This window comes from Rhinolophus hipposideros, assembly GCF_964194185.1.
Source record: "Rhinolophus hipposideros genome assembly, chromosome: 21".
Lineage (NCBI taxonomy): Eukaryota > Metazoa > Chordata > Mammalia > Chiroptera > Rhinolophidae > Rhinolophus > Rhinolophus hipposideros.
In genome coordinates, this window is record NC_138067.1 from 10841317 (window position 1) to 10912117 (window position 70801).

At 45.4% G+C, this 70801-nt stretch overlaps 2 protein-coding genes across 8 annotated transcripts; both read right to left on the reverse strand.

The window, feature by feature from the left end:
• Positions 1-4131: 4131 nt before the first annotated feature.
• On the reverse strand, positions 4132-16572 carry SLC38A7 (solute carrier family 38 member 7). Of its 6 annotated transcripts, none has more exons than XM_081031678.1 (13): positions 16534-16572; positions 15774-15987; positions 15235-15534; positions 14241-14661; positions 13385-13583; positions 13011-13149; positions 12053-12151; positions 11372-11429; positions 11055-11169; positions 9599-9746; positions 8856-9055; positions 7985-8039; positions 4132-6193 (listed from the first exon to the last, which is right to left on the reverse strand). In XM_081031678.1, exons 4-13 carry the CDS (start codon positions 14508-14510, stop codon positions 6091-6093), a joined length of 1386 nt encoding a protein of 461 aa, XP_080887804.1. In that variant the 5' UTR covers positions 14511-14661; positions 15235-15534; positions 15774-15987; positions 16534-16572; the 3' UTR covers positions 4132-6090. The 6 variants fall into 6 exon arrangements, with proteins under 6 accessions (XP_080887804.1, XP_080887805.1, XP_080887802.1 ...); XM_081031679.1 differs by having other exon boundaries at positions 15774-15899; positions 16530-16560; XM_081031676.1 differs by lacking the exon at positions 15235-15534 and having other exon boundaries at positions 15774-15899; positions 16530-16561.
• Positions 16573-19405: 2833 nt separating this feature from the next.
• On the reverse strand, positions 19406-35680 carry GOT2 (glutamic-oxaloacetic transaminase 2). 2 transcript variants are annotated; one of them, XR_013992161.1, is made up of 11 exons: positions 35373-35680; positions 30691-30847; positions 29495-29623; positions 27371-27430; positions 26493-26654; positions 26173-26277; positions 25671-25821; positions 25006-25171; positions 21809-21959; positions 19822-20848; positions 19415-19781 (listed from the first exon to the last, which is right to left on the reverse strand). XR_013992161.1 is itself a non-coding variant. In XM_081031921.1 (10 exons), the coding sequence occupies exons 1-10, from the start codon at positions 35459-35461 to the stop codon at positions 20726-20728; spliced, it is 1293 nt and encodes a 430-aa protein (XP_080888047.1). In that variant the 5' UTR covers positions 35462-35680; the 3' UTR covers positions 19406-20725. The 2 variants fall into 2 exon arrangements, 1 of the variants encoding a protein (XP_080888047.1); XM_081031921.1 differs by having other exon boundaries at positions 19406-20848.
• Between the last annotated feature and the right edge of the window lie 35121 nt (positions 35681-70801).

The following is a 70801-nucleotide window of genomic DNA, read 5'->3' on the forward strand; positions in this document are numbered from 1 at the left end:
CATGCTACCCTGTTTTTGCTTGCATGGTTTCTAAGAAGTGAAATGCAATTCTTATCTTTCTTCTCTACAAGTAAGGTGTTTTCCTCTCTTTGGCTTCTTTTAGGGTTTTTTTTTTTTTTTGCTTTGTCTTTGATTTTTTTTTTAATGTGAAATGACTAGGTGTCATATTTTTTGGTATTTATCCTGCTTGGTTTTCTCTGAGCTTTCTGGATCTGTGGTTTGGTGTCTTGTATTAATTTGGGGGAAATTTTCAGTCATTATTGTTTCAAATACATTTTCTGTCTTCTCCTTCTGGTATTCCCATTATGCATGTTACTTCTTTTGTCGTTGTTCCACGGTTCTTGGAATTTCTTTTATCCTTTTTTGATTTTTTTTTTCCTATTTGCTTTTCAGACTTGTAGGATATCCGTTGAGATATCCTGAAGCTCAGAGTCTTTCCTCAGCTGCACCTAGTCTACTAATAAGCCCATCAGAGGCTTTCTTTATTTCTCTTAGTGTTTACCGTTAGCATTTCTCTTTGGTTCTTTCTTAAAATTTCCATCTCTCTGCTCACATCGCCTAACTGTTCTTACATGCTGTCTACATTATCTATTAGAGTCTTTAGCATATTACTCATAGTTGCTTTAAATTCCTGGATGGTGGGTAATTCCAACATCCCTGTCATATCTGAGTCTAGCTATGATGATGCTTGCTCTGTCTCTTCAGACTACTTTTTGCGTTTTTATATGTCTTGCAATTTTTTCTTGATAGCTGGACATAAAGTCCTGGGCGAAAGGAACTACTGTAAATAGGCCTTTAGTACAGTGGTGGCAAGGTGGAGGGGGAGGGGAAGTGTTCTCTGAGTAGGTCTGTCTTTTAGTGAGTCTGTGTGCTTCTGGACTGTGAACTTCACACATGCTTCACAGTTCCCCCTCCAATCCCCTTCAGGAGGCTAGAGCTGGCTGCAGTTGTGCATTTCCCTTTCTCCACAGTGGAGGCTCTGATAAAACCCCAGCTGGTTAAGCTCTGGTTAAATTTTAAGTTCCTCTTGAGGGCAGATCTTGTTAAGAAAAACAGAATGCTCCGGCACATTTCAAAGTGCTTCCTTTTACCCTTCCTGCCGGAAGCATGACATGATTATTCTCTGTTTACAGTGAGAACCTGATAGAGTTCCAGGAGGTGAAACGCACAACCTCCCCCACCCCCATGACTGGGTCCCCTGCAGTGTTTATCTCGCAGACTTGTTCACACTGAGCCTCTAACAATTCATCATTTGCAGTTCAGGTTTCCCTACCCTGGCACTGGTTCCCACAGAGGTTTCTGCTCTGCTCTTTGTCTGTCATTTTTTCCAATTGGGGGGGGGGCAGTGGTATGCTCTATAGCCTGACTTATCTTACAGATCTCAGAGTTGTTGACTCTCCAGTTTGTTGTTAGGATGGAGTGAGCACTTCCAGAGCTTCTCGCATATTGGAGTGGAAACATCAATATCATTGTCCATGGAAGAATGACCAAATGGATGTATCTTGTGCTTGTTATCCCCGAGGAAACGCAAAGTGTTTGGAGAATAGAGTGTCTGCCTTCTTCCTGGCTACAGTGTCTCTGGCCTTCCTCCACACCTACTGAGCATTTTTTCATCGTGTCATAGCAGTGAATCATTACCAAATCTGGATTTTATAATACCTAATCTACATCTACGTGCACCTACACAATTAGATTCTGTGATTGATTGGGCTGATTCCCCCACCGGATTGGAAGGCCATAATCTAGAGATGGCCCTGCCCCAGTATAGGAGTGTCACTCAGAGGTATTGTACTAGGCAGCCGCCGAATCACCAGGTGCCCTAGTGACTCAGAAGTCAGAGTCTCCTCTGAGGTGCAGGCTCTTCACTTTCATAATCAGAAATTACACAGAGGCGACCTCTAGTGACCAAAAGAAGAAACTGCAGTTGCACACTCCCGGTCCTGGGAACTAACCAACATACTCCCTGCGATCTTCCAGGCACTTTACATAAAGTGTTATGCCATTTGTCCTCGGATTTCTAATGTCTACGTCTGCAAGGTGGATACCATCACGCCCACTTTATAGTTGAGGAAAGTGGGGTTCAGAGAACCCTACAGGTTGCGAGTCCCTAGAATGTAAGAGGCCGCTAGTGTTGAATGAGATCCAACCTAGGTTTCTCTGAGGCCAAAGCCTTTGTTCAGTCCACCAGTCCCCCTGCGATTCAAAATGTAGGGGCAACACTGGGAGGGTGAGCGATGCAGACCTCAGGCCCCACCCCAATCCACTGAATCAGACCTCGTATCCCAAGCAGATAAAATTTGGTATGTACTTTCACATTCAAGTTTAAGAAGCACCCTGACTCCCAGAAGTGGTAGGGGAAGCCCAGCCTGAGTCTTCCCAAGGAGAAACTCAATTTTCACCTTGGTTTTGTAAATATGGATTTCTGGTTACAAAGCATTTCTGTTCTTTTTCAAGTACTATCATTACATTGGCTCCACTGTACCCTTGGAGGTAATAAGGTTAGTGATTATCATTCCCATTTTAGAGATTGGGAATAAGCCCAGAGAGCTGAAGTGACTGCCCAGAGCCACTAGCCAGCAGGCTTCACACGGCTTGACGGAGATTGGCTGGGAGAGTGACCTGAGGGTTCCAGGAACTGGTGTTGGTGCCAGGATAGGAGTCGTAGGTTCCCGAGCTTGCCTTCTGGGGTCTGCAATCACCAGGCTGGTGATTAGAAATCACCAGGCTGCATGGCAGGAGGGCTGTCTGGCTCTAATGTTACTACCTGAGTGTCCCTGGGCGAGCTGTTTAACATCTCTTAGCTTCTGTTCCTTCAGAGAGTTGGTACCAAGACCAAGTGAGAATGATGCAAGTCAAGTACTGGCACAAGGCAGAACTCAACAAATGTCAGTTGATATTCACTCGTTTGTCTAACTATCGAGTACGTGCTATATGCTGAGCACTGGCTACGATAGCTGATGGACAAGGGAGACATGGCCCTGTTCCCACGGAGCTTATAGTCAAATGGGGCAGACTTTTGACTGTGATGTCTCAAGTGAGCAAAAGGCATATTTTGACATTGGCTGTGTTTGTCTTTGACATAAATGCAATCTCTCCTTCCTCAGTTCACTCAGAGACAGTGAAGTCAAGCCTTAAGCTCTTACCCCCTAGTCAGGTGTGAACCATGGCCCAAAGCTGTCCCACCCCTCTAACCTTTTGAAGTGTTTCCTCCTTGAAGAGTTCCCACCCCTACCACATGACTGGAGCAGGGAGGGGGGTGTAATAGAAGATGAGCTGGTTGGATAAGGGGGTGCAGCTTTGAAGATCATCCCAGAATGCTTTCCCATACTCAGGCAATACTCCACCTACAATGACCACTTTTCAGTTCCACAACCACGTTCCTCCTACCACAGGGCCTTTACATATGCAGTTCCCATGGCGTGGAAAGGTCTCCCCACTTCTCTTCATTCATTTTTACTCATCATTCAGGGCCAGCTCAAATGTTACTTCCTCCAGGAAGTTTTCCTTGACTCCCCAGATAGGCTCCGGGTCCGTAAATATAATATTCTATATTTTCCCTTCTTGATACACGTCACAATTTGCAAGTATATACTTGTGTGACCACTTGCTTAGCATCAGTCTTCCCCAACAGACTGAGCATGGAGCTGGTGTCTGTTTTGCTGAGTGTCTTCTCATCGGCACTGAGCATGGGGACTGGCTCACAACTAGGACAAAGGGGCATGCTCAATACATGCTTCTGAAAAGACGGGGTATCGATGCTCAGGATTTTGAAGTTCACCTAAAGAGTTAGGTCAGGGAGGGCCATGCAGCATGGCGGCCAATCTGAGGCTACAGCAGTGTATGGAAGACACAGTGAGGGCTTGAGCCAAGGCAGAGGCAGGAGGACAGGGGACCGAGGAGATTCCCAAGTCAGTGGGAAGGGCTCATGAGACGTGGAAGAAAAGGGAGGTGTGAAGAACCACTGTGGGTCCCCAGCACGGTCAATGGAGCGTGGTGGTGCCCATTCCTGAGGTGGGTTACAGACAATAAGTTAAAAGTTCTTGCCCCACCCCAACTCCTCCCCCCCAGCTTATCTTCCTCCTGTCAGTGGCCTGGACTCTGTCCCCAGCGCCAGACACAGGCCACACAGTTCAGCAGCACAAGCCCCTTTTTATTAACTATCCTCCTTGGTCTGAATGTGCACAAGAAAAGAAACAGTAAAATGTCCTGGGAAGGAGAGGGGGCTCGAGGTTAGGCCAAGTGGATTCCAGCTCCTTGTCCCAATTCGTTGGGTTTTGGGTAAGGACTTCCTTAGCTGCCCCCACCCCCAAAATCCAGCATTAGGAGGCTGTGCAGCCCTGCTGACCGGGCCATCCTCCTAACCTTGTCAGGCATGGGTGCTATGCAGCAGACAGAGAGCAAACAGCAGAGTGCGGCTGGCCCCAGGGACTGAGAGAATGTGAGGCAAGGCAGGTCACCCCGTCTGGGGACTGAGCAGGAGCCTATAGGCCTCCAGCCAGCCTCTGCTTCTGAGATCTGACTGCCTTGAGTGGCTGGCTGCTGGGCGGGTCCTCCTCCCACCTGAGGTTTTGGGCAGGAGGGGTCAGGGAAATGCCGGAGGTTTCAGGTAGAGGAAGCCTGATTCGGTGCCGGGTGTTGGCCACAATGGGTGGCCAAGGTGTTCAAAATGGGAATATGGAGCGAGAGTAGTTCCTCCTCATCCTGCCTGGAGCACAGTCCAGATGTGACCTCAAGGTGACTGACAGGCCACCAAGGCCAGGCCTGGTGGGCATGTGGGGCTGAAGTTGATGAGAGGGTTTTGCATGCCCTCACACGGCCCCAATACTTAAGTGAGCAGGAGAGATTGAGCTACTCAGAAAAATGGGATTGGGGGGTGAGGTGATGGGGTGGGGGAGGAGCAGAAAAGATCCTGATTGGAAGGGAAACTTCCAGGCTGGCATGCCTGCAGTCAAATGCTACCCAGTCAAGGAAAACTCAGTTGCCTTTCTTTTCTTCTTTTAAGGAGGGCGCAGCTCACAGTGGCCCATGCAGGGATTGAACTGGCAACACCAAGCTCCACCCAACTGAGCTAACCAGCCACCTCTCAGCTGCCTTTCTTATCTTTGGGCTACCATGCTGGGTAGAGTGGGTGGGGGTATGTGTGGAAGTGAAGGGCAATCATTAGAAGAAAAGATGACAGGTTTACCTTGATCGTAACCAGCCCAGCCTGCACAGGTCTGCAAGGGTCCCAGCCTTGTCCATCACCTACCCTTGTGCCCCTGAACAGAGGGGCCCACCTGGGATCTGAGAGAGGACAGACTCCCCGGCATGGGGAAAGCGAACGGCAGAGTACTCACAGCACCGTGGCACGGGACGCCCCTGGCCCCTGGCCGAGCCGGGCTGGCACCGTTTGTAAACATTAGACTTGGGGATGTCTGGGGATGGAGGAGGACATCTGGGTTTGGGTAATGACACAGGGCGAGGCCCCAAAGGCTTGGGAAATGTCAATCAGTTATGGGAAAGCAGGTGATAGGCTCCACGTGGGCCCAGGAGGGAGTGGACAAGACATGAATCTATCCGCCTCTGCGCATCTATGTGAATTCAGTGCTACCTTTGGAACTTGCCAGATCCCAAGTTCTGGCAAGTTGGTGAAGCCTCTGCTGGCTGGTCTGCCAAGAGACCAGAGCAGTTGCAGAGTGAGTCCTGGGCTAATGAAGTGTGCCTCTACTCAGGACTGGCTGCTCTGTGGACGATGGTGGCCTTTTGCTCACATTCCTTCTCCAGAGGGAGGTTAGGCTGCATCCTTTCTTCTGACCCTCTTCACCGATGGGTGCGAGGCATGGAGAAGTTGGGAGCTGGAGGAGTGGGGGAAGGTTGCCTTGTGATGCGAGACCTCCTACCATCCACGTCACTGCCAGGACAGTGGAGCAGGAAGGGAGCTGGGTTTGAGCTGCCCAGAGGTGTGGAGCCTGATTTCATCCCAGATCCGTCCCTGGAAAACGATGTCGGGTGTAGAGGTGAATGATGCCGTACTCCAGGTGGCCCTGCAGCAGTACGAGTTGGGTTCCTGTGTCCAGTGGCAAAGGCCATGTGTTCCCTGGGAGGCACTGGTTATGCCAAGAGATCCACAAAGACAGCATTGGCTGTCGTCTGGCCGAAGATGAAGGCTCCCAGGGTGACCAAGAGCACTCCGTAAAAGACCAGCACCCACCAGCTGTAGGGCAGAAGGAGAGAGGGGCCTGGTTAGTCAACACCCCCCTGACTCTGCAGACGTCTGATACATACATGTATCAGTGAGTTACCATAATTACTGAAATCTCTTTTCTTGTAGAACACCTCCTACTTCTCAAGGGCTTTTCATACAAAGGTTACTGCTGCTAGGTGTACGATCCCTAATCCACAGGTAAAGAGACCAAGGCTCATAGGATTGACTGGTCACAGCAAGCCAAGGGCAGGACCAGGATTGGAATGCATGTTTCCTGATGGAAAGATCTTCAGGAAAAAGCAGGCGACATAGAGTGTGAGCCATTTCATTAAAAAACAAAAAAACCCAAAAAAGGTGCTAAGCGAAATAAGTCAGACAGTAAAAGTAGAGAACCATATGATTTTACTGATATGTGGTATATAAAACTGAAAACAAAAAAAGGTCAAGACAAACAAATGAAGGAGCAAAAACTCATAGACATAGACAGTAGTTTAGGGGTTATCAGAGGGTAAGGGGGGCTCTAGAAGAGGATAAACGGGGTCTAATATATGGTGATGGAAGAACTGACTGGGTGGTGAACACACAATGGGATTTATAGATGATGCATTACAGAATTGTACACCTGAAATCTATGTAACTTTGCTAACAATTGTCACTCCAATAAACTTTAATTAAAAAAAAGCAAATATATGCATCAGAAATAGCAACAAGGTTATAACTGGGTATTAAGAATGATTTTATTTGCTTCCGTAGACTTGTCTGTGTTTTTTTAGGTTTTTTTTTTTCCATTAGCATATTTATTGGTAAGATGCAATGTTCCCAGAACGATGGAAAATAGTTTTTTTCTGCAAAGTACATTAACATATACGTTTACACTATTGTTTTTTTAGGTTTTATATAATGACTATTACTTGCATAATATATATTTTTAAAAAGCATGCAACCTATTCTCAGCCTCTTTACTATTCAGAGAAACATGCATATAAAAACAATGTGGTGTTTTTATATCTATTTAAAAAAAAATCTAGAAGCCTGTTATACACATAGTGCTGGCAGGGGAGTGGGAGCCAGGGTACTCTCATTCAGTGCTGCTGAGACTCTGCCTGGTACCGCCTTTGTGGAGGGTAATTTGTGCCAAAATAAAAATGAGCATGCCCTGTGACGTAGCAATTTCCTTCTAAGAATCGATCCTGCCAAGAACCTCCAACAGGTGTGTCAAGATGTGTATGTGTAAGAGTGTTCACATCCAGGGCACGTTCACACAGCAGAATATTCTGCAGCCCTTCAAAAGGGAACAAATGGATTGTCTTGTGTTGCCATAGAGTGATCTCCAAGGTACATGGTTAAATGGAACAACAAAAAAGGGCTAGTGGCAGAAAAGTGTGTCTGGCATGAAACCATTTTTGAAAAAACCAAACTCGATACAAAATCCCGTGTGTTTGTGTGTCCACATGCAGAGCGTTGCATACACAGACAGGCACACATGCCCAGAAGAGTCCAGAAGGGCACAGACCATGCTGATCGCATGGAGCTCTCTCAGGAGAAGGCATGTGGTAGCGAGTGGGCTGTGGGGGAAGAGGGACTTCACTGTTTCCTCTCAAGTCCTTTGGTAGTGTTTGAATTGTCATAACTAGCATGTTACCCATTGGAAAAAAAAAAGTATTTTCAAAACTCGTGTGTTTCAAAGTACGGAAGCCTCCTGGCCCCTGCTATGCTAAGGACCCTTTCCCCACAACACACAAGGCTACCTCCCGATGTAGCACCTCCCCTGAGAGGACCAAGGGCTGGGCCCTGCTTTACCTGGCTGGCTTGACTTCTTCCATCTCAGAGAGTTTGGCTTGAAGGAGGCACAGCCCTGGAAGAGAAGAGGCGGCTCTGAGAGCTTGGGTGGGCTCCCTCCCTCAGGCCCAGCCTCCTCCCTTATGGACAGGCAGTGGTGGTGGATGGAGAAGGGACTGTTTATCTTCCAGAAATGCTATTTCTGCCAGCCACACCCCGCTAAAGGTGCTAGATCTGCTCTCCTAGGAGAGGCGAGCATCTGACAGGCGCACCTTGGGCTGCAGGCAAGACTCAGAGCTAAAGGGGCAGCCGTGGAAGGTGACCCAGTGGCGCCTAGACTCCAGGGCCCTTCCTAGGACACTTCTGAGCAGATGTGGTCCCCTTGCTCCAAGGAAAGTGGCAAGGGCTTTTCTAGGTGGTCTAAAAAGAAATCAGCTGGGTATTGTCAGAACTCATGGCTGGGAAGATGGGACAGTTTTCTAAGGGATCTGGTGGCAGACCCATGTCTGAAAGGCAGATCTCCTGGCTTTTGTGTCAGGGTGCTGCCACCAGATCCCATTGCCCTCTGGGGACTGAACCAGCCAGATTCCTGATGGTCATGAAGCAGCAGAGACTTGAATGGAGGCTTAAGGGTATAGGATGTGGACTTGGGCAGACTTGAAGTTGAAAGGCTCTGTTATTCGTTAGGTGAGTTTGTTACCCTCCCTGAATCTCACATCTCCCCATCAGTCAAACAGTGTCAACTATATCTTCTTTTTGGGAGATGATGCTTGCATAGGGGTTGGCACAGAGCCTGTGGAGGGGGACAGTGAATGCCTGTGGTTGCTCTCCCCACACAGGTGAGCAAGCGAGGAGCTGAGGCCGTGAGGCCCTGGGAGCCAGGGGCCCGCACCTGGGAAGACGAAGATGAAGCAGGCGGCCAGGCCTCCGATGACTGAGATGACCTTGCCGATGTCAGGGATGAAGAGCGCCAGGAGCAGGGTGAGCAGGAACCAGACCAGCGTCTGCAGCACTCGCCTCCGCCGCTCCCGCCCCACGTCCTCCTCCACTGGCACCCCCTGGTAGCGCAGCCACAGGCCCTCGACCACCGCCCTGCCCACAGGGAGAGGGCTCAGCCTCAGGCGCACCAGCTAACAGCCCCACCTCCAGCTCCCGGAGCCAGACCCCCGGCTGGGCAGATGGGCATGAGGCAGGCCCTGATCCCTGAGCCCCTTTCCTCTCCTGTAAAGTGGGCCTCCTTGCCCTCTTCTCGGGCGGCCTTGGGGTCTGCGTGAGATGGTCAATGAGAAGAGCTTAGTGCCCTGCTAGGCCCAGGACGTGCTCACCCGGCGGGAACTGATGCTGTTCTTCTCCTGGAAAGGAAAGGGCTGGGATACCCAGAAGGCTGTGTGTTCAGAAAAGAATCTAGGCTAGAGGTTCTCATAGGACTCACAGAATGTTCTGGGAACTCTGGGACAAAAAAGACCCCAAGACCCGACTGGGGTACTTGCAGGACCATGCTCGGCACTCGGCACTGTTTCCTATGGGCTTCAATTTCTCCTTCTACAAAGTGGGCTCCGCACAAGGCCATATGATCATGTTCAAAGTGTTTTCAGGGTCCCCGAGGGAGCATGCCAGTGGGGTGGGGGGACTCACCGCCCACAGAAGTGCAGGATGGAGTAGGAGGTGAGCACACTCAGGATGATGAAGGCCCGGGCCACAGCCACCGCCATGTCATTGGAGGGATAGGACAGGAGCACGTCAGGGTCCACAGACGCTCCAAAGGTCAGGAAGCCACAGATGCCTGAGGGCAGGGACAGGAGGGCTGGGTTGGGGCCACCCTGGGAGGGTAAGGCTGAATGGACCGTTCACTGCTGGATGTGACATCAGATGGGGTGGGCGTTGGAGCAGGTCCGGAGGCTTACAGGGTGGCGGGCTGGGATCAGAAGCTTCCCTCCCTGACTTCTCACACCCACCCTCCCCGCCACCTTTCTGATCTTGCACTCGCCCAGCACGGTCCTGCCTCAGGCTTCTGCACTAACTTTCTGTCTGCCCAGCCCTTCATGCTGCCATCTCCTCATCATGCAGGTCTCAGACAAGCCCAGCCCGTCCACAATGACCCCCACCCTCAATGCTATCTCACAACACCCTGTGATTTTCTTCACAGCACTCCCCTCTCTGAAATATTTTCATACTTGTGTATTGTCTGTTTCCCCAACCAGAGCATGAGCCCCAGGAGCGCAGGGACTCTGCCCATTTGCCTCTCACTCCTGGCTCTGTCTTCAGAGGTAGAACAGTGCTGGCCCCAGAACTGTCTGGAGAAGGAATCACAGGGCCATCCTTCCTGGTCTTCCAGTCCTGCTTCTTCATCCAGACCATTTTGCACGTAGCACCTGCAGCCATCTTTCAACGAGCCATGTTCCTGCTTGAAATGTTTCCTGTCTGGCTCCCAACAGTCCTCAAGGCCCCACAGGCTCTGGCCCCAGTCCCTGTCTGGCCTCAGGGACTGTCCCCTGCCCCGAACTTGCTCCTCTACAGCTATACAGACCTTTCTCCTGTCCCAGCCTCAGGGATTGGCATTTTCTGGTCCCTCTGTCTGGAATGCTCTTCCCCCAGCGCTTGAGGTTCTGGCTCCTTCTCATCATTTGGGCCTCCCCAAATGCCAACGCCTCACAGAGGAGTCTTTTGTGATCGACCCCCCTAAATTGCCCCCCCCCAATCCCACTCACATCTTCTCTGTTTCACTGTCACCATGGTACACGTCACTGTCTGAAATTCTTTACTGATTCCTGCTCCGCTCTAGTAAGACCGCCTCTCTGACTAGACTGTCAATTCCACGAGGGCAGGACCAGGTCTATCTATCTCCACGGCATTCCCCATGCCGAGAGCAGTTCCTGGCACTTACTAGGCACCAGTGGAGAGCTGTTGAATGAATGGATGAATACATCTCTCTCATCTGACCCAAGGCAGCCACGTTTAAGCCAATGCCTACAGAAGGGTTTGGTGTGCTAAGCGTGAACGGCTGTCCCCAGGAAAGTTGAACCAGAGGATCTGGGGACAAAGAAGGAAAATGGGAGCACTCCAAGCCTGGCCTTTGAAGGGGAGCACTCACCTGTGCCCATGTAGACAGCAAGAGCTATGACCATGGCGGCTGTCACCACCCCGCCCCAGGTCTTCACCTCGGGGCGCTGCATGCTGTTGAAGATAGGCACACTGCTCACGTGGCACTGTCAGGGTGAAGGTCACAGTTATGGTGGGGAAGTGACCTCACCCCCGGTTTCCAGAGGGAGGTACCCTGGGGGCAAAGGGGACAAGGGACAAAGGGCAAGTCCTGGGGCCCCCACTCCATCCTTCCTCCCAAGGTTTCCCCATCCTGCCTGGAATGTGGGCTCCATCATAGAGTAAGGAGTGAGCTAAGGCAACTGGCACCTGAAATCCAAAGCAGATGGTGGGCATGGCATTGAACATGGCTATCCAGGAGGTTGGCCTGTGGACAAACACACAAGAATCTGCTGCCTGTGAACCTCACAGAGCCACCAACAACCCTCTGCCCATAACTCTTCATTCAGCCCACTATGATCTCCACCAACTAGCATCTACACATCCAAGCCACAGAAATCTGGGAATGAGGAGAAGACACATCTCCATTTCACAGGTCAGTAAACTGAGGTTCTGCAAGGCCCTCCTGGAACCAAAATCCAGAATTTCTGGCTCCTGCACTGGAGCTTTTGCTTTTCCGGCTTGCTCTCTTCAAGAAAAGGGAAATGACAAAACAGACTCATCTTTACATAGCAGATACAGAAATTACAGATGAGCACGAGTTAGAAAAATATGCAATTCCACCCTGGTAGTCTCCACACCTGAGGCCTAGTCTCATGTTGGCTCATCTATTGGATGTCAGTGGCAAAGTCTTCCTTCTCTGGTTCTCATTTTTCCCTCCAGTAAAAATATCGGGATCTCTTGCTCCTTCCCACAATGCCCACGAGTCAAGCCCCGATGACCTAATGAGCCTTGAGAAGAGAACCTGTGTGGCCTTCTGATGTCTGACCCAGCACCTCTTGGGGCCCAAGTGGTGGCTTCTACCCCGTGGCCCCTGGGGTCCTCACCCACCTGGTTAGGATGTCCCCTGGGGTCATCTCTTTATCTGGCCAGAAGTATTTGATGATAACGATGGCAGTGACATACCATGTGCCCACCACGCTCAGGAAGCTGCGGGAAGAATGGACTGAACTTCCTCCTCCCTCGCCCCAGGCGCCCTTTGTCTGATTCCACCCCAGGGGCATCCACGTGCAGCTCTAGTGACCACAGTGTCTACTGAATGATCTGGGAGGCTATTCCAAGCAAAGACTCAAGGAATGCGTGAGAAATAAATTTGGAGAAACTGGCCATAGCGAGGAGGGAGCTGGACCCCAACAGGAGGCCAGAATGACATTTCTGACCATTAGGACATGCATGGTTCAGGTCCATGGCTTGGACGACTGGGCTTCAAAGCTCATCTCCTATTTTAGTCAGAGCAGCCGCCCCTTGGCGAGGGCTGTGAGCAGGGACTTTGAGAATGAGGGCCTTTGAGATACTGGAGGTAAAAGGGTTGAAGGTACAAATACTGGAATGTCAACATTAAAGGGCACCATGGAGACAGCTGAGTGTGTGACCCTGTCCGTTATGGATCACAGGAAACAGCTTAGAATGCCATGGCTTTTCAGATCATAAGCCAGGAAGCCTCTCCCTTCATAAAAAGCCAGGCTGACAATCCCAACTGATCAAAATTCCCATTCTCCCTGGGAAAGCCAGGGCCCAGGCCAGGAGGCTGTCTTCACACACCTGATTATCACCTGTCCCTTCTTTGACAAGGACATTGGAGCTGAGTATCCCACTGATACAAAGGGCCACTGCCTCCCTTGTCCCTGACATAAAAGGAAGACTTATGCTGGAACCCCTGCAAGCCCTGGTCCGCCCTGCCTTGCCCACTCTTGCTGCCCCAAGGCAAGGTGGCATCTCCAGCTGCCCCTGGGTCTCCAGGTGCCTATGATCAGAGCTGTCTGGCCCAGGCTGGGGTGGGGCCTCAAACCTGGCATATTTCTGGAAGCCGATCTCCCTGGGAATGGAAAGGGGCAGGATGAAGAGGAAGGCAGTGAGGCTGATGGTGAACTTGCGGTCTGTGTACCAGGGGCTGCCACCCTCAGGGTCCTTTGCCATCACAGCTATAACTGCACAGGGAAGAAGGAGGGAGCGTCATGCCAGGTGGCTGCAGGGTGTGGCCCTCCTGCTCCGCTGGGCCTCAGGACTTCCATCTGTCTCATGGGCACAGCAGCCAGGAGGGAGGATTTCCAGATAAGTGCCGGGCCCAGGCTCTGCCTGGGGCAGGTGTTCCATGCCCTTCCCTTCCCCCCAGAACCCCCAGGGCCAAGGTGAAGGGATGAGGTAGCTACTAGGGAAACTCACTCTTGTCCTGCTGGTCCCCGATGATGATGAGGAAGGCGATGCAGGTGCCGAACGTGTAGATGGCAATGGACACCTCACACAGCACGCCCGTCAGCTTGCCACACACCGCCCATACCACCTCCTGGTAGGTCCGCTCATTGCTGGCCTGGGAGCAGTAGGCCAGGATGACAAGGCCACTGATGATGAAAACCAGCATGCCCTGTGAGCAGCGACAGAGCAAGAGGGGTGGGGACGGCCGGGCAGCAAAGGGCAGCCTGGTCTTGCTCAGCATTTACTGGGCCAGTGTCCAGAGCCGGTTGGCACATTAACCTCACTTTGTAGGGCAAGTTTAATAGATTACTGGAGGTTGCCAAACTGAGATTTTCTTTAAAAACAAAAGTTTTGTGGAAAATTTCAAACATACACACAGGTAGATAGAATGGTACAATGGATACACCTGTCACTCAGCTTCAAAAATCATCAATGCATGGCCAATTTTGTTTCATCTGTTCCTTCTACTCTGGATTATTTTGAAGAAAATACAAGCTATCATATCATTTCAACAGCAAATATTACAGCACACAGTTCTAAAAGATAAGGGCCCGCTTTTTAAACATAACCACAAGATTATTAAACATGTAATTGATGTCAAATTTCCCTGATTGCTGGGAAGGCTTTTGAAGCCTTGTCTGGGCTCAGAGGAAAGAATGCGGGAATAGAACAGTAATGCCTCCCGTGCGTGTGTGGGGGGGAGGGGGGAACAGTGGTAGCATGTATCACCTACTGACAATCCCTGATCCGAAGCCTCCCCTTTGAGGTAGAGAGGCCATACCCACCAACTGAACTGCCTTTCTGCCCACTCGGCCTGCACACTCACCATCTGCAGCATGACGCCAGCTGCCACGCCCCCGGCAGTGCTGAAGGCTGCTGGGAAGTTGAGTAACCCTGCACCCAGGCAGGCATTGACTACGATGAAGATGGCCCCAAATGTAGAAGTGGTGCCTCTGCTCAGACCTTCAGGGGAGGCCTCCCCCTCACTCTTGGGGTTTGTGTCCACGCAAGGACTCTGCAGCAGACGGGCCCGCTCCCCCGGGTCTGTGCTGAAGTCCCACTCGCCAGGGTCACTGTTGATGCTGACTTGGGCCATGGCCCTGGGAGACCTCTTCCTGTAGGGTCTGCAGATTCTGCTTCACGACCACATCCCCCGGGCAGCTGAGGCAAGACCTTCGGCTGGTGGGAGGCACCAGCCTGTTTGGGCTATTCTGCTAGGAGGCTTGTGGGCTCTGGCTCATCCTGGCCTAGATGGGGAAAGGCAGGTACAAGCGTTATCCTGAGGTGGGCACAGAAAGGTGAAACAAATTTCCCATGATCACATGGCTGGGATTCAAACCCAGGTGTGCCTCTGTGTAGAAGACTGGGTGCCCCAGCATGGGATGGCAGAGACAGAAATAGGTCAGAGGCAAACCCTACTTGTTTCAGACTTACAGACCCGTAAGGTAAAAAGACATAGACATAAAAGAGAGGGGTACTAACATGTCAGCACTAGAGAGAGGCCATATGGGGAAGGAGTGTCACGGACGTATCTAATTCAGTCCTTATGAAAGAGGTCACAAAGCTTTGGAGAGATCAAATCACTGACCCAGGGTCACATATTAGCAAGTTGCAGAGCAGGATTTGGACCCAGATCTATCTGGATTTCCAGCCTGTTTCCACACCACAGAGTCCCAAGAGTATCCCTTACTCAGAACTGTGGGCATTTCAATGTGTTACAGCCCAGCACATCTCCCTCCAGTCCACAGTCTAAATTCTGCATAGCTTTCAAAGCCCCTCCAAATTCAGGTCAGTTCTCACTCTTTGCGCACGTGACTGACCTAACCGCTGTTCATCACAGGAGCATTCCCTCTGATGCCCTCAGCACACCGGTGGTTTAGAACTGGTTTAGAACGGCAAAGGAAGCCCCCTGGGTAGTCAGACGCTTTGCATTGCTTCTGATGAAGGTCAAGCACAGTTGGGAATGGTATACTCATGAGAGGGGAAGGGAAAGTGCGGGTGCTCTTGGATATTTGTCACCATGCATGCAATCAAAGGACCAGCTCCAGAGGAAATATCTTTCCGCTGGCTCCAAGTCCAGAAAGATCAATCAGATGCCACAGAACTTCCTCTTACGCAACCTGCCATCCAGCCAGCAACCCAGAAAAAAAAAAAACAAAAGCAGTGAGTAGTGGAGGAAGAGTCTTGGGCTCCCAGGCTTCCAGCAGCGCTAGAGACAGGGCCCTGTGAAGTGAGTGCCACCAGAGCTGTGAGACCGCCTCAACCCTGCTCACATCTCAGACAGAGGTCTCAGCCGTGGCCCAGGACCTCTCAGCCTGCCCTCCCCTCAAAGCACTCACCTCCATTGTCCCCCGCTTACCTGCTCTTTCCACCTGATGGGCTATGGCGGAGGGGGCTTGCACCTTACAGCTCCTTCTCCCCAAAGATCTGGGATCTGATTCTCCTCCCTTCTCTCGCTGGCCCCAATTTCTTCTTTCTCACAGCTCTACCTGAAACGTGCGGTCAGCAGAAAGAGGAGTCTGAGCTGTTTTCGTGCTGGTCAGCAGAGCACAGGGAACTGAGCCGCTCTGACTCTGTCATAGAAGAGAGCACCAGACCGGTCAGGGAAACAGGCCCCCGGAGGGAAAGAGGCTAGGCTGAGGTCACAGTGGGGAGGTGGCAGACCAGAACCAGAAGCCCGATGCAGCATGCTCAGGCCAGAGCTGTAACCACCGCCGTCCGCAGGGCCCTCAGATCCCTACAGGAGCAGGTGCCCGCTCTGGCCTGGGGCGGGATCCCAGTACCGTGAGGGGTGGCGGCACTGGGAGGGGAAGCATGGCGCCCCGGGAGCGGAGGGGACGACCCCGTGCCTGAAGGGAGGCGAGCGGGGTTCTGTGGGGTACACGGGGGAGGGGCTCCAGGGCCCGACCCCGGCCCAGGACTGGGTGGAGACTGGGTAGTGACCGGCAGGGCTACGGCGCGGCACAGCCGGCCGAGCGGGGCGCGGGCGGGGGGCCCAGGACGCCAGGCCTCGGAGCCCTGCAGGGAGAGGGCAGGGTTCGGCCTCGCTCGGGACCTGGGGACCCGTGGACCTGAAGCTTCCACCCCACACGGCGGCCACCGCCTGCCCACCTACCTACCGAGCTTCACGCCGGAGCCGGCTGCGCGGACACGTGAACAGCAGTCACATGATCACTGGGGCCTGGGCGAGCCCGGGACACCCTGGGATTTGTAGTTTCCGTAGGCGGTATTCCCACGTATGTATGTACCGTACTGTACACTGATCACTTGTTGGACAGCCGAGTTGTTTGCAGCTTTGTACAGCGTAGGGAATAGAGTCGATGCAATTGTAGCAGCTATGTACAATCTCAGAGGAGTAGTGGATTGGAGGAGAGGGGTTATCACTTTGTGCGGGGTGTAAATGTCTAACTACTACATTGTTTTGTACACTTGAAACTAATACAAAAAAACCCCCATAAAAGCTTTATGGAGTTTTAGGCACTTCCTCCATAAAATAGATCCGTGTAATGTGTCCAATACAGTGGTTTTTAGCATATTCACAGAGTTTTGCAGCCATAGCCGCTCTCTCATTTCAGCATTGTCATCCTTCTTCCCCCCAAACCCTGTAACCATTAGCAGTCACCTGCTGTATCCTTCCCTCCCCTAAGCCCCTGGCAACCACTAACCTATTTTGTGCTTTGGATGAACTCTTTTCAAGTTTCATCCATGTTGGAGCATATTAGTACTTCCTTCCTTTTTATTGCTGAATAACATTCCATGGTATCACTAGACCACATTTTGTTTATTCATTCATCCAGTTGATTGGACATTTGTGTTGTTTCCACTTTTTGGCTGTTGTGAATAATGCTGCTGTGAACATTCACGTACAAGTTTTTGTGGGATGCATATTTTCATTTATCTTGAGAATATACACTTATGTAGGAGTACAATTGCTGGGTTGAATAGTAACCCTGTTTAACTTTTTGAAGAATTTGTTGGACTGTTTCCCAAAACAGCTCCACCATTTTACATTCCTATCAACATTGTGTGAGGATTCCAATTTCTCTACATTTTTGATTATTGCCATCCTGGAAGGTGTGGAGTGATTTTCATAGTGGTTTTGATTTGCATTTCACTGATGACTAACGTTAGCACCTTTTCATGGGCTTCTTTGGCCAATTGTGTGTCTTCTCTGGAGAAATGTCTATTCAGAATTTTTTCCCAGTTATTAATTGGGCCATTTGTCTTTTTATTCTTGAGCTGTGTTCTTTATATATTCTGGATACAAATCCCTTGTCAGATATGCATGTATATTTGCAATACTATTCTCAAGATTTTTTTTTAAGATTATCATTTTAAAAAAGAAAACTTTGGTCTTTCAATTATTAGATATAAACCAATAATTTCTATGAAGAAAATTCCACAGCCCATAAGTGAGGAAAATAAAACATTCTCAAGCAGGCTGAACGAGCTGAACTCTGGTCATTTAGAGGTAAGCCTGAGGCGCTTTGGTCTGATAGTACCCAATGGCGGGTCAATGGGTCAGCTGTATCTGAACCATCTAGAAAGTTTTCTATTATTAAAAAAATATTGAGTCAGAATGCCCAAAAAATAAGGCCAGGGAAACCAATATTTTAAAAAAATAAATAAAATCCAGACTTGGGAAGTATTCTTTTAACAAAGGCATGACTATTCTTTCCGAGCTGGCAAACTAGCTCCTCTACCAGGTGTAGGAATGTTAACATCACAGACCCAGACTAGATAACTAGGCAAGGGTTGAAGGCAAACAGTCTGAACTGCTGAGAAAAACATCAGGTTTCATTCACACCCCACGTGACTGTTCTCAGTGAGGAAAGGGACTTAGTCCAGGGTGAGCTGGCAATACCTGTGTTTAAAAATAACAAGGTCAGCAGGGTGGTCAAGTTCCTTTTCCAGTTGAGGTCTTGGCAGCCAACTTTCAACTATGTTGGTTCCAGACAGCGAGACTTGAAGAAGCTTCTCCTAACCTAGGCAGTCAGTCCCTTTACGCAGCAGCTAGTATGTTTGTTGCTTTTCCCTTTTAAGATACTTTTCCAAAGACCTCCATAAAAGTCAATTCCAGTTCAGTTCATTCATTTTTCCTTTCACTACCCTTGTGTATCCAATTGCAAGAGGGACATGAAAGAGCCAAGGGTCAGGAGTGAGCCTGCTGGGCACCGTGTCCCTCAGGGAGTGAGAAGCAAGGAGGAAAGAACAAGTGGGGCCCGCTGCCCCTTCCAACAACTACCAAACACTGTGGATGTGCCTTGGGCCTGACTCCTGCTCCATTGCCCACCTGGCCAGTAGCTGTCCCATCCAGCATGGCTCCTAGCATGAAGCAAAGGCGACTGAATCACCTTGGGCAGGACTGACGCCAAGCAGGTGCCATTGCTACAGGTCTGCTGACAGAGTATATGACTTTACGGTAGAGGTCGCAGACTGGCAATTTACTGTTTGCATCTTGCTTGCAAATCATTAAAAAAATTGAATTAGCTGCCAACTTTTAAGCATCGATAGACCTCCCATAAAAATCAGGAAAAATTTAAGACCTGCAACCTTGAACTTTCATTCTCATAGTGGCTGTCACTTCCCTATCGCTCCTCATCACTGAGGTTGAGGGTTGGTCACCAGGGACCATCTTACATCCAGGTTGCATTGCTCTTTTTACTTTATCTTCACTGTTTATTTGTATTACCTACTTGGCTCCTATAGACGTCGGAAGCTGCCACCTCCCCTCCATCTCCTCTGCTCCCACTCTACACCCACAAGATCTGCTGAGGTGCCTCACTTGTCCCCCAAGGTCCAAAGGATTACACCTACATTTTCAAGATGTTGGGACTGGACAAGCTGAATGGCAAGGCAAAGACAATGCAATACATTTGGAATAGCTAACACAGCTGTTGGCTTATGGTCAGGGGAACACGAGTTCAAACTTATGGAATATACAGCCATTTCTCCCCTTTCCTCCCATTAAAGAAGAAAGATGACACAACAGACAGTGGTCCAGTCTACAGTAACTTTATTGTAACAGAGAAACCAGGCTGCAGAAAGTCTACATGATTAGAGCAGATGGTGGTTTTCTCCCCAACAGGTGAAGCCTGGGCCCAGCTGGCAGCACATGAAGGTTAAGACCAAAGCCCAGAATAGTTATTTCCTGGTTTCACCCTGCATTGCCTGACTCGTGATGTGATGTGACATGAGTGACTTCACCACAGCACTGCACGAGGGGACAACGTCTAGCTGGGCGGAGGCAACATCCCGGCAGGAGACAATCACTGAAAAGGATGCTGAAGTACCGTTTCCCCGAAAATAAGACCTAGCCGGACAATCAGTTCTAACGCATTTTTTGGAGTAAAAATTAATATAAGACCTGGTCTAAGACCGGGTCTTATATTATAGTAAAATAAGACTGGGTCTTATATTAATTTTCACTCCAAAAACCGCATTAGAGCTGATTGTTTGGCTAGGTCTTATTTTCAGGGAAACACGGTTTAAGTGCAGTTGCCTATTCTCTGCTGAGAAAGGTGAGGGCATGGGACGAGCAGTAAACGATTTTCTTCATTCTTCAAGTAAGTGAATGCAGTAGGTTGGGGTGGGTGGTCAGTCGAGCAGAGGACAGGATGAAAATCTAGGCTAGTTATAGATCTCTGTGCCTACAGGAAAGAACAACAGTGACTAGGGAGGTCAGAACACTAAAATGCCTGCGAGTGCTAAAAAGGGGGGCCTTCTTTGATTTTTTCTTAAATGAGACTGGAAACAGCATCTTTTTTTCCCTTGCTGCAGTGGCAGCAGACTTGTTGGTCTTCACAAAACACTGTTTCTGTAATGTGGTCTGTTGATAAGGTGGCTTAATCACGGGAAGACAAACATGAGGCTGACAGTTAATGTTAGAACTAGGTCTTCTCACAAAGCCTCTAATAAGTGGTATTTTCATGTTGAATTAACACCACAAGGTGCTCCAGTTAAAGCTTCGGAAATATTGCAATGGCGTGATTGAAAGGTTCTTTTTGGCTATGACTTTCTTGTACATGTAAACTCTTTCGGAAAAGCTGGAGATACAAAGATGAGGGAGAGTTTGGTTCAGAGCCACAAAGTTCCACACAGATGCCTCTACCTATTTACCTACAAGTTTTTTTTTGTTTTGTTTTGTTTTTTGTTTTTCCTTCTGAGAAACACATTCAATGCTGAGTTTTAAGTACTGTGGTTGAAAGAAATGATCTGCTCACTACCAGCCACCCTCCCTCTTCCTCCATGTGAATCTCACAACAGCAGAGGTGACAGCAAGGTTGTCTCTGTTTCCTCTTGTCAGAGAAATTATTTGGTGACCTGGTGAATGGCATGGGCAAGGTAGCCCACGTTGCCTGAGGTGACCCCTGCCACAGAGATACGGCCGTCTTTTGTCATGTAGATGGAGAATTCCTTGGTCAGCCGCTCCACCTGCAGAGAGAAGAGTGCTTGGGTACGTCTAGGCTGGGGAATTTCCCAGCCCTGGCACAATCACCAAGTGTTAAAAAACAAAAATAACAGGGTGGACAGATGGCTCAGCTGGTGAGAGTGTGACCTCTGAACAACAGGGTTGCCGGTTTGATTCCCACATGGGCCAGTGAGCTGCACCCTCCACAACTATCAGATTGAAGACAACGAGCTGCCACTGAGCTTCTGGAGGGGTGGGCGGATGGCTCAGTTGTTTAGAGCGGGAACTCTGAACAACAAGGTTGCTGGTTCAATTCCCGCATGGGATGGTGGGCTGCGCTCCCTGCAACTAAGATTGAAAACAGCAACTGGACTTGGAGCTGAGCTGTGCTCTTCACAACTAGATTGAAGGACAACTACTTGTGGCTGATGGGCCCTGGAGAAATACACTGTTTCCCAACATTCCCCAATAAAAAATTGAAAAAAAAAAAAATAACAGAGGCTCTATTTTCTCATTTAAACCCTATTTTCAGAATTTGTTATACTAGCTTAGAGTAATAGAAGAAAAAAAAAAGCTATTTTAAAGTAGTATAATGAATTCTGAGGCGGGAACAGGTGAAAAAAAAACAACACTTAGATTCAGCATCTGTAGAAAAACAGATCCAGAAGCCAGCTATGGAATCGCTATTTCTCGTATCAATAACCAGGCTCTTGCTTGTTCTAGTGTCTGCCGAGAAGCAGCTGTGGTCACAAAAATGATCAAAAACAAGTCCTGCTCTTTGGGAGTTTGCAACCTCATGGAAGATCTAGAAAGGTTAGCAACTAATACATGGAACAGAATGAAAGTTACGTCCTTCTTTTACCTAAAAGGGGTCCAAAATTACTGTTTTTAGGGTAATCCTGAATAGGCAGGTGACCTGTAAGGAATTCTGGTTTACAAGGACTGATTCATTGGTCGGCTGCAGGGAAACTGGCGTCACTCACCTGTTCGGGCTTTAGTCCTGTGAAACAAAACATGCCGATCTGATCGGTGATGTGCTGCCAGTTGCGGGAGGACCCCTCTTTCTTGAGGTTGGAGACCAGCTGAGTCCGCATGCTGATGATGCGGTCAGCCATGCCTTTCACTTCCTGCAACCTGTGGGGAAAAAGCCCGGATGCAGCTCAATGCCAGCCACGCCCTGACAGATAAGCCACAGCTCACAGCATTTTTACCTTCCTCCCCTCCTGTGGAGTCATGTGGTGGTCCAGGAAGAAAGCTATTTTATGGCATTCTGTTTTATATCAGAACGCTATTTTCATTAGGCAACTAAAACAGTTAACGTAACTGAGTTACTAGGAAAAAAAACTGAATGAATGAATCACACTAAAACTGAGGAAGGCTAAGGCTCTCCACCCTTTATGCAGGGGGCAAAAGTTGTGGACTAACCAGTAAAATATGACCTTACTTTTAACATGGATGGAATAAACACTCCGGCCGTCATAATTAAGACAAGGCGCGGTGAACCCACAATGTGCCACGCTATGTGCTAGGTGCTGGGGAGAGAGAGGACTGAGATATGGCCCTTGCCTTTAAAAGCTTACAACAGAGGCTGGGAGCAGACCCGTAGACAGCAACGAGCATGGAACAAGGCAGGAGAAAGGAAGAACCAATAGTGCTGTGCTCAGACAGCCGTGGGAAGAGCGGGTTCATTCTCTCTGGGGACCTGGAGAAGGCAGTTCTCTGACCACACACGGCTGTCTTGATTCCAGACGCATCCTTGCCTTCCTCAGACTACCCATCCCTCAACTGCTATGGCTCCATGGGCAATTCTTGTCGGCGCTCACCAATTAGATGTCTGTAAAAACATTTATAGTGTATCTCCCTGTTCTAACGTGTTCATTTTCCAAACCATCTCTTCACGACGATGTCATGCAGTTATAACGGAGGTTACAAACTGCCAATTAAAGGTCAAATAACAGTCTCATCATGTTTTATTTGACCCAGTGAAACATTTTTAAATTGGGCACTTGCATATAAAAATGTGGATTTAGGGGCTCTCTTGAAAAATAAGATGCTGGTAACACTGCATCAGCAGAGTAATTACTGGCTGGACCTGGAACCCCTGGCCCCTCGAGGGACGGCATGTGATTTCTACATTTCCTGTCGTTGCACTCATCTAGCTCCATTCACTTTGAGGCCTGGGTCCTAACAGCCACTGAGTGTGTGGCCAGGGCCAGATCTGGGGTGACCTTAGCAAACCCCTCCATGCTCTTTGTTGCCCACAGAATGAAGCTGTGACTTTTCACAATATCAGGTGCTTCATGATCTGCTCCCACCTGCCCAGCTTGGGAGCCTTCCACATCCTCCTCAAACTGTCTTTGCCACAAAACCACTTGGGATTTTCCAAGCACAATCTCCTCATACACGATGTGTATTGCACGCCTTTGCCTTTCCTCATGCACGTCTCCGTCTGGTTTTCCCCTTCCCCTTTACTTCCTTTGGGGAAAAAAGCCTTCTCTCTTCATGGCACAGCTCAAATGCTGCTGTTTGCATTACGTCCTCCCTCACTCCCCACTAGAATCGATGGCTCTTCCTTTCGTCAGCATTTATTCCATTCTGTCTTGTATGAGTGCCATATGTGGATCGTTCTCACTAGATGGTAACTCCCAAGGGTAGAGAGTGTCTTTGTCACCTTTGTCCCTAGACTTCAAATGAGCATTGAAAGGCACACATTAAAAAAAAACCACCAAAATCTTGCTAACCATTAGGGAATATGGAAATATAAAAATATACTTAAAATATGAAGTTAAAAAAAAAGGAGCTGAGTATAATTCTAAGTGACAAAAACAAAACCAACCCTATATATACATATATAACAGTATGATTCACAGTATATGACAACTATGGATAATAATGGGCAAAGAAAAAAAAGCTGGGTTATAGTGACTCGAGTTGTGGTTTATTTTTCCCTTTCCCAAACTTTCTGAAATGTACTTATGTATTAACTTTATAATGGAAAACAAACTGTAATTTAAAAAGTAGTGGATTTTTTTATAAGGCTAGCATGGATCCTTTGTATTGAAATGAACTATCCCGAACCAGACTATTTACGTCAATGTTCGCATGATTAATTTAAGTTTCCACATGACAACTAGGTGAGCTGCAGATGAAGTTTCCTGCAGGTAGCAGACAGCAGATTTAGCTTTTCTATCCATGATGCTGCTCAGAGATATACCCCCTTACCTAACCAGCTACACGGGATAAATTCTTGTATAACAAATCACATCTTCCATGGGCATCTGAACTTTTTATTAATTCTAAATTATATAGAACAGGGATTGGCAAACTTTTTATAAAGGGCCAAATCGTAAACATGCCAGGTCTTATGGGCTATAAGCTCTCTGTCACAACTACTGAACTCTGCTGTTATAGCACGAAAGTGGCCATACACAATTCATCAAAAAATAAATGCTTGTGTGCCAACAAAACTTTATTTACAAAAATAGGGGGCAGACTAGATTTGACCTGCAGAATATAGTTTGCCAATCCCTGATCCACAGCAATGTTTTTTAAATTGTATCATGATCCATTAGTAGGCAATAAATTCAATGCAGTTGGATGCAATTAGCATTTAGAACATGTTGGAGTGGAACACACAAACAAAGCCTTAATTTTGAGTTTTGAAACTATTCTAATTATACACACATACATATGGAGGTCATCTGTGTTCAGGATCATCAGGTAAAATATGTCTTCCATGGATTGTGGTCAAAAAGACCAAGTAACACGAATTTAGAGCTGAGGTGCCAAGACAGTCCGATGGTATGCATAATAAAACCCAAAACATGCAGAAATACCAATTCAATGCTAGCTATTATTAGGATTAAAAGAAAAAAAGATGTTCTTAAGAAAGTTTTCCTATGTAAGGTATTTCAGTATGAACTTACATTGAGGCAGAGGCAGGTTTTACTTAACCTGGAAATGATGGAATAAAAGAAACTGCCATTTTTGAATCATGTGTGTCTCTTACAGGGAAAGACCAGTGCATTAATTTGCAAGTGCTAACAAAATGTACATTCTTCTCCCCTCCTGCACATGGAAGCTGTGGAATACTGCATGTCACTGGGGGGCCAACTGGAACCAGCTTTGAAGGCTGCGTGACGGGGAAGGAGGTGGGTGGGGAGTGTCAGTGAACGTTTACCATTGTTTGCGCAGGTCAGGGCTGTTCAGAACGGTAGAGGCAATCCGCGCCCCATTGACAGGAGGGTTGGAATACATGGGGCGAATCAAGATCTTCAACTGTGACTCTATCCTTTTGGCTTCCTCAGCATCTTTGCAGACCACGGTGAAGGCTCCCACACGCTCACCTGAAAAGACAAATTGCGTCTTGTCTTCCAGGTCTGGCTAAAAGGCTAAAGCAAATCACATTGCAGTTTGCTACATGGTATCTGTTTCCATAAGAAGCACCAGAAACATAACTCTTTGTTATACATAATTTTTTCTTTTGTAAAATTTTTTAACAACCATTATGGTCACTCTAGGTACAATAGAAAGTTTGAGTACTGAAGAGTGTTCAAATGTCTCTTTTTATTGTACCCATCTTCTTGGCTCATGGAGCAGCCACTTAGCGTTTAGAGAATTAGGAATCAGTTCTCTTTGCTGGAGGAATTCAGGGACATTGAAGACGATATGGCTATGATCAGTAAAATCCATTTTACCTGCCTTTCCTTCCTCTTTGGGTAAGGAGGGACACAGGCAACACACACACACACACACACACACACACACGCACACCACACTCCACACCTTTGTGGCACCCTCTCCCAGCACTTCATCAAGCTCATCAGAACACATATCAAGCTTTACCGTATAAGCCCATGTTCTTGGCATAGGACTGGCAGAGACACACATTAATGCCCTGTTCAATGAAGTGGCGCACGGCCCAGGCGTCCTTGTTCCCATCACCACTGGCAAAGCCTTGGTAGGCCATGTCAAAGAACGCAAAGAGATTGTTTTTCTGGGAAGTAAAAAGAGAAGACCAAAGCTTGAGGCACTGCGTCTTGAGATGCCCAGACAGCTCCCTGGTACCCGTGGGTGCCTACTGCACAGGCAGACCAATGACAAGTTCTATCAGAATTCCCTACACCCAGGTTGAGGAACAAAAATTATTTTCAAACTGTTCATGTATCATCAGTTACAGCACTACTAATCCTGCAAATGAGGAGCTCTTTCCTGGCCACTTAACAATGTGTGGAAACTTCACAAGGGCTTGAGGTTAATTAACTATCACTGGTAAGACTTTGCCAGGTTAAGCATCTCAGGCTAGTTACTGAACACAGAACTGTGACCGCCAGTTCACCCGCCTCACCTTCACCACTGCTGCTATCTCCTTCCACTGCTCAGGGCGAGGGTCCACTCCCGTGGGATTGTGGGCACAGGCGTGCAGGAGAAGAACACTTTGCTGCGGTATTTTCTAAAAAGACAAACAACCAAGAGATTGCTTTGCAGCTTTAAAAGGAGCTAAGTCACTATTAGTTGATAAGTAAGAAAAATAACCTGAGGTCTGGGAGTTAGCACATCCCCAGTACTTTAAGCCAGGTATTGAGACCCAGCAGGGAGGCATCAGATCTCCACGGGGAAGTTTCTTCCTTGTTCCTTCACCCCTCCTGCCCTAGAAGCCACACTTACTGAAATGTCTTCCATAGCACCCGTGAAGTCAAAGCCGCACGTCTTGGGGTCGTAGTACCGATAACCCTGTAGCTGCATGCCAGCGTCCCTGAAGATGGGTGTGTGATTTCCCCAGGTGGGTTTGGGCAGAAAGACATCTCGACTGAACTTGAAAAATCTTTGCTAAGAGATGGGATGAAAGGGAATGAAAAAATGAAAGGAGAGGCAAACAAAGTTGATATATTCTATTGAGAAGACATTTTTCTCCACTGAAACTCAACTCCTCTCTATGATTGAGAGACAGTGCTGATTAAGTAGCGAGACTGCCTGGGTTGGAATCCAGGCTCTGACGGTTACACTGGTTGTGCAGCCAAAGACCTCTCTGAGTCTCAATTTCTTCATCTGTAAAATGGCGTAAAGTGAACCTCCTTCATAAAAATAAACGAGTTAAGGGGGGAGGGGCGTGGTAGATGAGGGTAAAGGGGATCAAATATATGTCGACGGAAGGAGAACTGACTCTGGGTGATTTATAAATGGTGTATTACAGAATTGTACACCTGAAATCTATGTAATTTTACTAATAATTGTCAGCCCAATAAACTTTAATTAAAAAAATAAATTAAAAAACACACAAGTTAAAATATAAAAGCTCCTGATAATAACATGTGCTCAATAAATTATATTTATTATTATAATATCTCATATTACAAATAATACCTTCTTTGTAATTTCTTCTAAGTACTTTCATTTTTAACCCCGACTCCATTTAACAGAGAACAGGAAATCTTCCAACTTAGTGGAAAGAAGAAATCTATTTCCGGGTCAGCAAATACACATGCAATAGGAAGCCCCATCATTCTCAGCTTACAGTTCTTTCCCGAAGGAATTTCCAGACTCACCAGAAAACTCGCTCCGATCCTTAAGGCCCCGGTTCCAGAAATGCTCTGCACGGTGACATACTGAGAAAAGGACACCTACGGTCAGTGAGGTACAGCACTCCCTCCAGGCACACAACTTAACAAAAGAGAGGTCAAGTACAGAGAAGCACAGCCCGGTACAGTCAACACCCTTCCTTCTTTAGAAGCTGAAGACATGCTCCAAAAGAGTATGTGGAAACAAGAGAACAGCACTACTGTTTCATTTCCCCATTTGCTAAGAGACAGATTGACTTGACTCTCCTCATGGGTTCTCAAAAGAGCTGTTTCTCCAGTTCCCAACACATTTGTTGATGCTGACGCTAATTTCTTAGGGCCTGTTTTTAGTGTAATCCTGTGTTATATATGAAACTTTCAGGACACAGAATCCCCACCCCACCCCACCCCACCCCCCATGAAAAAGGAGTGATTTATACAGAGAAAAAAGACACTAAGAATAGTCACTACATTAAATCATTATTCTAGAATTATGCAAGATTGGATGACTCTCCCAACATCAAAAAAAGCCAGTCAACATGTATATTAAAATAACGTTGCTATATTTTCAAAGTTGTTGAAGAGGTGTCCTTCATGAGTTTTTGGAATCTGAAAATATTCATCTTTGAGGTACCGGAGAGATGCTTGAGGTAAATCTGTTTCTTTGAATCAGCCAACTTTAGGAGATGAGTAAGAAACCAAAGGGGGTGTGTGTGTGTGTGTGTGTGTGTGTGTGTGTGTTGGCACCACAGAAATTCAAAGCTTTATAAAATATACTTATTAAATTTTCTGGATTGGGGGACACTAGATTAAATGGTGGGGAACCCAACTAACAAGCTCTTGTATTCACAGTTTGTCTCTGCCAACTCTGGCTGGATAGACACAAAAACGTAACTGTAGATCTGACAATACTATTAATGCACAAAGATACAGCAATTTATGAAAGACAAGCTGATGTTATTTCAAGACAGGCCAGTTTCATATTCAGGTTACAATTGACTAGATGTCCACAGACTAAGCAAAAATTCCAGAAAAATACAGAAGTTTTCATGAGGGGTTAAAAAGTGGCTGACTGGATAGCAATCAAACCACATTCTGTCTGTGATTAATGAGTATAACTACATCACAGATGCCGTTGAGATTGTATGCTTTTCTCTCAATCAATGAACTAACCAGTGGACTTAGATCAACCTTGTGAATAAAATGTATTTATTCTGGCCTTGGAGGGCTGGGGAGCGGAGAAATGTAGGCTTAGTTTTTGCTACTTTGTGTGTTTTTCCCCAGACTTACACAGAAAAATAAATATTTAAACATACAAATGTATCTGTTAAAAAAACATACTTGTTGCAAAAGAAAGTAAACTAGAACACACATGACCCCATGGGTCAGGTCGGGCACGCAGGTGGCGTGGCTGCATCCCACCTGCGTGATGCTAGTCGTCTTTACAAAGGCAGGCCTGCAGGGGATGCATACAGGAATCTGCCTGCAAAACGCTTATGTCCAGTGACCTTTACGGCTATCTTTCTTCTACAATAAGAGGGTTCCCCATGGAGCCGGAAGGAGACAAGTAAGAGACACTTGTTCTTGTGCTTCCCTTAATGGTTGCAGTGATGCTCTCTGGACCTCTGAGAGAGGAAGGAGACAGCAGGAAGGGAGCATGATCTGCTCCCTGTCAGTGTCTGAACTGGCTGTGAAGGAACAACAGAGGTGTTCCAGACTGGTCGGAGCCCCAACAGTCTACCTGTGGCTTGTTTCCAGGAAGCTTAGGACAAGAGGGTGGAGGCTACTTATAGGCCTAAAACTAGGTGGAACTTGGCATTTCTAAAGCATATTTAACGTAAAATGAACATAGAGACTAACAAAAGCAGTGTTAAATCTATCATATTACTACCACGTTTTGGGGATTGGCATTATAAAAACTCTTTAATTAGTGCCCATTTACTATCTAAAGAAGGGATATGAGCAAAAGTGTGGCCACTTCAAAACAATCATCACACACAAAGGGGTCTACCTTTTCTTATCGGTTTAAAACTGTTGAAATTATTTCAAATTTGTTTAAACTATTAAATTTAAAAACAGATCCTGCATGATGCCAGAATCTGCTCCGCTTACCCGGCCACTTTTCAACACTTCGCTGTTCTCACCCAGCGCTAATTCTGCAGATGCCTTGCAAAATTCAGCCAGTCCCCCGATGGGCAGGTATTCTTTGTCCAAATTTTTTGCAGCAATCTGGGCTTCTGCCTAGACAGGAGAAAATGCATTCATTTAGCTTCTTTGCCTTACTTGGAATTACCTCGATCAATATTTACCGTTTATAAGTTAAATCTTGGCGGTAAAGCCTTGTTTTTTATTTGGAGATAGTGCCCAAGAAGCAAGATAAGTAGAATACTTGACATATCATATTGTAAACAGAAATATTAAAACTTTTTTTTTTTTTTTTTAAAGTTAGGTTTTACGTGGATGGGTATATAGTTTCTCTTGGTTACCATTTAACATAAAACGGCATTCTTGGAATGTACAAAAACAAGGTTTAAGCGCAACACTTAAAATAGATATAAGATGATAAAATCAAACTAGATACATTAAAAAAAAAAGTATTTCAAGGTACATGCCAGTCTAAGAATTTCAAAGGGTAATACACTAACAACCACATATATTCATGATTTGGAGTCTGAGACCTGGCTGTGTGACCCTGTGCAACTTATTAACCTCATTCCACCCCCCCTTTTCTTCTGCCTCCTCTCTCCCCCCTCCAGTTCAAGCCGTTGTTTCTCAGTCTAGTTGGGTATGATGCAGCTCCCTGGCCCATGCTGGTATTATGAGCCTTGCGCTCCTCTGGTTGAGGCAATCGGTTGCCAGTGGTCAATCAGCCGCTCACAGCAGCTCAAGGCAGCTCTTGCCCGCTGCCGGCCACTTATGCTGGCCACTGGTTGCTCTTGGCAGCACACAGCAGCCCACAGCAGCTCATGGCAGCCGTTCCAGGGAGAGCCGTTGTTCACCATCTTAGCTGTAGAGGGCGCAGCTCACTGGCTTATGTGGGAATCGAACTGGCAACCTCGGCAGGGCAGCACTCCAACCACCTGAGCCACGGGGCCAGTCCCTTATTAACCTCTTTAGTCTCAGTTTGCACATCTATCGAATGGGGGAACAACTGTTTTTACCCCTCATTCAATTGAGCTGAAGAGCTGATGAGGTAATGTACAAAGAGTGTGGTGGTGCTCCAGCTTGCAACAATAGCTAACACTTGCTGAATACTTTAAACTGACTTCCTGAGACCAAAAGCAAACCCTTAAACCAGGCAAGCTTACCTTCCGGATACTAGGAAGCACATACGGCTTTCCATTATCATCCCGGTAGGCACCAACTCCCAGATTCATCTTTTTGCTGTTGGTGTCTCTCTTAAAGGCTTCTGTGACTCCCAGGATGGGATCTGGGGGCCCCATCTCCACATGGGCCCACCAAGAGCTAAAATGGGAAATACAAGACATCAGTTACAGGAGCAAGGTTTCCATGGCCAGAGACATCTTGGATCTGCCACAAACCCATTGAAACAAATGTTTACTTGTTTACTATGCACAGGATATAACTACAGGCACCAATAATCTAACAATGCATAAGACGTCAAAGCACCTTGCAGAAGAGTGGCGAAGATTTAATAATTTCAAAAGTCAAAATCCCTCTGATTTTCTTCATTGTTCTAGACTCTCTGGTTGTTGCAGTAGCTAAGCAATAGTTAAGAAACAGACACTTTGGAGCAACATTATTTCCTACCCACAATTCAGACCTTGAAACGTGTAGCCACCTGCCTATCTTTAACACTGTCATTAACTGATGAGTGAAAGGAACACTTCCAAGGCCAAGGACATATTATGGAGAGCTTCTAGTAAGCAATTTCCATTTTAAAAAAGATGGTTCTGTCTCCAAATTCTTTACTCAGTGATGACAGAGTCACTGCCTCCAACCACAAGGACAAAAGACACCTTCGTGAAATGGTGTGAAGAGCACTTTATTTGTCATGTTCTTTCAAAATTTTATCTAGCATAGAAATTCTCTCAGAAACAACTGCCTTGAGTCTTCTGGCAGAGATATATTGAGAGCGGTATCTTTTAAGAAGAATTCTAGAAGCAATTTGAAAATATTGAACCTCAAAAATCTAAATATTGGAGCAGGGATTCTGCTTGGTTAGTCCTCCAACAGTAATCATGCTCACGCCCTCCATGCCACTCATTATTCCATTCCTTAAAGGGTAAATACTCTATGCCCACACTGTAAGAACTCTGATGTTTTAAAAGCGACAGTACGAGATGAAGAAAAGAGTGCTGCAGGGGGGACAAAGTTGATGTGGACAACCTGTGGCCTGCAAAGTGATTCCTATCAGTGCACTTTGGACATAAGCACAAAGCCTCAGCCATTGAGCAATCGTGACTAGCTAACCAAAAGATCTTAGGCACTAAGTATTCAGATAAGCATTGTCAATTCCAGTGCCTTGCCCTTTCCCCGGGAATCTACCTAGTACTTTATAGACTTTCTTTTTTTTGGGGGGGGGGAGGGGAACAGGACTTCACTGGGGAACAGTGTGCACTTCCAGGACTTCCTCCAAGCCAAGTTGCTGTCCTCTCAATCCTAGTTGTGGAGGGCACCGACCAGCTCCAGGTCCAGTCCCCATTTTCAGTTGCAGGGGGTGGAGCCCACTATCCCCTGAAGGAGTTGAGGAGACCAACCAGCAACCTGGTGGTCCAGAGCCCACTGGCCCACTGCCGGTGGGAATCGAACCGGCAGCCTTTGGCATCAGGAGTACGGAGCTCCAACTGCCTGACCCACCGGGCCGGCCCTACTTTATAGTTTTTAACATGCTTTCCCTCACATTCTTACTTTATGAGGTTAACTATCTGGCTCATAATCACAGAGCTACAAATCAATTAAAAAAACTATGATAATTTTGGTGTGGTAACTATTGGTTACTGTACCACTATTGCACACTGCCTTTCTAAAGGGTCTCATGATACTTCTTCAGTTATTTCATTAAAAATTAAACAATTAGCGGTGGCTGGATGGCTCGGTTGGTTGGGTGCTCATAACACCAAGGTTGCCGGTTCGAGTGCCACATGGACCAGTGAGCTGCGCCCTCCACAACTAGGTTGAAAAAAAAGGCTTGACATGGAGCTGATGGGTCCTGGAATCACACACACTGTTCCCCAATAGTCCCCAATTTAAAAAAAATTAACTAATCAGAATTAAATACTTAAGAGATCATTATAAATCAAATTACATCAGCATATTTTTCTTTCTTCATTGACCTGCGGCTATGTCTAATGACTTAATGTCACTATGCTTTTATAGCACAGGTCAATAAGAAAAGGTTAAATGTTTAGTGCTGTTTTATAAATGAAGCTAGAGGAAACACTTAAACTTGAGACTTCCATTTAAATGACCCACATGTGAAAATTAAGTAGGACAAATCCTCAATGTGTCAGAATATCAACTGCCAGGGCTTTACTATATTAGAATGAGCTTTTTTTTTTTTTGAAAGAAACTTCAATTAGATGAGTTTATTTTCAATGTTTTCCACTTTTAAACATTTGGCTTTAGGTAAAGATCACGCCTATAGTGGCCGGAGTGAAGGTCCTTTCTAGCTGTCTGAACAGCTAGCGGGCATCTGGTTCTATCATCCAGTCACGTATCATGTTTAAACCTGAACAGCACCTCAACTGTAAGCGCTCAAATATTTTAAGACTATATTTTTAGTATACATTTTGCAACTGTAGTTTCCCTATATGCTTAGACTTTTATCTAAGATACAATATTAAGATGGCATATTTGTTTCTATTGCATTAACTAAAAAAAAAAAAAATCAAAGTTTAAAATAGAAATATTCAATTTGGACGGGCCTGGTGGCTCAGGTGGTTGGAGCGCCATGCTCCTAACGCGGAGGTCGCCAGTTGGATTTCCACATGGGCCAGTGAGCTGAGCCTTCTACAGCTAAGATTGTGAACAACAGCTCTCCCTGCAGCTGGGCTGCAGCGAGCAGCCGGAGGTCAGCATGAGTGGCCGGCAACCATCTTGAGCTGTCGTGTGCTACCATGAGCCGGCCACGCGGCCAGCGTGAATGGCCAGCAGCCAGCGTGAGTAGTGAGAGCTGCCATGAGCTGTTGACCCACGACTGGCAACGGACTCCCTCATCAGGAGGGAGGGGGGGCGCGCAAGGCTCATAATACCAGCTAGACTGAGAAAAAATGGCTTGAAAAACGGCTTGAGCTGCTGACCCACTACTGGCAACGACTCCCTCAGCAGGGGGTGGGGGAGGCGGAAGAAAGGGAAAACAAATTCAATTTGAAAGACATGGAGGCACTGTTTTAAATGCTGAGATATGACAGTGAACAAAGTAGGTAAGGTCTCTACTCTCATGGAATTTATATTCTGAGGGGGGAAAGGACAGAAAAGCAAAATGACTCAGGCTCTCACACTGAAAGAATGACTCAAAGGTCACACCCATAGGGATTTTCATCAAGCACTCTAAGGAGAGCTGGAGGCCACCCAGCCAAATCCGTAAGATGAGGTTAAGATTACTTTGGTGGTGAAACACACTTTCTTTTGCCCATAATTTTATGCATTCCTTTCTGTTCTCCAAATTTACTGCGTAAATGATACTCCCTTCCTAATTCTGGTCCACTAAGTAGGCTGACTTAAAGAGCACACCTTGACAGTGAGCCAAGAAGGAACCAAATCAGGGAGAGAAGCAAGTGTGAAAGCCTGTGCAAAATTACTGCCAAGAGTGGGGGCCCTGCAAAGGACAAACTGTTCTGCTGGCTTGCAGACATCATATATACATTCAAACAAAAGGCCAAGGTGCACAAAAGGTCAAGGCCTTGCTCCTTGGTGTTAATATCTGGTTGTGGTGGTGTGGAGACCGGGTTCCTGGTTAGGTTCCTTAAGGACACCCAATCGGCTTCTTGAGTGACTTAAATCGCCTGGCTCAGGTCTCTCCACCAGGAAGGAATTATTCATTCGTTTGATGCAGGGGGCTTTTTCTCCCAAACACTTAACACACAATTTGAAATTATACACTTGTAATTTTTGGGGCGACACCGGTCCCTCCCTCAAGCTTGTTCATGGCTGTAACTGTCAACAGCAACTGGTCCAGTGCTTGGCTCTGTGAAACTTGGATGATGAAATATTTACGAAATGAAAGAGCAGAGCGAGATGGAGAGATGGCCACTTCCCTACAGCCAGACCTCCTAAGGGCTGTTTTTTAAAAAAAGAGGTGCACTACACCCCAACCCTCTTCCATCCAAAGGCCAAACGGCGGGGGGTGGTGTCACGGGTGACAGGCGGTAACACGAGCGGAGGATGCTGTGCGCCAAGGTCACCGAATGCAGAGGATAGCCGGGCCCGAATGCCCGAGTCCCGGGAACCTTCCACCCGTGAGCCTCCTTTCCCCGGGCACACAAACTGCAGCCAGCCGCCAGCCTGCCGACCCCGTCCACGCCCAAGGGAGACCACGACAGGTGGGCACCGCGGCCCCCCGGGGCGGCCTGTCAAGGACACAGGCGTGGCACACGCGTTCCCCGCCAGCGCCGCGGCCAATGGGCGCGAGGCAGTCCCGCGCGCCGCAGCCAATCCGCGCGAGGCCGGCCGGCGCCGCAGCCCACGAGCCCCCCCCTCACCCCTCGAGCCCCCCCACCTGTGCCGAATGGGCAGCTCGTGACCCCGACCCTAGCAGGGGAGTCCGGGTGCCGTCCAGGGCCACACTTCCTAACTCGGGAACGCGTGGCATCGCTCTCCTGCGGTCCTGGGGGCAGGGGACGCGAGGGATGTCGGTCCCCGAGGGTCACTGTGCGGCGCGGCCGCTCAGTCCCCAGCCCCGTGGGAAGCCGAGCGGGTGGCAGGAAAGTGTGTGCGCTGGGGAGTGGGTGGCGGTGTCCCGAGGTCCTAGAGCGCCCAGAGCTGGGCGAGGCAGGCCTGTGGTCCCGGCTGCGTCTCCCCCGCTTACCTGGCTCGGGCAGAAGCCGCGGCCGCGAGGCCTGGGTGGAAGGCGGCGGCGACCCCGGACAGGATGCGGCTGGAGTGCAGCAGGGCCATGGTGGGCGGCGAGCGGGCAGTGGGTAGCTGCAGGACGGAGCCGAGGGCCGGCGGGCGCAAAGACGGAGGCGCGGGCTCCTGCCGAAGGTAAGGACAGCGACGTCCCCCGGGGCGGCTAGAGCGGCCAGGCCCGAGCCGCGTCACAGCGGACCCTGGCGGCCGGAGCGAGGGTCTCGGCCCGCGCTGAGCCGGAGGTCCGCCCGCCCCGCGAGTCGGCGCAGCCCGGGCCACGTGGTCCCGGGAAACGGTGACGACACTGCTGTTGGCGCTTGGTGGCGCTTGACACGCTTCATTCATTTAATCACCACGGGCCGGACCGAAGAGGTACTAGCAGCTATTACGCCATTTTGAAAGATTGCAAAAGGCAGGTTTGATGTGGGTGAAGTAATTTGCCTGGCGCCATACAGCCACCAGCAGCCAAGGTGGCCCACCCTAAATCTGCAGCCGGGTGTTTCCCTACGTGCAAATCGCCTCACCTTCCTGCACGTTTCCTTATCGCTGCTGTGGGGAGGATGGCGTGCCTTTTTCGTGGAGCATTTGTGAGGATTAAGTGACATTAGCCGATTCTGTCTGAGAACAGGGCCTGCTCTAGTGAGCACGACAACCCGTGGTTATTGACGACAAACCTGAGTTTGTCACATCCTTGCAGTTGTGTGCGGAAGGGAATTAATAACTTTTAAAGGAAAAAGCGGATGAGTTTGAGATTCCAGGAGTTGAATAATTCAAACACATTTACTCTAAACAACGGTAAACACCAGTAGAACTGTGTCCCTTGCCAATTTAGTTAATCCTCTGTGTAATCACACTGCCTGCACGAACAAGTCCAGTGGCCCTTCCCAGTCCAGCCCCGATGTACTGTCGCCCCAATTTACTGTCGCCCCAATTTACTGTCCCAGACTCATCTGTTCTCTCTCTGACCTCATCCTATGCTCCCACAGGCCACAACTTTCCATTTTACGGCTCTTTTAGTTTTCTACAGCTGCCACACAACTGTCCTACAAATTACCACAAACTGGATGGTTGAAACAACAAAAATTTATCCTTTCACAGTTCTTGAGTCTAGAAGTCCAAAATCAAGATGTTGGCAGGGCTTGTTCCTTCCTGAGTCTCTGAGGCAAATCTGTTCCAGACCTCTCCTCCATCTTCTGGTAGTTGCCAGCAATCCTTGGCAATGCCTTGGCTTGTTAACACATCACTCCAATCTCTGCCTTCTTCTTCCCCTCCTCCTCCTCCCCACTTCCCCCTTTTCCTCCTCCCCTCCCCCTCCCCTCCCCTCCTCCTCCCCCCTCCTCCTTCCCCTTCTTCTCCTCCCCCTACTTCCCCCTCCTCCCACTCTCATCCCCCCTCTCCTTCCCCAGCCCCTTCTCCCCTTACTTCCCTCTCCTCCCCCTCCCCTCCCCTCCCCCATTTCCCCCCCTCCCCATCACCTCCTCGGCCTCCTCCTTGTTTTTAAAAGAAGATAGTTTATTAAAGGCAGAAGAAGTTGCAGCTCTCTAGGGGGAGGAGGTACCTGAAACTGGGAAGCCCAGTGACTGAGGCAAAAGTTTTTACTTTTATCCCTTCCCCTGTCTGCTTGGGGAAGGGGGCTGGAGCCTTCTAATGGAATTTATCTGTCAGGTTTGTCCCGTTTGTCCATCCTGAAGGGAATAACGAAATAACTGATTCTTATCTATCAGATCTGCTCCTTTGTCCAAAAGGGATTTAAGATAATTTATCAACCTTAAGGCACCTTCTCATATCTTTGTCCTGGAGTGAAGGAGACTTTCCTGGAGTTTCAGGATACAGCTGTCTTTGTTTATTCTACCAGGGACCCCCCTGTCTACCTAGGGACATGCTAACTAACCTGTCTCAATCCCCCCTCTGAAGACTTAACCCTAACTGCCATTAGGGGATAGGGGTGATGACCGCTCTGGCTACTTCAGGCTGAGGAGGGGCGTAGAGAGACCGGCAGCTAGGGCTTGTCCAGAGGTCTATCTAAGGGTCCCCGGTAGATGAACAAATCCAGGTGAAGATGTTGTCTTGTAGGCCGTTATAGCCAACCAGTGGATAGTCTGTAAGCTGAGACGCACTGTAGGCAACAGCATGAGGTTATACCTATAATAAAGGATAAAAGAAAAATGAGAAAAGTTTCCTTAAGTCCCTCTAAACTGGGAAGCTAGGAAGTAAGGAAGGAAAAATCTAAACCAAAGAATCCTGTCTGCTGTTTAACATTGGAAACTATGTTATAGATTTGTTGTTCCTCATCTTCTATTAAATGAGAATTATCAGAAAGATTGAAGCAGCATAATCCTTTAAAATTTTCACATCCTTGATCGTTTTTGAGGAGTAGGTAGCATATGGCATCTTGGTGTTTTTTTTTTCCCTTCCGCCTCCCTGCCCACTCAGGTTCAAGCCGCTGTTTCTCAGTCTAGTTATGTAGGACACAGCTCCCTGGCCCAGGCTGGTATTATGAGCCTTGCACTCCCCTCTGCTGAGGCAGTCGGTCAGCCGGTCACGACAGCTCTCCCTGGCTGCGTGCCACTCATGCTGGCCACTGGCCACTCACGCTGGCCGCTGGCCACTCACGCTGGCTGCTGGCCATCAGCTGCTCCTGGCAGCACATGGTAGCCCACAGCACAGCAGCACACAGCAGCCCGCGTCTGCCTCTATCTTTAATGGCGTTCTCTCCCTGTGTGTGTGTCTCTGTCTCTTCTCTTATAAGGACACCGGTCGTATTGGATTAGAGCCCATCTTAATGGCTTTACCTTAACTTGATCACATCTGCAAAGACCCTGCTTGCAGGTAAGTCACATTCTCAGGTACCTGGGGTTAGAACTTAAATGTATCTTTTTAGGGGATGCATTTCAACCCATACCAACCACTATCCTCAAGACCTAGCAATTATACTTTAGGTGTAGACCCTAGTGACTTCACACATGTATAGGGATGTCCATGAAGCATTGTTTATCAAAGCAAAACAGAGGAAGAACCTAGTTGCCCATCATTAGGGAAACAGATGGATGTGCAATTACAGTCACACAGTGGAGCTCTATAGAGCTACAGACATGACTGAACTCAGTTTACAGGTATCAACATGGGGAGACCTCAAACACAAAAACGCAAGTTGCAGAACTATAGGCATGATACGACACCATTTAGATACAATTTTAAACTATAAAAAACCATAGCATACATTCATTCATAAAGGTGTGTAAAAGTTTGAAAAAATCCACCAAGGATACAGTCCAGCACCGGATCAAGAGGGCAGGAGAGGGTGTTTGCTTTTGTAGAGGGAGCAACACAACTTTGTCGTGTTTGTTTCATAAAAAATTACAGATACGATTAACACTTGTCACCCTTTTGGGTGTGGGTATTTGTTGTATTGAGCTCGGTAATGTATATATTTAACTTCCTCATAAAAAAGCTAATTTGAGTCACTGGTCTAAAAGATGGATCAGAACAGAGAAGCCTAAGAGGTAGGGAGACTAGAAAGAAGGCTGACACAGTGATCCAGGCAAGAAATGCTGATGGTCTGAGTTCAGGGAGAGGTAGCAGCGACAGAGAAAAGGTTACAGGTCTGGGACATAGCAAGGAGGTAGAATTAAAAGGGTTTGGTGATTGGATGCATGGAGAGGTGGAGAAGGAGCCAGAAATAATTCCCAGTGTATCAGTTAAAACGGGTTGTCTGCAAGTAACAGAGACCCAAAATAATTGGCTTACACAAAATAAAATTTATTTCTCTCACGTAAAAATCTGGAAACAGGCAGTCCAGGGCTGGCATGACATTTTTGCCCCACAAAGTCCTCGGAGACTCAGGTCCTTCCAGCTTGTGATTCTGCCCTCCCTAAGGGTGGCCCTCACCTCATGGCCCAAGATGGTAGCTACAACTCCAGCCAGCACGTCGCCATTCTAGACAGGAGTCCAAAGGAAGGGGCAACAAAATAAAGCGCAAAGGGTACGTTACACACTATCTGTCTTTTAAGGGAGCTGTGCTAGGTGGAGACAGAATGTGGCAAAGGTCAGATGGAGGAGAGTGAGCCAGGGGAGGGGCACCGGAGGGAGGACCCAGTGCTCCTGTGGGAAATCAGGGCGGCCTTCATGGCAGAGATGGCATTTAATCTGAACTTTGCAGGGCGTACGGTATCTCACAAGTGGAGGAGGAAGGTGGCAAAGCATGTCCTATGCCCCTCCAAGCTGTCTCCTTTGTCCCTGCTGCCCCCGCTTTTTGTCTGTGGAGGGCACACATGTGCACTTGGGGTGATTGTGTTTGAGCATGACTTTGTTGTGTTTTGCATTTGTGTGCATATGTGGAAATCAGTGAGTCGTGTGTGTCCCCATGCAGACGTCTATGTGTGTGCCTATTTGCACGCGAGTTTTCTGTATGTGGGAGTGGTGTGGAGTGGATATGTGCCAGCTTCCAAACCCATCTGGTGAGAAGCCCTGTGTCCTTCTGTTTCTGAATATGTCAGAGGAGTCTGGATGAGCCAGAGTGGGGGCTGTGGGGCTGCCTCAGTGGCCTTGGGTGGGGGTGGGGTTGCTGGATGAGAGGGCCACTCTCATCCGAAGAGGGAGCCCTTCCTTTGGACTAACGAGGGCCTTTGGTATCCCCATGACCCTCCTCCTCCACTCGCAGCCTGCCCCAGGGAAATGCACAGCCTTAAAGGAAGAGCTTGTGGGAAGCCTGGGGGCAGACACCGCCCCACCACAGTCAGCCTCTCCTTAGCAGGAGTCAGGAGGGGACAGTTTCTGGTGACTCTGTCCCTCCACAGGGTGGGAGAGCATCTCCCCAGCCTCCCCAAAACATACAGGTCTCTGGCTAGTCGGCCCTCTGGGAACTTTTCCCCTCAGCTCTTTAGACACTCTCCTGTGTATGTGAGACTACTCTGCGAAAGTACAGCCACCTGCCTCCACCTGATAACTCCAAGGATTTAATAAATGATTTAAAAAGTGCTTTACTAGTGGTGTCCATCTGTGGTTCCTGAGTGCAGCTGCTGCGTGTGCCTTCATTCCTTCGTTCTGCTTCCCACTTGGACTTTTTACCGGGAGGACCCCATGTTGGCTAGGACCATGACAGCAGGTTCTGGATTAGCCCTGGGCTTGTGCTGGCTGCTTGCAGGGAGGGGACACACATGTGTGCCAGCCTGTACCAGCGGCTGTCAGGCAGGCAGAGGCCAGACCCAGTCCTGTAAGTGCTCAGAGTGTGGAGGTTCTAGGAGCCCAGAGAAGAAAGGGGTTGTTTCTGGCTGGGGAATCTGGAGAGGTGATATGGAGGAGGTGGCACATGAGTGGATCCTTGAAAGAAGAGGTCTGTACCTCGTCTGTACTTCCCGGCTCTCAGTGTGTGGGAGACCAGGCCTGGGCACAGTTGTCTCCCCCATTCACACATGTATGAGCTCGGGTCCCACATGAAAAGGTGACATACCCAGGGCCACAGAGCACCAAAGGGCCTAGCCTTTCAGAAACTTGGACTGTGTGTTTTCCCCATTGGTTCTGCCCCTTTTGGCTGCCTACGTCGGATCCACCAGGCCCTACCCATAGGGGTTGAGGACCAGGATTTAGAGTTGGCAGGAGCCTGAACGTAGTCCACCCACAGATCCCAAATATATCCTCCTGTCATTTACGCAAGGCCTGACATGCCCATTGTTGAGTCATTTCTGACTTATCTATCCATTTCCTTAAACCAAAAGTCCAAGAGTCATCCTAGATCCGCTCTCCCTCACCTCTCGTGCTTCCCAGTTTACCCCCAGAACATGTCTGGAATAGCACTACTGAAACATTTATTCCCTCATTAATTCTGACAATGCTGCTATGAAGTTGGTGCCTAAAGCCCATCGCCAGGGAGGGGCAGAGCTGGGATTCAGCCCTCGCTATCCTGTTACCACAGGAAGTAGAAGCTACCTTCCTCTCTCCATCCACAAGGCCACATCAGCCATCTCTTGGTCACTCTAAAAGCCCCTCACTGGACCATTTGACTCCATTCTTGCCCCTCCAGCACATTCCCCATAGAGCAGCCGGCAGGATCCTTCTAAAATGTGTGGCCAATCGCGTCTCTTCCTTGCTTACACCCCTTGCTCCCTCGTGTCCTCAGGGTAGAGTCTAATGGCCTTCATACAACCCTGAGGAGGCTTTGCAGGTTCTGCCCACTGACAGGCAGGTGCTGGCCTCCTCCTCTGTCGCAGACAATGCCAGTGCCGCACCCATACGTGCCCCTGGGTCCCTTTGCTGCCTGTTGCCCCCTGCACCCCTGTACCTTCACTCAACAGTTAGCCATTAAGTGGCTAGGGTAGTGTTAGCCACCCTAGGGGGGCATTGCCGACAAGGGCAATTATAAAAGGATACGCTGCATCTGCCACAAGCCTGTGGGCCTCTTGAAGGTGGGAAGTGCGATTTCGGGTTCACTAAGTGCTGTGACAAACATAAATACACGGACATGTGCCTCTGCTGGAAGAGTGCAGAACAGAGCCAGCCGGCCTGGGATGTCAAGAAAAACCACCTAAAGGCGGAAACACTTCACCGAAATCTAGAAGAATGAGTAAAAGTTTTTTAAGCAAAAAAGAAAAAGGAAGGATGAAAGGGCAGCGCTAGTCAAGGCGGGAAGACATCAGAGGTGAGGTATAAATAAACAAAGCCAAGATACTTCCAGGTATTACGGCATGAGTTGGGGAGGGGCGAGCACTGTCTCACCAGCAATCTGATGAGGTTTTCGTGGCAGGGTTATCAGCCCCATTTTATAGAGGAAGAGTGTCTGAGGCCCGGCAAGTTCACGTGTTTGCCACAAGGTCACAGATCAGTAAAGTCAGAGCCGGCCAGGTCTTCAACGTTTTTCTCCCTGCAACTGTGCAACCTCTGAGTGGGTGATGAGCGCATTCAGACAAGCCCCAGGCCTCGGAGACGGGTGTAGTCAATGACGTCAAAGCCAAGGCTGGAGGCTGTACTGTGCTCCTTCTAAGCACGGTTGGGAAAAATAGAAGCCAGTGTAGGTACACAGTCACAATAAGTTATGCTTGAATCATGCAAGGGCCTGACAGAGCCACAAAAGTGACATCCAACCTGAAGCTGTTCTCCTGCCCTAAGCTGAGCCATTGTTTCTGGTCCCACTTTCAGGCCCAGGTGTAGCTCTCACTGCTTTTGTGCGTTAAAGTAAACCCCTTCACGTAACTTAAGTGACAGTTCTCAATGTTTTTAATTGTTAAAGAAGAAAATAACAAGATCACAATAGTCCAAGCCATTGATTTAGTAGACACAGGCTATCCCCCAAACCGGAGAGAGCACTTCCCCAAGCGTGAGGGTGATATCGCGTGGACATCAATGGGGGATGTGGTAAGGCCTCCCTGAAAACACATGGCCTCGAGCTGGTCCCGTCTCCAGAGACTGCATGTGGGAGGCTAGAGAGCCTGTTGCACACCACACAGGACCAGACGGCTGCTGCACGAGGCGGTGCTGATAAACCAGGGAGTTGCTGGAGCAAAAGCTGCCTTTAGATGCCATTGATTCAGAATGGAACAACAATCTCACACTGCGTGAGAACACAGAGACCACCGAGCTCAGCTTCCTCTCTTTCCACATGGAAAAATGCAGGGTTTGAGAAGGAAGATGGCTTGCTTCAAATCAAGAGGTGAGCTCATGGTATAGGTGGAAGTAGAATCCAAACCTTTCAGATTCCAGACCATCACTCTGCCTGGGTTTAGCTGCTCTGCAGACAGAAAAAAGACTTCTGGTGCCAAGGTTTTCTTTCCACCTGGGTGAAGAAAAAAATAGAGTAAGGTTACTAAAGAAAAGGCTTCCTAGGAACAATGAGAAAACAAAGGCTGTTGGTGGCATTAATATTTGTTGTTATTCTTCTCCTCTTCTTTTTAAAATCATAGCTATCCTATTGGGTGTGAAGTGGTATTTTATGGGGATTCTGATTTGCATTTCCCTGCTGACTAATGATGTTGAACACATTTTCATGTGCTTACTGGCCATTTGTATATCTTCTTTGAAGGTGTCTTTTGGCCATTTAAAATATAGATTGTTTGTCTTTTTATTGCTGAGGTGTAAGAATTCTTTCTACACTCTGTGGGCTGTCTTTTTACTTTATTGCTAATGTTCTTTGATGCAAAAAGTTTTAAATTTTGGGGAAGTTCAAATTTGTTTCTTTCATTGCTTATGCTTTTTATGCCATGTCTAAGAATCTATTTCCTAATCCAAGGTCATAGAGAGTTATCCTTCTGTTTTCTTTTAAGGATTTTATGATTTTAGCCCTTAGATTTAGGCGTTTGATCCATTTTGAGTTAATTTTTGTTGGTGGTGCTTGGTGGTGCTTCATTCTTTTGTATGTGGCTAGCCAGATTTGTCAGTAACATTGTTGAAAAGACTATTCTGTCTCGATTTGATTGTCTTGGCATTTTTGTTGGAAAGAAAAAGACTGTAGAAATAGGAGTTTATTTCTGGACTCTTCTTTTCCATTGATCTATATTTCTATTTTTATGCCAGTACCACATTGTATTACTAGCTTAGTAGTAAGTTTTGAAATTAAGAAGTGTGAGTCCTCTAATTTATTTTTGCATTTTAAAAAGATTTTTATTAAAAATATAGTTAGCATACAATATTATATTAGTTTCAGGTGTGCACAGTAGTTATTCAACATCTATATACCTAAAGAAGTGATCACCATGATAAATCCAGAAACCATCTGACATTGTACCATGCTATCACAATATTATTGACTTTATTCCCTAGGCTATACATTACATTCCCATGACTTGTTTGTTTTATACCTGGAAAATCGGGCCACTTATTGCCCTTCACCTTCCCCCTTTTCAATTTTTCAGTTATAGTTGACATTCACCTGACTAATCTAGTGCCCACCTGGCGCTATACACAGTTATTACCATGTTATTGAATGCATTCCCTATGCTTTACTTTATATCCCCATGATTATTTTGTAACTACTGATTTGTACTTCTTAATCCCTTCGCCTTTTTCACCCTGACTCTCAACACCCCTCCCATATATCACACTGATAAATCTAGTACCCATCTGACACCATACATAGCTATTACAATATTATTGACTATAATCCTTATGCTAGACCCTACATCCCCATGACGATTTTGTTACAACCAATTTGTACTTCTTAATCCCTTCCCTCTTTTCACACACACACCCACCCCCCTCCCATCTGGCAACCATCAAAATATCCTCTGTATCTATGAGTCTGTTTCTGTTTTGTTTGTTTATTTTGTTCTTTAGATTACACATATAAGCGAAATCACATTGCAACCATCATTCACTGTCTGACATACTCCACTCAGCTCAGCACCTTCCAGGTCCATCCATGTTACCGCCAATGGCAAGAACCCATTCCCTTCCCTGCCCGAGCAATTGTGCACTGTATATGTGTACCACCTCCTCTTGATCCAGTCTTCTATTGATGGACATCCAAGATGCCTCCATAGCTCAGCCATTGTAAACAATGCTGCAGTGAACATATGGGTGCACAAATCCCCTCAAAGTAGTGTTTTGGGTTTCTTCTGGTAGATACCAGGAGGTGGGATTACTGGGTTGTTCTTTGTCTCTTGTTATAGCCTTTGTTTTAAAGTCTGTTTTGTCTGGTATAAGTATTGCTACCTCAGCATTTTTTAAAATTTGTTTCCATTTTCATGAAATAACTTTTCCCATTGCTTTACTTTCAGTCTGTGTGTGTCTTTCAATCTGAAGTGAGTCTCTTATAGGCAGCGTATGTAAGGGTTTTTGATTTTTATCCATTCAGCCACCCTATGTTTTTGATTGGAGCATTTAATCTATTTACATTGAAGGTATTTATTGATAGATAGGTAGTTATTGCCATTTTATTATTCGTATTTTTCATCTTGTTTTTTTCCATTCTGAAGAAGTCCCTCTAACATTCCATGTAATACTGGTTTGGTGGTGATAATACTGGTTTGGTGTAATACTGGTCAGTTCCTTTTCCTTGTGTGGGAAGCTCTTTATGTGTCCTTGATTTTAAATGATAGCTTTGCTGGGTAGAGTACCCTTGGATATAGGTCCTTGTTTTTCATCACTTTGAATGTTTTGTGCCAATCCCTTCTGACCTGCAAAGTTGCTTTTGAGATATCAGCTGACAGTCTTATGAGAGCTCCCTTGTAGGTAACTGACTGCTTTTATTTTGCTGTTTTTAGGATTCTCTCTTTGTCTTTAACCTTTTAAGCCATTTTAATTATAGTTTATCTAGGTGTGGGCCTGTTTGGGTTCATCTTGTTTGGGGCTCTCTGTGCTTCCTGGGCTTGTATGTCTATTTCCTTTGCCAGGTTAAGAAAGTTTTCAGTTATTATTTCTTCAAATAGATGCTTAATCCCTTGCTTTCTCTCTTCTCCTTTTGGTACCCCTATGATGAGAATGTTATTATGCTTAAGGATAGTTTAAGAGCTCTCTTAAACTATACTCATTTTGGGGGAACTTTTTTTCTTTTCGCTGTTCTTATGGGGTGTTTTCTGCTACCTTGTCTTCCAAATCTCTGATTCAATCCTCCGCTTCATCCAGTGTGCTGGTGGTTCCTTCTAGTGCATTCCTCACTTCAGTTATTGTATTCTTAACTTCTGACTGGTTCTTTTTTATGGTTTCTATGTTCTATTTTATGCCTGCTATCTCTTTGTTGGAATTCTCACTAAGTTCCTTGAGCATCCTTTTAATCACTGTTTTGAATTCTGTATCTGATCTGTTGTTTGCCTTCATTTTATTTATTTATTTATTTATTTTCTGGAGTTTTCTGCTGTTCTTTCATTTGGGATGTATTTCTTTGTTTCCTCATTTTGGCTGCCTCTCTGTGTTTGTTTCTATGTGTTAGGTAGGGCTGCTATGTCTTCCAGTCTTGCTGATGGCCTTAGTAATAGGTGTCCTGTGTGACCCAGTGGTGTAGTCTCCCTGGAAACCTGAGCCAGGTGTTCCAGGTGTGTCCCTTGTATGGGTTGTATGTGCCCTCCTGTTATAGTTGAGCCTTGATTGTTGTTGGCATGTCAGGGGTGGTATTGACCCTCAGGCTGACTGGCTGTGGGGTATGACCATGTCCACAACTTATGCACTGCTATGGGGGAGACTTACCCCACTGAGTGGGATTTATACCAGTAGGCCCTGGTGCCTGTTGAGACCTCCCTTTGTTTGTGCTGATTATGGGGCTAATTGGGTGGTGCTCTGCTGTGGTCTGAAGCCAACCTCCAAGTATGTTGGTTGTGGGGCCTCTTGGGTGGGACTACCGTGCAGGCCCAGGTTAGCCACTGCCTGTGACTGGCTGGGGGGTTCGAGGTAGGAGCTATAAATGGTTGTTTGTCATCTGTGCTTACCTGGAGGCGCGTGAGAGAGGCCACACTGTGAACCGAGGACGTCTGCTACCAGTACCGGGTTGGGATAGCTCCACAAAAAGCCAGGACACTCCAAAGCCTGCTACCACCTGCCAGCTCCTTCCATAAGGTTCAGCTGCTGATAAAACCTCCAGTGGTATGCAAATTGGGTGAGGCAAGATCTCAGTGAGACAGCAGGGTGGAGCAGCAGAGCTCATCAGGCCAATCAGATTCAGATTTGGCCTGTAGGGGCGGGCTCAACACAGAAAAGATGGTGCTGGCCTGCCAGCTGCGGCTGCGCAGGAAGAGGACCCCACACAGGGAAAATGGCGATTGAGTTACATAACTCAGTCTCTCCCTATATGTCTCTGACGCCCCCAAGAGTCACCATCCTTCCATTGGAGGCCAGGGTGAGTGCCTGTGCGGGCCCTTTCAGAGGGTGTCTGGGTTTCCCATAGCCTTCCATCCTACCTGGATGGTTGGAATCTCCACTGTTTTTCACAGCCAGATATTGTGGGGGATCCTTTTCCCGGCACTCATACTCCAGGCTGGGGAGGCTGGTGTGGGGCTGGGGGTCCCTTGTTCCTCTGTGGGGAACTTCTGTGGCCGAGACATCCCTCCCAATTTTTATGCACCACACAGAGGTTTGGGGCTGGCCCATTTCGTGTCTCTACCTCTCCTACAAGTCTTGATGTGGCTGCTTCTTTCTATCATTAGTTATAAGACTTCTGTCCAGCTAGACTTTAGATGGTTCTCTAGGTTGATTGTTCTATAATTTAGTTGTAATTTTGATGTGTTCATGGGATGAAGCAAGCACAGCGGTTATCTACTCCGCCATCCTGGATCTTCTGATTCTAGGTGTTTTTTTTTCCAACGTTGCTTTGTGTATACTGGGTCCCTTGAATTTTCCTATGAATTGTAGGATCAGCTTGTTAATTACCGCTAAGAAGCAACTGAGATTTTTGTTGAGGATTGTGTTGAAATTGTAGATCAGTTTGGGGACTATTGCCATCTGAACAATATTAAGTTTTCTGATATGTGAACCAGGGGTTTCTCTCTATTTATTTAGATCTTCTTAATTTCAACTATGTTTTGTAGTTTCACTAAATTTATTCATAAGTATTTTATTCTCTTTGATGCTATTACAAGTGGTATTGTTTTCTTAATTTCATTTTTGGATTGTTCATTGCTAATGTATAGAAGAAACATAACTACTTTTTATACGTTGATCTTGTATGTTGCAACCTGCTGACTTGTTTAGTATCTCTTGGAGTTTTTTAGTAGTTTCTCTGGGTTTTTTTTATATATAAAATCATGTCATCTGCAAAGAGAGATAGTTTTACTTCTTCCTTTCCAGTTTGGATATCTTTAATTCTTTTCCTTGCCTCGTTGCCCTGGTACAATGTTGTATCTCCAGTGTTAACACTGAATAGAAATGGCAAGAGTAAACATTCTTGTTTTGTTTCTGATCTTACGAGAAAAGCTTTCAGTCTTTCACCACTAAGTATGATGTTAGCTGTGGATTTTTCCTAGATGCCCTTTATCAGGTTGCGGAAGCTCCATTCTATTCCTGGTTTGTTGAGTGTTTTTATCATGAAAGGGTGTTGGGTTTTGTCAAATGCTTCTTTTGAATCTGCTGAGATGATTATCTGGTTTCATTTTTATTCTGTTGATATGGTGTATTACAGTGACTGGTTTTTGTATCTTGAACTGATCTTATATTCCTAGGGTGTATCCCACTTGGTCATAGTATCTAATTAGTTTTATATGCTGTTAGCTTTATTTTGCTAGTATTTTGTTGAGGATTTTTGCATCTATATTTATAAAAAAGATTGGTCTGTAGTTTTCTTTTTCTGTCATGTCTTCATCGAGTTTTGGATTCAGGGCAATAATATCGGTCTCATCTAATGAATTAGGAAGTGTTCCTTTCTTTTCTATTTTTGTTTTTAGAAGAGTCTATTGTTTCTTGAATGTTGCTGAAGTCTTTTCTGCCACCGAAGACCCCTGGGGGGGTCTCAAAATATTTCATATACTTTCTCTTGACTTTGTGGTCTTCTCTAGTATTGGAAAAACTTCAGTATTTAAAGTCAGAAGACCTAGAATTGGAATCCACTTTCATTTCACCTGTTATGTGACCCTGAACAAATTGTTTAAAAGTTGAGATAATCATTTCTTTTTTTTTTTTTTTTGATTTTCCTTTTTTTGATTATGGCCATATGAGTGAGCCCAGGCAAGCCAGAAGTTCCCATGTGAGCCCAGACAAAATGCAGAACCATGAACACATGAATGGTTATGATTTTAAGCCACAAAACATTGGGATGTCTTATTATGCAGCAGCAGATAACTGATAACAATGGGCTATTTTTTTTGGTGTTTCTAAAGGTCACATATGTGAAGGAGGTCACAGAAAACTGTGTTTAGGCAGGAGCATTGTTCTCAGTGAGAAATCCTTTCTTTCTCCTATCTTATTCACTTAACTCCCATTCACTGTTTAGGTGTCAAGTTAGGTAACTATTCTCTGGGAATCCTTCTCTGACTACCCAGGGTCAGGTGCACCTTGGATGGGTTCCTTTGTACTCTGTTCTTATCATAGTGCATTTTATGATATAGTTACAATTCCCTGGTTTTTGATCTGGTCTATTTTCCCTGTGAAGGCCCTTTGAGGGAGGAGCCAAAGCCCATCTCAAATACCATTGCACACCTAGAATTTGGCAGAGCACATCACATATATGGAAGAATTTTCTGATTACGGAGCTTATTCGTTCATCAACTTTTATTAATACCCTCACCAAGCCACCTATTCCATTGTGGGAAAGCACTCGGGGTGACAGTGCTTTTATAATGAGATAAACTGTGTACCCATACGCATTCATCTAATCACCAGAGCCAGAAAAAAAATGCCATGCATATTTGAGGACAAGGGCTATGCTCCCTTATTAAATCATCCCTTCTTCAGCCCATGGCAGGAGAAATAATGAGGACGCTGGGATGTCTGGCCTGGAGCCCCTGGCTATCTTGATCTCTCTTCTCTGATTAACAAAACCTGTCTTAAATGTAATAAGAACTTGGCATCCAAACCCATTTTTTTCAGGTTAACTAACTCATTGTAAAATGTCATAAAGAACTTAGCACCAACGGGAAAGGTGACCAACTGACTAAGGCAGAGTAGAGTGTAATGATCACTTCCAGTGTTCAGAACTTTATTCTTCTATCACTGCAACCTAAGACCATGTTGATTTACAGATTATAATGGCCTGTGGCCAGCAGTAGCATATTAAAAAGGCTTCTGGGTCAGTTATGTAACATTAACTTCAAACTAAGGGTGCACATTTTGTTTTATAGATTAATATTTTTGAGATCAAATGGGGCAATTTTTATATAACTTGAATTTTTTTGTGTGTGATTGTGAATGAAAAAAGGGCTATGTAATAAACCTGACAAGCTCAGGGGGCACAGGGAAGGCCTGACAAGGTCAGTGACTAAAAGTAACTACACAGGATGGTCTGATCACAAATTCCTATCTGGGCAGGTCATGGTGGATAGTCACGTCCTAGGCCCACAGTTTCCTGAGTAAAGGTCAATCTTTAGTACCTTAAATGAGCCTTGTCCATTGTTCTTATGCATCTAGGATAACACACCTTTGATATGTTAGAGTACTTTTCTTTTCTAAACCCCTTGAATGCACAGCCCCAGGCACCAGAGCAGAGACCACAGAACCCCTCATTGTCATCTTGTTCCGTGAGTACCATCTCTGTGTGCTGTAAATGTTAATTATTAACTATTCCGCACCCACCATGTAAAAGAAGTCTGTGTCTCTCCGTTTTACTTTTTATGCAATTCCAGAGATAATCCCCGCTTTGCATTTTCCCGCCTTCTTCATCTACCAGCAATGGATTTCCTGTACCTTCCTTACTTCTCTCGTCTGGTTCTAAATGCACAAAATGAACTGTGAAACTGCCATTCTCTAGAGGATTTTTTTCATTCCATTGAGATCTTGCTTCCAGGCATGTCCTCAAAAATTTGGCTCAAATAACTCTTATAAAACTTTTCTATAGGTTTGGATGTTCTATTGTGGAATGGTGATGAGGCCTTTTAAGGGTAATTATCACAGAAAATGGCATTTTATGCAATACCCGTGAGAATTCCTGTTGACAAGAATCCCACGCTCCATTCTGTTTAATTAAGACTTGTCTGTAAGTAGGAAAACTTCTCTTTAGCATTTGGCAAAATTCTTTGTTTAATTCAAATGGATCCTATTTGTAAAAGGGAAAAACCCACAAATGACACTAAATTCTTTTCAGAGAACTGGATATCCTTGTTTTTTCCCTCTCAGCATTGTAGAAAAAGTTACCACAAAGTAGATAAAAACTACCGTAAAATGATAGTAGAAAGAGGGGGTTTAGGATTAGACAAAATTGGGTTTGAATCTCTTCTACCAGTAGGGAGTGTATGAGAATGGAGAAGTGACTAAACCACACTGAAAATCAGTTACCTGAAGTGAAATAAGGGGATAAAGTTGCCTCACAGTGCGTAGGCATGTGCTCAGTCAGCGTCAGTGATGCATTTGTTTGTGGTTTCCTGAAGTTTCTGGCTATGCAGAGTACAACCCTCACCTATGGTGACCTGGTTGACAGCAAGGGCTAATATATCCTGACCCCGAAACTGTTATTTCATGTGCTACATCTTCAGTGACTTCCATTTGACATAAGTATAGAATTGATGCACGATACTTCTGAACCTTGAGATAAGGTGGTTCAGAGCCTTTTCTCAGCTTGGACATTGTGTGTGTGTGTGTGTGTGTGTGTGTGTTTAATAGCCACACATGCATAGAAGGTAAGAAGACCATCTAAGTGAATGAGGGCAAGAGTGTGTGTACCTGTGCAGAGGACTGTCCCCTACTAGGAGATGTTTCCTGAACCCTCCTCCACTCCTCCCTTCCAACAGGCGGGAGGGCTCAGGACCCTCTAGAGTTCTTAACCACGTTCCAGTGTTGCAAAGATGGGCTGGGCGGATTGTAGCATCTGTGGGCAGATGCTGCCACCTGGTGGTCAACGTGTCCCAGTGCTCCATGCAGGATGCCGCAAGGCTGGGTGAGTTACCAGGATTCCCAGCAGTCTCCGTTCTGCCTTTGGAATACAATTAAGCGATTTTACCAGAAAGTCGTTTAAAAATATTTACAAATTGGAACAAAAATGGGTGTATTCTGGAGTAAAATGTATGTCATATTTATTTATTTTTTTAAATCTTATTTTTAAAGACTATTTTTGAGCAGTTTTAGGTTCAAAACAAAATTGAGCAGAAGGTACAGAAATTCTCCCATATGCCCCTGGCCGCCCATGGAGGGCCTCACCTACAATCAATATCCCAACCACAGTGGGACATTTATTGCAACTGATGAATCTACGCGACACATCATTATCTCCCAAAGGCCATAGTTGATGTTAGGATTCACTCTCACTCTTGGTGTTGTACATGCTATGGGGTTAGACAAATTTATCGATCATTGTGATATCATACAGAGTATTTTAACAGCCCTTTAAATCCTTTGTGCTCTGCCTATTCACCACCCCTTCCCACATATCTATTTATTTTTATTTTTATTGTTTTTTTTTAATGTTTCACTCTCTTTATTTGCACGGCTTGCTGAAAGTAGATTAATACTATGGGAATACTTATTCCATTCCCAACTCTGAATATGTACTTATGTTATTTATACATCTAGACTTTAACTGATCACTCTTGCCACCATCTGTAAATGGATAATTTTTACCCTAAGAGCTATTGGTTCCAGTGTATTGTTTTGACATTAAACACTATAGTTGATTCAAGCAGAAGTAAATACTGTAACAGTTGGTGCTCTGCACGAAAATTCAGCCCAATCCTTTTCACATTACTGTGAAATCTAATACACTCATTACCCACACTGGGTTCACTACATAGTCAAAGTGAAAGCTTGGGAAAGTAAGAATGAGATCTGAGTAGGAAATTATCATCATTCACTTGACCAAAAATCCTCAGTGAAAGTAACTGAGACTAAAGAGTTCAATTTAAGAAAGTTAAATAGACTTAGAGTCCCCCAAATTTGTCAACTATGGCTGTTGACTGATATTTATGACCTCCCTTTCCATTTCTATTCCGTTTCTTTCTTTCTTTTTTGTTATTAGGTTTAGGTCTACAAAACAATGTAACAGTTGGTCATTTACACCCCTCACAAAGTGACAACCCCTCCCCCAATCTATTACCCTTCCGACATCGCACGTAGTTGCCTCAGTTCCACTGACCCCATTCCCTGCACGGCACTCCACATCCCGTGTATATATATATTAAACCACAGTCGACACCCATCACTATTCAGCTTCAGCCGTAGGTGCACACCCCAGCAGTCAGGTACCTATACCGTCCATGAAGGGGTCTTTCCAATAAGACACGTTTCCATCAGATATCCCACAACATCTTTACAACATTACTGATTATACTCCCCAAACTGTCCTTCGTATCCTGTGGCAAGTTTGTGGTTATCGATTGTGCCTTCTAATCCCCTCACCTTCTCCTTCATCCCCACCTGCCTCCCATCTAGCAACCCTCAGTTTTTTCTGTATATCTCCGAGACTGATTCTGACTAGCCTGTTCACTTATTCTATTCTTTAGATTCCACATGTAAGTGAGATCATTTGGTATTTGTCTTTCTCCGTCTGACTTATTTCACTTAGCATCATGTCCTCTAGGTCCATTCATATCATTGCAAATGGTAAGATTTCATTCTTCTTTACGGCTGAGAAATACTCCATTGTATAACTGTACCACAGTTTCTTAATCCAGTCATCTACCAATGGGCATTTCGGTTGTTTCCATGTCTTGGCTATTGTGAATAGCGCTGCAATAGACATAGGGGTGCATGAATTTTTTCGAATTAGTGTTTTGGATTTCTCTGGATAGATACCTAAGAGTGGAACCTTAGGTACTCCTTTTTGAGGAACCTCCGTACTGATTTCCATAGTGGCTGCAATCCCACCAGCAGGGCATGAGAGATCCCTTTTCTCCACATCCTCGCCAGCACTTGTTGTTTGTTGATTTACTGATGATAGCCATTCTGACTCGGGTGAGGTGGTATCTCATTGTGGTTTTTATTTGCATTTCTCTAATGATTAGTGAGGTTGAGCATTTTTTCATATGTCTGTTTGCCATCTGTATGTTCGCTGTAGAAAAATGTCTCTTCATGTCCTCTGCCCATTTTTTAATTGGGTTGTTTGTTTTTTTTTTTGATGTTGAGTTGACCCACATATTTATTTTTAACTTCATAGTAACTTTACAAAATGCCAAGCAACTTAAGGCCACGTACCTAGGCCCCAGATTAAGCCATTTCACTCTACTTTGCATTGTGTTTACCTGAGGAAAAAGTTTAATATAGACTTGTATAAATCGTAAACAAAAGAGTTCAACTATACTGTTTACATTTTTTAAATTTGAAAAGTCTAACATGGGCATATGTTAATTGGAAAGGACATAAGCTAAAATGAGAAGAAGGAAAAGCTTCCCTCCCTATACCGTGTCTTTCTCCCCAAAGGAAACCAATATGAGTATTCCTTCTACATTTAACATTAGTACACACCATGTATGTATGACTCAGGCCACAAAAATGTGAAACAAATATGCCGTTATTTTAAAACAAATTTATTTTCTATTTTAAGTCTACTTCTACTTCTTGACAAATTGGTGGTAACTGCCACCCCTATATACCATATTGCATGTTATACTGTTGGTTTCTTAGGGGGACATTTGGCCCTTGGTCATCCATTCTCCCAGGGGATCGTTGAGATATCTGTGTTTTCTGATCCTTCAGGAGGTCCTTTACCACTTCCGTGGCATGCTCAGGACTCTGCCAACCCTGCCCACATATTCGTCTGTATAGCTGTGCCAGTGGGCCCGCATCTCTTAGGTCCTGCAGCCTCTTGGGTGTCACTGCTGGGACACGACTCCTCCTCCTCCTTGCTGATTTCCTGTCCACTCGGTCTGTCAATTATCGAGTTAGGGAGAGAGAGAGAGAGAGAGAGAGAGAGAGAGAGAGAGAGAGAGAGAGAGGCTGAAAGAAATCTCTAACTATAATTGTGCATTTATGTATTTTCTTTTCTTTTTTTATTTGTCGATTTATTTTTTATTAGTTTCAGGTATATAAAACAACATAATGATTAGACATTTACACCTGTGACTATATATGTATATATGTATATATATACACAGACATATACACATATATACATATATGTATATATACATGTATGTATGTGTATATATGTATATATACATGTATATGTGTGTATATATGTATATATACACATATGTATATACACACATATATGTATATATACATATACATATACATATATATATATAGTTGTCTATTTTCATGGACCACACTTTGAGTCACAACTATGTAGGTATTTCCTGCTTCTTACTTCTTGGGGAAGCTTTTTCAGCTCACCCCTAGAGTGAGGTGCTTTCGGAGCACAGTCTAATTTTCTTGTAGGAGCACTGGAACACGCACCACTGTGTTGAATTGTTTATTAATTTTTCTGTCACTTCCACTAGATCATATGTTCTAGACAACAGTAGCTGGGTTTTGTTGCATTCACATATGAAAGACTAAGAAATAGTTGATGATATAAGAAAGATATTTGAGGCTCAGTAAATGAACATCTGGCGTAATTAAAATCAGGATCAAGAACTCTGTGAATTCAGGGAATTGCAGCAAGGAGTGGCAGTGAGAATCCAAGGGCCTCGGGAATTGACAAAAATTACTGGGGAGGGCACGAGTTTCTGCAAGATGAAAATGGAGTGAAAGCTGATGAGAACATCTGGGACTGGGATTCATTAGCATCTGCTCAAACAGGAGGGTCATCTCCTTGATTTTTTTCCCCGCTTTTCCACCCCATTTCAAAAGATTCATGTAAAATGTTGATCACCAGAGGGATTTGGGCCTCTTTTGAGAGCTCATGTGTACGGAGGATTATAGAGATTACAGTTCACACTGGATGTTGTGCCCAAATCTCCTTTGAGTGAGGTTTTCACTTTGTCTACAGTAACTAGAAATAGGAAAATTCATGAGGAAAAAGGCATTGTGGTTGGTGCAGAGAGTTTGATATTAGAACCATTGGTACACAGTAAGAGTCTGAGAGTACATGCAAGGTTCTAGACAAAAAACAGATGCAGAAACAAAGCAAGAGGGTGATGGTTCAAGATGAAGCTTGAGAAAGAGAAAATGCTGCCGGAGATGATGGCTTTTTAGGCTTTCTTATGTGGTAATGGGCCGTCAGGCTTAAAGGGACAGAGGTAGGCTCTGTTAGAGAAGGTATAATCTTTTTCTTTTTCTTCCCTCCCCCCAGAGAAGGTATAATCTTAACAGGTGGTACATTTGGTATCATCCTGCAGTTGTGATGGAAGGAGGCTCTTTCAATGCTTTAAAGACCCAACTTTCCAGAGCCAAGACAGATGGTGAGCAGCTGAATGAAGGGTTAGAAAAATGTAAACTTCACAGAACATTTTATCACCCATCTGTTTCCCTCTGTATTTTCAACTCAGTGCAATAAATCCAAAATCCAAGTTTCCCACTCCCTTTCCTCAGGCTAACCAGGTTGTCTCTGTCTTAGAAGTTGATAGGCAGCCAGGCTGTTTTGGAAAAGACCCGTTTGGCCAAGATGTTGAGCATAGTTCGCAAAGATGGGGTCCCTTCACTTATATTGTCAGATTGTATTAATGCTTTCCTTCCCTGGCTTTGATTCTGCATGTACAGTATTGTCATAAAGAGATAGGAAAGAATTCATTCCACAGCTTTCTGTTCAAACACTTTGCCTCAGCTGCTCACGTACTCACTTCACTGGTGTACTGATATATGAATTTATTCAGATTTCTGTCTGTCTAGGAACTGGCAATACAGATATAAATTTGCACTGGTCTGTCACCTTAAAGAGCTCATGGTCTAGTAGAAGAGAAAATGAATGAATATTGTTTTAGTTACCTATCTAATAATGAATGATTTCTCATGCACCCATGGGTTGGCTGTGGGTTTGCTGGTGCTCAAAATGAAGGTTCTTCTATTCGCCTTGCTTGGGTGGGGGGCTCTATGCAGATGCATTCAGCTGGCTGCTGGGCTTGGCTGAAGGTCCAACGTGGCGGCATTCATATGTCTGGTGCCTCAGTGTTTCTCCATGTGGCCTTTCTCGTTCCTTGTGGTGTCTTTTCATTCAGTAGTCTAGTCCGCGTTTCTTTACAGCAGGCGACTGGTTTTACCAGGAAGAAAGTGGAAGCTGCCAGGCTTCTTAACGGAGAGGACCAGAGATGGCATACTTCTGCATTTTATCGCTCAGGGAAAGTAACAGTGCCAGCCCTGATTCAACAAGAGGGGTCATGGACTTGGTGGGTGAAGTCGCACACGCAGAGAAGGAAGGAGTCGATGGCAGTGCTTCCTGGAGAGGATTTTCTGCACATAAAAATAAATGAGAATCATAGTTAAAATTCAGTGAGTCCTTATGTGTCAGACAGCAGGCTAAGTACCTGACATGTGTTATCTCATGAAATCCTCCTACTAGCCCAGTGAAGTAGGAATCATTCTTATCTTCATTTTATAAGGAAGCAAATGGAGCCTGGTGGAGGTTAAACAAATAACCGCAGGTTAAAGATCTGATAAATGGCCGAGTCAGGGTTCAGACTCCTCAGGGACTGATTTGTTGTTGCGCTATGAGAAGAAGTTGAGTGAAACAATGAAGAACTGAGCCTGTGCAGTCATCACACTGTAATACATGCCGTGAGAGAGGACAGCGGGTTTCAGGACAGAGAAAGATCCTGTCTGTCTGGGAGTTCAGGGAAGGTGTCGTTTGAGTTGGACCTCGATGCTTATAGGTGATTTACACAGGAGCGCATTGGTGGGTCAGGGATTTCTGGTGCTTGGAGAACGTCATCACCTATGTTTGAGGAGGAGAAGCAGGAGCTTACACTGGGACCAAAATTCAGGTTAGCTTGGGTGGACCCTAGAATTTAAGGACGGAGACTGTAAGAGCGGATGGAGGCAGACCATTTGGGGTCAGGTAGTGAAAATATTTGAACAACAGACTGAATATTTGGGCCTTCATTTTGTGAATACTGGGAAGCATCTATTGTTTTGGAACAAGAGTTTTTATTTTTAAGAGGTTAAAATCACAGAGGTAGACTTGATGTAGTGAAATGTAGATACTCAAGGCAAAATGAGCTAGTTGAGAGGGTATAGGTCTGGAGCTGTTTACACTGGGATGGAGAAGGAGTAGGGCATAGTAGAGACATTGAACGGCTCGGCAGCTAAGGAAGCATTCAACGATGGGTGTAGAATATCCAGCCTAAGTAACTAAAAGAATAAAAATGGGGCAGACGGGGAATATACAATTCTTTAAATTTTGGGCTACTGAGTTGACTTTGAACAATGCTATCGACCTGATAAGGGGCCAACGTGGACTTGTGGGAGCTGGTCCAGAGGTGAGAGTCATTGTTTATAATGAAGAAAGGTGACACTTTTCCTTCTAATTAATTTTGTAAGATACTGTAGACCAGTAACTTGATTTTCTTCTCTTCCCTTTGTCATTTCCAATCAAACCCAGATGGAGCCCAGTATTTTTATGGCCTGCTCCGTTAGCTCTGCATATCTCCTATCCATATCCTCTCATTAACCTCCTAAGAGGTACTCCCCTGTATCAGGCATTAAGTGCTTGATAGGACACTATGCTTTGACCAACTTCTTCATATATAAGAAAAATGAAGCAGAGGAAAGTTCAATGACCAGCACAACCTGCAGTCAGGATATGTGTGCTGTCCTGTGTCAGAGCGGAAGAGAGGACATTTATGACCTTTATTCACAGGACATGGGTGAAAGGTCAAGTTATAGTCAGACAAACCAAATACATAGGGAAGAAAGGGATACTGCTTTGTGCCCTGGCAGCATCAAGAATAAGCCTGGGATAGAAAGAGCTGTGAGCCAATGACTCATTTCCTTTGCAGAGTTTGGCAAACACAAGGTATTTCCTTTTCTAAGAGTCCTGGTAGGTTCAGGATAGAAGATTCTGTAATGTTGCTATGATTAAGGACTTTCGTTCTGATTAGAATTACACACTGGAAAATTAGAGGGAACCATCAGAACTTAAGTAGCTGCTCAACAGAATGAATGCAGTCATTTCTGAAGTGGGTTGTTAACTTATTACTTGCTCTTTTATTTTTCATTTGCTTCAGATCAGGGCATGTGGATTCTGGGGCCTTGGGAATGGCAGCTGGGATTTGAATACTTAATGTGGAGCACTTCCCACCATTCTGCCTCATTACTGACACTCGTTCTCATCATTTATCAGAAGATTGGTAGCCCCTCAAGGAAGAGTGGGGGATTGTGCTGTGTCTTTTCACATGCACTTTGTCAAAACTCTGATTATTTGTCTAAGTTGTCTGTACATGGTCCCATGCTGAAGGGAAAGGACCCTTGTAGGAGCTGGTTTTCACGAGCCCACAATTCATTAAGGACTTTACAGATCTATCTCTCATTACCTGTGGCCGTATGCTAAAATGATGCTATTACTATATATTACTAATAGTCACAATAGTGACAGTGTTCAACCTACCTTACAATGGGCCCGACAAGTTACACTTGTTATTTTGAATCTTTATAATACCCCCTTTTATAAATAAGGAGACAGAGTTCTCAGTTCCTGAGCTTTAAATCCTGATTCAGACACCAACATTTATGCTTTGCCTTTGTGGAGGGCATTGAAATTGTCCTTATCTATCTTACATGGGGGGGAATAGGAATGGTAGAGTAGGCCTTTGAATGTAATCTCCCGTTATTTCCACACCCTGTTTTGGTTATTTCAGTGAATGCGGGCAGCCTGAATGTACAGTTCCCAACGTTGCGTTTCTTCCTTCCAGGTTAGGGGGCCCATGGGGGTAATTCAGTGTGGGCCTCAGGAACCTGGGCCAGACACAAAACAGACTAAAACACCGAGCAGATGGATTTATTTGGATCATCTTTCCCTCTGAAGCTAGGCTGGCCTCTGCCTATTGGAGGTGAACATTTTGATGCTGCACACGGATCAATATTTACCAGGCACAGCTTAAGGTATTGACCAGAAGAGAAATCTATTGCACGTGTAGGGGAACACAGTAGGCTAAGCAGGCAGCTTAGGTAATGAAAAGAACACAGACTCTGCTGTCTAATAGATGCTGATTTGAAGTTTGTCTCCACAAGCAACCTGGTGACTTCGAGCACTTCTCTTGATCATTCTGAGCCTCAGTTGCCTTGTTTGTAGAATGCACCCACCTCCTAGGCTTGTTCTGAGGAAATTATAGCTACCAGTTAGTTGCCAAGGCTTCCTACTCTTCTGCCAAGGCTGTGATAACTGCTTTAAGTGTACTCTGTGTGTGTGTTTATGCTTTCATTAATGTTTGGACACACAGTTATTTACTTTGGATATTAGACCATCAGTTTCTGCTGTGATATTTTCCTTTCCTTTTTCCTTGTTTTGGTGGTTATTGAAGTTGTTTTTGAACACACCAGCCTATCCCTGCTCCACTCAACACAGAGGCCATGTTTGGTGGCCATTGTGGAATTCTGAGACGTGAGCAGGATACTCCTGGGAGCTATTGTGGAATCAAAGGAAAGAATCTAAGCAGAAGGCAAAACACAGAGCACTCTTCACACTTCTGCTATGTAGCTGCCCTTCTCTCTGGGAGAATTCCTTAGTGCTCTCAGCTCTCAAGGGTCCAACCTCACAGGGCTTGGGGTACTGAATTTAACAAAGACTATTATCCCTTTGCTAATTCCCTTAGCTCTTTATTTGTATCTTGTCTTTGGACTTTATCAAGTATTACTTCATACCATACTTATTTTCTAAGAATCTTATCACTGTTTTTATATTATAAAGTCACTGTCAATTCCATAGAAACTAGTTTACAGTTGGCACATGGCAGGTACTTAGGGTTTTTTCCCCCCCCTGTTGTTTCTTTTGATTTGAGGAGGAAATCAAAAGGAGGGAATTGCCATTTTAATTAATCCCATAATACCTTGTGAGGTTGTTATGCAAATATGTTCAATTAAGCAAATACTGTCTAAAGCTAGAATCTGGGTATATAAATAGAAACATACATAGTCCCTGCCCTTGAGATTCCCAGTTTATCCAAGTAAAATAATCACACAATCAGAACATTTCGTAATAATGTACTGGATATTATATCAAAAAAGAAGAGGAGTCATATTATCTGGGATTTTAGGAAAAGCTTCTGGACATGGCACCTATGATGAACTTGAATGAATGAATGAACGGATAAAAGCCATCCTGGATTCTTTTTTCTTTTTGCTGTTTTGATTGGGTGTTTTCTGCTATCTTGTCTTCCATTCATCTGGTATGCTAGTGATTCCTTCCAGTGCATTCTTCATTTCAGTTATTGTATTCTTTACTTTGACTGGTTGTTTTTTATGGTTTCTATGTCCTTTTTTATGCTTGCTATCTTTTTGTTGAAGTTCTCACTAAGTTCCTTAAGCATTGCTATAATCATTGTTTTGAACTCTGTCTCTAGTAGGTTGCTTGCCTTCATTTAATTTAGTTTTCTTTTTCTGGATTTTTCTCCTGTTCTTTTATTTGGGATGTATTTCTTTGTTTTCTCATTTTGGCTGCCTCTCTGTTTTTGTTTCTATGTATTAGGTAGATCTTCTATGTCTCCCAGTCTGGCAAGATAGCCTTATATAGTAGGTGTCCTGTGGGGCCCAGTAGCACAGTGTCCTGGTCACCTGAGCCGGGTGCTCCAGGAGTGTCCCTTGTGTGAGTTGTGTGTGCCCTCCCTCCTGTTATAGTTGAGCCTTGATGCTCTTGGTATGTCAATGGGTGGGGTTGACCCTCAGGCCGACTGGCTGTGGGATTTGATCATGTCCACAGCTTTAGGCTACTGTGGGGGTTGCTTACCCCACCAAGTGGGATTCACCCCAGTGGGCTCTGATGCCTGTTGAGCTGCCCTTTCTGTGTGCAACCCTACTGTTACTCTACCCAGTAACCTGTGAGTCATGTAGTTTTCTAGTCTGGCTGGTGAGAATAGGCACTATTCCTAATCCTGTATGAACAGTACAGTAGATACTTTAATCTTTTTGGATGGTTCTTTCCATGACCTGGGTAGTTTTGTCACACATATGCACCAAATGTGCTCAATAAACACTTAAAGGACACCCTCTGCAGATGTCTAGAGTTCTCTCTGTGTACTACCTCCTCACTGTACCCTGTGCTGCCACTTTGGTCTCACTGGACCTTACATAATATTTGTCTCCTCAACTCAGGGAGTCTGCTAGGTTCTGCCTGGTTTCCTCTCCCTGTGCAGAGGTCTGGACACTCTGTTAAGAGAGCACATTGAGGTACTCGTAGGGATCACCTTAATTGTTTCCTGTCTCTCAGGGATCACTGTCTTTGTTGCTTGATATCCAGTGTGCTAGAAACTTTTTTTTTTTTAGTTTTAATTTATTAGTTTCAGGTGTACAAGACAAGGTAATACTTAGACGTTCATCATTTATATCCTTCACACTGTGAACCCCCCTGAAACTTTTATTCCATATATTTCATCTGCTCTTTGTTGTTTTAAATGTAAGGGTGAATTCAGTCTCTGTTACTCTATCTTGTATGCCCAATTTTAAATAATGAAAAATATAGACAATAATTAAGATAGACATAAAATTGGCCATCACCTTATATTCGAGCAATACCTACTGTTCACCTTTTTTAGTGATTTTATCATAAATCTTGCATACTGTGTAGTAAAAATGGTTTTTGGGGTCAGATAGACGTAGGACTAACCTGTCACTTATTTTCTGTGTTATCTTTTGTAAGTTACTAAAGCTCTTTAACCTTAATTTTCTCGTCTGTAACATACAGGTTATAGTGTTTATCTCACAGATTGTTGCAAGGACTAAATAAAACTGTTTTTGGAAAACACCTGGTGTAGTGCAGGCATATAATGAGTGCCTGAGAATGGACAATTAATGATTATGGTCAGCAGTAGGGAGAAAATAAGACAGAAAGAAGTAGATTTGAGCATGAAGATAGGATTTTGTGAGTTCTGGGGACAATGCCACAAAATGTTGTGGCGCATTCTTGGTACGGCAGGTTTGGGCATTAGATCCTTGATACTTGGATTTGGTAGCAATTCAGAAAGTTTCATAGTTGAATTGCATGAGAAATGCAGCTGGGGTGGAGAAGCACAGGAACTCATATTGAAGATGTAGATGGATAGGTATCAGTGAGGCAAAATCATAACCATCATAGAAGAGGGGAATTAGAGCATTAGAGCTGGGGGTAGTGACATAAGGGTTCACCCATGTAGCTCTAGGCAGACAAATAATAAACCCACTAGGACAGTCTAAGCTCCAGTGGGCTAGTTCTTCGGTCCTGGAATTGCTTGTTCTCTGGGCAGGAGGGGAAAGTGAAATGGTTGAGTTTTAGCATGAAAGGGCTTAGCAGAAAGCAAATTTAGGTTCTTTTTTTAAACTATAAGAGCTCTAGGGTAACATGAATAATATGATCTAGCCATTCACTTTCCCTTGATGGATTTCTTTATATCATCAAATTACATCATTTGCCCTTGCTACTAGTTAGAGTTTTTAACTCTCTATCTTGGTTGGGCCAGACGTGGTATGGAAGGTGACTCAAGGTCAGTAATTTGGTCTCTGGCTCCTAAGTTTTCACTCCGTTGTCTTTCTTTAGTAGATAAAAGGGACCCACGAGCACTATAATCTGTTGAGTGACTTTCATTTATAACTTTAAAAGGGGTTGTCTAAAGGCTTAAAAAATTTCCCAAGGTGGGAGTTTTAATATTCAGAGATGCAACCTACTTTTGGAAGCTGAACTCTTTTGTTGCTGACAAAAATCAGAAAAGCTCTGGAGTTTGGGGGGAAAGAGTCTTGTTTTTTAAATTGCTTCTAAAATCACTGTGTTATTGTTAGAAAAATGTTCACTTTGTGGCTAATGGGGACATAATTTCTACCCCTATGCCTGCCCTCCCCTCGGGGCTCAGTGTTTCACGCTGCTTGAAACATCAGTTATGGGCTTTGTGTGTTGCCTTCTTGAACTGGGGTCAGTCATGGCAAAATCTCTCTTTCAACTCCACACAGTCATCCTGTGGTGTGTTTTTAAAAGCTGCCTCTGTATCACCCCAATCTTCTTTTTCCAGAGGGCAGAAATCAGACCCATGGTGACCCCAGGCTTATGTCTTTAATATTGGCAAAGGCATGCCACCAGGACGAAGACTACAGAAAGAGGCTCCACTGAGGGCAGAAGAGGGCCTCACCCCGAAACTTGTCTTCCATACCTGCCCAGCATAATGCAGGGGTGTGTAAGCTTGGCAGCACTGACATTCTGTGCTGGATGATTCTCTGCTGTGGGGAGCTGTCTTGCCTTCCCCACCCCCCCCCCCGTAGGATGTTTAGCAGCACCCTTGGCCTCCACATGCTATATGTCAGTAGCAGCCCCTCCTCCCCCAGGTCTGACAACAAAAATGTCCTCAGGCATTGCTAAATGTCCACTGGGTGGAGGCAAAATAACCTTCGATTGAAAAGTACTGTCATCTAGTTAAAGGCCTGGGCTTTAGAATCAGGAAGACCTTGGGAAAATGTGATTGTCATTTATCAGCTGTGTGGCTTTGGGATAGTTAATTGATCATTTATGCCTCAGTAGCTCCATCTGTACAGTAGGAATGTGACGACTACTTCATACGGTCGTTCTAAGGTTGAAGAGAAACAACGCCTGTAATAGCTCACTGCCTGCTAAGGCTCGTCCTTTCTTGCCTCTCCTCCCTCCCTAGATTCCTAGTGTCTCACTTCCCATCCGCTCCTGCTGGCCCAGGTCTTAGACTCCTCGCAGTATTCTGATGTTCTTACTGAGACCTGTTGTCTGGACCTGTGACCTCATGGTGACTCTTGTACATTGATAGATTTTGGTGATGAGAAGACCTGGGTAGCTTCTGTGGGGTCATTCTTTAGTTATCTGAACTACTATTTCAATCTCTTTTAGCCCATTGAATTCAAAGGAGCAAGCACATACATGAGAAACACCAGGAAGAATTTCATGTTCCTTAGGAAAGACTTTTGGAACAATCATGATTGCATTTGCTGGAGGGAATTATTGAGAGAGGATAAGACTTGCTTTTCTTGGAAGTGGATTATAAATGAGTACGTGGCTCCTGCTTGGAATTGTTTAGATACAGTCCATTTTGGAAGAGTAAGGAGAATTAAAGTTCTCTTTTTTTTTTTTTTTTTTTTTAAAGATTTTATTGGGGAAGGGGAACAGGACTTTATTGGGAACCAGTGTGTACTTCCAGGACTTCTTCCAAGTCAAGTTATTGTCCTTTCAATCTTAGTTGTGGAGGGTGCAGCTCAGCTCCAGGTCCAGTTGCCAGTTGCTAATTGCAGGGGGCGCAGCCCACCATCCCTTGCGGGAGTCAAACCGGCAACCTTGTGGTTGAGAGGACGCGCTCCAACCAACTGAGCCATTTGGGAGGCAGCTCAGCTCAAGGTGCCGTGTTCAATCTTACTTGTAGGGGGCAGAGCCCACCATCCCTTGTGGGACTCGAGGAATTGAACTGGCAACCTTGTGTTTGAGAGCCCACTGGCCCATGTGGGAATCAAAACGGCAGCCTTCGGAGTTAGGAGCATGGAGCTCCAACTGCCTGAGCCACTGGGCAGGCCCTAAAGTTCTCTTCTAATATTACTAAGAGAAACTGTGTCTAGAGTGAGTTCTAAAAAATAGTAATATGTTTGCACAGGGCAATGAAAATAGGAAAATCCAAGTTACAGTTTAGAGGAGAGGTCTTAAATGGAAAGGTGAATTACAAGACGAGAGGCCATTAAAGTGAAGACCTCAATCATAAGCAAAGTAGGTAGGTTATGCCTAGTGGTATTTAAAAAAAGACTGGACACGTTCAGGATTCCATGGCAAATGTAGGTGAAATCCATGTGCAGGGAATCATATCGGAGAATGTAGGAAAAGGAGACATTCTGATGGTGAGGTAAAGGGCATGATTAGCTGGACATGTGCCTGGGTTAGAAAGTTTGTGTCTCCACAACTTCTACCTCCAGGATTTGAGCAAAAACAAGATGAGTATTAATCTCATCTCTTCTCAATGTCCTCTATGGGCGTACAGAATGGGAGCAGAAAGAAAGTTGGGGACCAGTGTGCTGAGTGTATAAGGAAGGATCCCTACTTTTGATATTTGTGGTACAGAGAAGGCTTAGGTGACCTACCTCTTCATTCCCTAATTCGATAGTGGAAAAAGAGATTAATCATTTTTTTGGTAATTAATAGGAGCACTGAACCTTTTGTTCACATGTATACAAATCATTAACAGAGCAAAGTACCAGCTGGAGGCAGGTGATTTTCCAACTCCTCCAGAGAATTCTTTGGTGATGAACAATTTTCAAATTTTCAAGCTGCATTTCTATCTTAAAAAAGGTTTATAGGAAGTGAGTTTTAATACCCATGTTTAGATACCTCTGGTGGTAGACCAGTGTCTTAGTAGAGTATACCAAGTAGTCTACTCATTCTTCAGGATCCTTTCAAATCCTCATCTGCCTGTTTCAGCATTCAATTTTTCCTCTCTAATGTGTGTCTTTTCTATTTCCGTGGCCAGCCCAGGTCCTTTATGTTTTCTCGTATCAGATTTAATTCCCCAGGTCGTCCTCTGGGAACAGATGTGTCACTGATTCAAACTTTGGACCCTCTTTCCTTTTTCAAATGTTGCTTCTGGTCTTTAGGTGTGGAACCAAGGGGACTTTTTTATGGAATACTTTAATGTTTTGGAAAATAACTACCTTCAGTGGCCTGGAAAGGTCCCATAAATGAAAGCTAGTCTTTGTAAAAGGATCTCCTTTTCTGTCCTTGCTTCCTTCCATTCTTCCTTTGTTTTTATCAGCTTTGAGTATCCATTATGTGCTAAATTCCATATCCATTTAGTTTCAAAGAGTGAATAGTCTTCAAGCTTGGTTAAACTAAGACAGAGAAAGGTGGAAGCGTTTCAATACAATACCAAATCAGGCCTCATAAATATCTGGAACCAATAAACCCAAAAGCCAGTGGGAGCTTATTCTTCTGTTCCTTGATAAATACTCTAAATTCTCGTTGTACTGGATACTCTTATCCTAGGATGTACATAAGTGTTTCCTGACTCTCTGCCTTTGCTTGTGTTGTTTCTGCTAGCAGTAACACATTCTTCCCTTTACATTATTGTCTATTGAAATCCTACCCATCTTTCAATTCATCTTCATCCATAAAACTGTTCTAAGATCCTCTTGTAGTCATGTTTAGTATTATCTTCTCTGTTAGACCATAATGATCTGAAGATCATAAATCATATTTTAATTACTTTTGTGTCCTTCATCAGCTCTTAATAATCAATTAGCTTATAGTAGGTACTTAGAATATTTGATGAATGGATGAATACAGTAGCTAATACTTATTGTATACTTACTAAGTGAAGGTTAGTTACTAGGTTAGGTTGGGGTGGGGGTAGTCAATGAAGAATAAGATGTGGTCTTCAGCATTATGTACTCCTCTGTTGGTGTTGTTGCATATACCTACCAATAAAACAAAATTTTTTTTTTGGTCTTTAAATATGTTAGAAATAGTATGTTAACTCTGTATTGTTCCCTAAATGCATGCAGAAAAGGGAGAGGAGTGGATTGTGAAACTTTGCAAGGTGACTACATTAAGAGGAACAATGCTCATTTATATGTAAGTTCTGGTCTATTTGTTGCATTGCCGTTGTGGCATGGCAAGACTTTAAAATATTTGCATGGTACGGGATAGGGGTTAGTAAGGGCAGTATTTATACAAACAACGAATTTTCAGTATTTCAGATATGAACACTGAATACATTCAGAGAAGCATAGCAGAGTTATAGAATAAGGGGAGTGCAATGTCTGAAGCAGTTGGGGCTCAATAAATATTTGTTAGGAAGGAAGAAGGAAGAACAGAAACAATACAAGGCAACTAACGTGTCCGAATAAACAGACGCTACTAAGAATAAGACCAAAATGGAGTCAACAAATGTGAACCAAAATTGGAGACCAGTAAGGCAAATGAGATATAATTCTTCTAATTAATATTTTATTAACAATAATATAACAACTTAATGTGTTTTTCCCCTTGCACTAGGCACCTCACATATATTAACACATTTATTATTTAGAAGAGCATTTAATTATAGCTACCATTATTATTACTTTATAGATGAAGAAATTAAGGTTCCGAGGGAAAAGAAGTTTGCCAAAGCACGCACCGCTAGCAAATGGCCAGTGTGGCCCCCTGTCCTCTGTAGAACAGGGCTTCCATGCTATCCAGGATGAGCCTTCCTAGATGACAGACGCCTGCCGTGCCCAGGCCTCAACCTCTCAATTCATCCTTTTCAGCTCAGCTGAGCTGGACAATTCCTGTTCCTGCCCCTATCCTTCCTCAAGCATATATACCATGGTCTTTTTCTGCTTTTCTGCTTAAGGAGTTTCTCTAAAGCTTCTGAAGGACACTTAGCACCTTATAGGCTCAGCCCAGTGATGCAAGGGAGCAGTCCTTCACCCGTAGGCAATGAAAGTCACTTCTGCCCTTCCGCTGGACAATTTCGAGGTGCTTTCTGCATGGCTTCCAGAGGTTCCCTGGTGGCACTGAGCTCTAATTGTCCCAAAAGTAAGCAGCTCAACAACCCATTCCTCATTTTCCCTCCTCTCTTTTACTCCCACCCTTCTGCACTCTTCCTTCTGATGTCATCGGCACTCAATTCCTTGTCTCAGGTTCTACTTTCAGAGCCCAAATCTAGACTCCAGTTAATCAGCCCCATGTGTTACAGTAAGGTCAGACCCGTTCGGGTGTCTTAGAGGACCGGGAGCTAGCTGAAGCTGTCAGTACCATCGCTTGAGAATTATACCTTGGACGATAGCGAAGGGTGTGTGTGTGTGTTTTTTAAGCCCATCTTTTGATATTTTGGTAGTTAAAGTCATCTGGAGCTTTCTCATTTCTTCATCTATGTTCCTGTAATGGAAACGTGTAAGATTGATTTCTGGGAATTGGTGCTTATTTAAGAAAAAAAGTTAAGAGGAAGAAATAAAGGGAGCTACGTGTGCTGCAACTTGCAGAGACTGATTTGGGATTGCTGAGTGGGTCGTGAACGTCAGTGGACAGCAGGGGGCAGCGTGACACCGGGCGCTCGGGGAAGACAGCTTCCGATGGCTGCTGCTTCTTTCTCCGTCTGTGCACAGCACGTAAAACTAAACAGTTGTGTGGAAGCAGATTGATTTTTTTCTTCTTCTTTATGAAGGACTTGAGTGAGGGACCAGGGTTCACTCTGCAGCACATCACAGAAAGCGTGCGTCTTCCCATCTCACCTCCGAGGGCCTTTTGATTACAGGGAAAAGGCACCAACTCCAAACAGGGTGCGTCCAAGGACGCCGAGAGTTGCCTCGCCTTCCTTTGTTGTTTTCAAGTACTGTCAAAGAACTGCTGCGCGTGGGAGAAAAAAGCACAGAGGTCCTCGTGGGAAGGAGAGGAGTGGACTGCTCCTTTGGAAAAATTCTCCCTTCTGCCTGGCTGACCCCATCCAGTCCTGTGATTTTAACTGATGTCTCTAAGGAAGGTGACTCCTAATTTGATGCCTCAATTCCAAACGTATTTCCAGAATCCCAGATTTTTATATTTCTACATCCAGTTATCTATCTGATATCTCACATGGCATCTCAAGTCTGACGAAAAAACTATTTCTAACCCCCACTTTTCGTTCCCATGCCTATTTTTCTCATTCCAATACCAGCCATTACCACTCATCCGATGGCTTGAGCCCCAAACCCACCAATGATGCTTTTCTCGCCTTCTCCCACATTCGGTTAATTCATATGCAAGTTCTGTCGACCCTATGTCCACCTCCTCTGAGACCTCCTTCCTCTCTCCTGCCTGGTCCCTCTTACTGGACCTCTTGCCGCATCCGCTTACCGGACTCTACACTCCCACCCTGCCCTGTTAATCTCGTCTCTACACTTATGCCAGGATGATTTTTAAAGGGAATTCAGATCATTCCTCTGCTTAAAACCTTCCAGTGGATTCTATTGCACTTATAATAAAATTCACACACCTTCATGGACGTACAAAGTCTCATATTGTGTACCCATGGCCTGCTGCTCCTCCCTCATTTCAAACTCCTCCTCCTCACTCTTCTTGGTTCTAGACATCTGGGCCTTCTTGCTGTTGGTCTTAAGCAGCCTTAGAACTTTGCACCACATACTTTCTCCTGCTTTTATACTTTCATGTGTGGCCATTCCATGGATAGCCCTTCGTGTCATTCATATCTCAGCTGAAATGTCATCTTTCAGGGAAATTATCTCTGGTTATTTCAACCATAATCATCACCCAGTCACTCTCATGTCCCTCTATTTTAATTCCCTGTAAACACTGATACTAGATGCGTTTGTCTTGCTCATTTATTTATTAGTTTGTTGTCTATCTTCCTCCACTAGAATGCAAGCTCCATGAAGGGTAAGGTCAAGTCTACTTTGGATACTCAACCACATCCTGGTGACCAAACAAGGCCTAACACATGAAAAATGCTCAATGAATGTTTGTTGAATAGATAAATGATTAAATGGGTGAAAATATCCTATCTGACACTGCTGAGGGTGGGCTGTAGGGTTCTCTACTACTACTTTTCTGTATGATTGTGGGTGACATCAGTTTCCTTTTTCAGATTAGTAATATTCTGTCATATGTTTATTCTAATCCATCAGTGTGCTTCTCACTTAGGAATTCCTGGAGAATTTTTTTTGAGATAGTGAGAGTGGAAAAACCCCCTCACTGTCTCAAAGTTTTGAACGCCCTTGAAACTAGTTGGAGACACTAAGACTTAATGGTTCCTATTTATGTACTTTCATGTAGAGAATCAAAACTTAAAGTTGCCGGAGTTTTCAGTCTCCTCTGAAACTGATCCATGTCATGAGACAGAGACCCAGCTTTCCCTTTCAAGAAGGTGGTCTCCT

Coding starts and splice junctions, on each gene's coding strand:
- SLC38A7 (XM_081031678.1), bottom strand. CDS start 14,510: ATGGCCCAAGTCAGCATCAACAGTGACCCTGGCGAGTGGGACTTCAGC. Junction 13,584..14,240: donor CTGGCGTCATGCTGCAGATG/GTGAGTGTGCAG, acceptor CGCTGCTCACAG/GGCATGCTGGTTTTCATCAT. Junction 9,056..9,598: donor ATCCTGCACTTCTGTGGGCG/GTGAGTCCCCCC, acceptor CCCTGTGGGCAG/GGCGGTGGTCGAGGGCCTGT.
- GOT2 (XM_081031921.1), bottom strand. CDS start 35,461: ATGGCCCTGCTGCACTCCAGCCGCATCCTGTCCGGGGTCGCCGCCGCC. Junction 27,431..29,494: donor AAGTGTTGAAAAGTGGCCGG/GTAAGCGGAGCA, acceptor TCCTTTTCTCAG/TATGTCACCGTGCAGAGCAT. Junction 21,960..25,005: donor CCTGACCTGCGCAAACAATG/GTAAACGTTCAC, acceptor TTTTCCCCACAG/GTTGCAGGAAGTGAAAGGCA.